Source organism: Sabethes cyaneus, chromosome 1, assembly GCF_943734655.1.
Source record: "Sabethes cyaneus chromosome 1, idSabCyanKW18_F2, whole genome shotgun sequence".
Classification (NCBI taxonomy): domain Eukaryota; kingdom Metazoa; phylum Arthropoda; class Insecta; order Diptera; family Culicidae; genus Sabethes; species Sabethes cyaneus.
Window position 1 is genome coordinate 156,906,370 of NC_071353.1, and position 72,089 is coordinate 156,978,458.

The 72,089-nt window shown below is 40.2% G+C and overlaps 3 protein-coding genes across 3 annotated transcripts in view; 1 reads left to right on the forward strand and 2 right to left on the reverse strand.

Annotated features, from left to right (window-relative positions):
* The window catches only part of LOC128739715 (geminin), a 1,378-nt gene extending 115 nt beyond the window's left edge, over positions 1-1,263 (reverse strand). The window contains exons 1-3 of the mRNA XM_053835215.1: positions 1,126-1,263; positions 917-1,053; positions 1-841 (exon numbers count right to left, since the gene is read on the reverse strand). The exon at positions 1-841 is cut by the window's left edge and continues 115 nt beyond it. Of these exons, the coding sequence (XP_053691190.1) occupies positions 409-841; positions 917-1,053; positions 1,126-1,182 (627 nt within the window). The 5' untranslated portion in view covers positions 1,183-1,263 and the 3' untranslated portion in view covers positions 1-408. The remainder of the gene's footprint in view (positions 842-916; positions 1,054-1,125) is intronic.
* An 8,081-nt stretch (positions 1,264-9,344) lies between these two features.
* On the forward strand, positions 9,345-10,934 carry LOC128739723 (SUMO-conjugating enzyme UBC9-B). Its single transcript, XM_053835224.1, has 5 exons — positions 9,345-9,501; positions 9,685-9,800; positions 10,024-10,107; positions 10,178-10,440; positions 10,502-10,934. The coding sequence occupies exons 2-5, from the start codon at positions 9,735-9,737 to the stop codon at positions 10,566-10,568; spliced, it is 480 nt and encodes a 159-aa protein (XP_053691199.1). The 5' UTR covers positions 9,345-9,501; positions 9,685-9,734; the 3' UTR covers positions 10,569-10,934.
* A 13,405-nt stretch (positions 10,935-24,339) lies between these two features.
* Positions 24,340-60,350, reverse strand: LOC128739705 (uncharacterized). The gene is made up of 7 exons (XM_053835206.1): positions 59,719-60,350; positions 41,091-41,184; positions 34,351-34,454; positions 25,596-25,703; positions 25,295-25,529; positions 25,111-25,231; positions 24,340-25,034 (listed from the first exon to the last, which is right to left on the reverse strand). The coding sequence occupies exons 1-7, from the start codon at positions 59,809-59,811 to the stop codon at positions 24,626-24,628; spliced, it is 1,164 nt and encodes a 387-aa protein (XP_053691181.1). The 5' UTR covers positions 59,812-60,350; the 3' UTR covers positions 24,340-24,625.
* Positions 60,351-72,089: the final 11,739 nt, after the last annotated feature.

Here is a 72,089-nt window from a genome sequence, read left to right on the forward strand (position 1 = left end):
AGGTTTCATGTCGAAATCACACATTTATTTAAACGCAGCTAAACATAATCAATATTCGACAAATCATTTAAATTAATCAAGAGCCTCACTCTCGTACAATGAAGAAAACATATTACTATACTATTAGATTGATGTTTTATGTAACGAAATAAGAAATCATTTCATTTAGGTCTGGCGTAACTACAAAACAAGCTTAAAAACCTAATCAAAGTAATGCAGTTATAGAACACGTTTCTACAAGAGAAAAAAGTAGATCTGTTTTAAAATTCTGATATCAAATGCGAATCCGCTTTTTAAATACATAAATGCGGAAAGTCTATATTTTCAGAACCGGTTAAGCGGTCCTACCATAAGATATTTAACTTGAAACCACTTACATTCGCATAATTAACTGTACATAAATGACTCCTACAAATTATCTTCCACTTCACTGCCTGCATCGGGAGCGACACCACTATCGTCCACCGTTACGACACCTGCCGCCTTATTGCCGGCAGCCGCTTCCTCTTTTTCGGCTTCACCTTCCTGGAGCATTTCGGTCAGAACCTCAACCAGGTTGCGAGCCTCTTCGAGCATTTCCCGTGAAAGGTTCAGTTCCTCCCGTAGGCCGGCGTTCTCCTCGTGAAGCTCCTCATTTTCCCGCAGCGATTCCTGCAGCGCTTGGCGACGCTTTTCCGCCAGAATTTCCCAATAGGCAGCACTCGGACCTTCGAGCGAGGTGAGATCCTCTTCCGTGACGGTCGGCTTTCCTTTGGCTGCCTTTTTCTCCGGCGACGTTTGGCTGGCCTGCGAGTGGACCAGCTTTTTCCGCTTCTGTTCGATCACATCCCGTGGGTCGAGACTGAAATGAACCACAAAAAAAATGCGGTGGCAACACTGTTAATAACAGTTTCAAAATGGAAATGTAATTACTTACAGCAACGTTTTCTTAATCAGTTCCTTCTTGGCCAAAAAGTTCTGCAGCTTGGAGGTGGGTTTGCCCTCATTTTCTTTATTCATGGCAGGAGTGTTCTGTACGTCCTTCAGCAGCTTGCGGGAGATTTTCTGACGCTCCTAAAACGAACACCAAACAAAGGCGCAGCCATAACCTCCATTTTCATCGCTAATTAACGTTCAATTACTCACCTCCTGTTCCGCTGGGGATTCCACCGGTATGATTATACTTCCAGTATCAGCAGACATTCCTGCCGGCACGAGTTTGACCGAAAGTTGGTGAATATTTTTCAATTTTTAAACAAGAAAAACAAGCGTCCCAATTACACTCGAATATTTGCGCCCAAATTATGACACTGGCACTGCACTTGCACTGACTGATTGTACTAAAATTTGAAAAGACTCACTCGTTTGATAGACTGGCAAACTGTCAACGAACTGTCGACGGACTGCCTGACAAGCCTGTTTAGCGATTTGCAACACTTCAAAAAGTTCGAAAACGAGTTTTGTTTTATTGCGGGAAAAAAATAAGTCAAAATGTTCGGGAGATTTTTAAAGAGTTTACACGATTTTTCCTCGTAGAAAGGACGCGTTTTTGTCGGGCAGAAATTAACTGAGATTCTGGTGCTGGCCCCAGACGATTTTGTATTACCTATTTATAGCTTTAAAATACAGACGAGAATACAGATCGTTGAGATTTCGGGTATTTTCTGGTAGACTGAAAACTGGAATGGAATATGATTGAATATTTATGCAGGAAGTTTACCCCTTGGTAAAGGGCCTATGTGCAAATGAGAGATTCTCTTCGTGTCTCTTCCGCTTATTACGGCGATACATTCTACGGCTTATTACGGATTAATTCTACATGAAACGGTTGCAGACGCTACCCGCATAATCAAAAACTATTGGCAAAACGGTAGGTATTATAAATGTACTATATGGCTAATAGTGATTGTTCGTCATATAGTTTCATATTATTTGCTACCATTCGAAGTCATGGTTGTTTAACCATTGAGGTACGATATTGTATATAGTTAGTACTAAATAAATAGTAAGAACGAAATACGGACTATGTTTCCTATTGTTATCATTTGTCGTATAGTATGCTAAATGCAAAAACAGCCATTTTGTTTTACAATTTTCAAGTGAGATGTTGTGCGTCGTCAACTCCTCCGATAAACAATATTAAAAATGCAGGTAAAACATACTAAATATGATTTTATTTAATTCATATCATATAGTTTTTCTTTTCTTATTATAGATAATTTCTAAAAGACCCAGAGTATACACATCGATAGACAAAAATGTGTACACAAGAAGGGTTACTCTGGCCACGTATTCTTCTTCATGGCCTACAGCCGTCGGGGTCAGCCGTATCAGAAACTCGTCTCCACTTCACTCGGTCCTGAGTTACTCGTAGCCGACACTCATTACGGGTCGCTTCAATCTTGTCGTCAAAACATCTTTCACGTTGGGACATTATTCGTGGTTGGCGAAGTGAACATATATTGTCGCAGTGTTGTTCGGCATCCTCACAAATTTTTTGTACAATTTATGCGAAAATAAATGAATCCTAGTTCATTACAAAACAATTTTTATACAGCCTGAATTCGTTAATTGGGCCACGACTGCACTCTAGCTGATTCGCTAATTGGGCCGACTGACAGTTGTTAGAAATTTCTAAACTCGAAAATTCCATACAATTTTGACATTCAAGTTGTCACATAGCCCAATTAGCGAACGCCCAATTAACGAACCGCCCAATTAACGAACTACCAATTAACGAAACTTTGCTGTATCATTAAATAGAATAAACCAACGATTTCCGGTACAATCATTTAACTATGCCAGAACCATTAGTGCAATGTTACATGCCCCATTAGAGACCATATAATAATCATTGTCCCTGTCATTCAATGTGAATCGTTTTTTTTTTTCGAAATACCATAATAATACTATATATGTAGCAGTTTTAGTACAATTTCTTCGACTGTATGTCCACCATACCAAGTATGGTATCGCGAAAAATTTGTTCGCGAAAATCAGCATTTTTGTATGGTAACCAAACCTAACGACTAGTTCGTACAATGGTTATTTCTCAGTTTACCATTTGGCACATAGTCAAAACCATTGCTGGGTATAGTCTGCATATGGTTATATGATTATACAGCAAATGGTTAGAAAACTATACGGAAAATCATTGGCGTATGGTATTTGACTATGCGGGTATTTCTAAGCTATTGATAAAGAAAAATTGCATTGGAATGCATTCATGTCGTCGTGATAAACGCAAGAGAGGAAACACGAAGAGAATCCCTCATTAGCACATAGGCCCTTTTCACATGTTGCTCTTGAATTGTCGACCAACATAGCGAAAGGGAGAATAAGCCAATTGTCAAACAGAAAAAGTGTATTCATTTTCCTATGCTGCTCCAGTAAAAAATAACTCGCTAACTCTTCCTGATGAATACAAATGGCGTATACGTATGCACCTTTTCGCGTGCGTAATGGCGGCTAGTGGGTACAACTTTTGGAAAACATTAGCATGCCTTTGGCCTCTGTATTCACTTCAAGTTGATATTTCCATCCTTGGTTGTTGTTGTAGAACTTTCAAGCACTGATGAACTGACAGGACACATAGAAGAAAATCCTTTAAAAACCATCGTCCTGCACATTTTGCTTGCACACTAGCACCCTCTGTTATGCATGTTGCGGAGTAGCTTGCATTTGCAGGGTTTTATGCTATAGGGTTTTGTACATTTGAATGGTTTTATACTGAAAACTCAAAGCAACACACGCGCGCCGGGATGTGGTCATGTTGCGAAACATGCTTTTTTGAAAAATGAGTGGTTTTTGATTGGACGATGGAATTATCGCGAGTGTCTCGTCTGTTTGTCTGTGCCCATAATATAACCTAAAGCCCTATAAAGTTATACATTATACGGTGACGTTATACGTTATACGTTATACGTTGACAGTTTCTAACGAGATTTCGTGTGAGTGTAAAAGAGATACTTTGACTGCGAGTAACCAGAACAGAGCTGCGCGCAGCTGTTAGGCGCACAACTAAACCGACGGAAGAAAAATTTTAGATAATAACCGCAATATATATATTTATCCATATTTACTTACTTTTACCCGGGTGCTCAATATATTTACCGGTATTGATGAATATTTTACAAAAGTTTCCACCTTTTTCAATACGATCTTGAGCTGTCAAGTCCCCATAAAAGTATATGTGGCAAGAGTTATGATGAGGTGGACACATTTAAAATAGTAAATTTATCTTGAAATTTATTTATCACTTATTGAATATTTATGCAAGAAGCGATTTACCCCGTGGAAAAGGGCCTAAACTGACGAACTGACACGACACATAGAAGAAAATCCTTTAAAAACCATCGTCCTACACATTTTGCTTGCACACTAGCACCCTTTGTTATGCATGTTGCGGAGTAGCTTGCATTTTCAGGATTTTATGCTGTGATTTTATGTTTTTACATATGTATGGTTTTATACTGAAAACTCGAAGCAACACTCGCGCTCCGCGATGTGGCCATGTTGCGAAACGTGCTTGTTTAAAAAATGAGCGGTTTTTGATTGGACGATGGAATTAACGCGAGTGTCTCGTCTGTTTGTCTGTGGGGCCTATGTGCAAATAAGAGATTCTGTTCGTGTCTCTTCTCTTCCGCTTATCATGGCGATACAAATTCACTTGAACGGATTAATTCTGTGTGAAACGGTTGCTGACGCTATTTGCTAGCTATTAATAAAGAAAATTTGCATTGGAATGCATTCATGTCGTCGTGGTAAACGCAAAAGAGGAGACACGAAGAAAATCTCTCATTGGCACATAGGCCCTTTTCACATGTTGAATTGTCGACCAACATAGCGAAAGGGCGAATAAGCCAATTGTCAAACAGAAAAAGTGATATTTTTTTGAAACGATGATTCTACAATTGATGAAGGGACGGTAAGGGAAAGTAATGAAGGATTTTTTTTTCGGGAATGAAGGGGAAGGGTGGAAAGGAAGGGGGGTAATAGGTAGCTATGCTTAACAAGTTGTCGTTGTGACTCCTATCTTTTGTCCAATGCTGGAAGGTGCATGGGTCGAACCAAGCTGTAATCCGAGATTATAACCGGATTTGAACCCACAACACCTGCCAGGGCGTGTCGCTCACTGGTACCCGTGTACCTTTGAACCACAGAGGCGCTGGACAAAAGAAGTCTGCGCAACCCCCCTTATTAACCATAGCGATATGGGTTGGTCTATTTTTAGACACAAATTGTGCCTCTTCCTCCACCTACTATAGAAACCACCGACCGAGAAGTTTTAATCTAACGTGTTTTTACTTTCAGGACGACGACGACAGAAAAAGTGAGTTCATTTTCCTATGGTGTTCCAGTAAAAAATAACTCGCTAACTCTTCCCGATGAATACAAATCGCGTATACGTATCAGCCCAACAAACATCGAAGCTGAATTAAAATGCTACTGATTTGGTCACAGCTGATTTAACTCTGAATACAGGTTGTAGACGCTGAATAAATTTAAACAAAGGCCTCTGTATTCTATAAGTATTTAAGCAGCCAACGATTGCGCTGTAAATCAGCTGCTTCACATAATAGTGTCACAAGCAGATTAGGCGCATCTTCAACCTCTCCACAACCCGTCAATATTCTCAATAATTGTGCTATACTAGCTGAATAAACGATTTGCCATCTTAATAAACAGCCCTCCCACGAAACATTTATGCGCTGATTAAATATTTTAGCAGCCATTATTATTCATCCATAGCTAAATATGCATCGAATAAAATTTATGTAAACAACTGTACAAACTTATTCAGCCGAAATTGGAGAACTTATTCAACCTATTTTATTCGAGGCGGAAAATAACACTTGTTCAGCCTTTATATCGCCTCTGTGCGTCTTGTTTCCAGCTTTGCGCAAATTGGTTATTTAAAAACGCGCATAAGCCTCTATTAAGCTACATTACAGCTTCAAAGCAGCTATTAGCAAGCCCGAAGCTTGACTTAAATGTTTAAGAGCTGAAAAAAGGTTTTTATTTCTAATACTAAACCATAGTTCAGTCACAGATTGAATAAATTCAGCTAAAAAACGTTTGATCAGCCTGGAATTGTTACTTGGGTAGCTGCTTTCAAAGCTGCAATGGAGCTTAATAGAAGCTTTTGCGTGTTTTTAAATAACCAATTTGCGCAATGCTGTCAATTTTATTTTTAGAACGAGAAATAGTTTTGCAATGCTTTTTCAGTCGCTTAATCAACGTCTCATCAACCTTTATGCAGCCAAAAAATAATCTATTTTTAAATTTCAAAAATGGAACGCGTCAAATTTATTTTGCTTTGACGTCGTAAGCTATATTTTAAATTTTGAATAACTTGAATTCGTATATGCAAGCTAATTAAAAATGCAAGTCGTCATCTTTCGGGAATTGAACCGTTTTCTGAAATTAAAAACTTTCCAATTAAATTCTGCTATTTATATTTATTCGTATTTCGCCCACGACATGCAGGCTTCATCAGTGTCTGTTTTTGAAAAATCTTGTACACTGGATCGCCTTAAACCAACCCGTAAATAGCAAGAGCAATTGCTGTTTACGAGTTGGTTTAAGGCGATCCAAGCTGCATAAAGTAAGCACTCAAATGGTGTTTGAACAAACGATGTTTAAGCTACTTTAAATTTCCAAACCCGCTTTCCTCCAAAGGTGATAAACAAGCTTAATAGCGGATTTTTCTGCCAAACAAGTCCTTCTAAACAGCCATAAACATAGAACCGTTTTACGGTTGCTTAAAGGTGTTAAAGTGGCTTTATAAACCAGTAGACGCTTTCATTAGGCTCACAGCTTTCAAACTTCTTTAAAGCAGTTTAAGGGTGTTATAGTGGCTTTACAAACTAATACCAAGCTTTCATTCGGTTCACAGCATACATACTGTCAGATCAAAGAGTTTCCCAATTCGACTGGCAGCAAAAATATGTCAGTTATCGACATTATCGACTGCTTCAAGTGTAAAGATATTTTCACTGTCTGTTCTGCAGATGCAGATGGGGCGGATCATACGATGAGTGCTTATGGATCAAAAGATGGCGGTTCAATTCCCGAAAGATGACGACATGCAATTTTAATTAGCTTGCATATACGAATTCAAGTTATTCAAAATTTAAAACATAGCATACAACGCCATAGCAAAATAAATATGACGCGTTCTATTCCTTTTTAAATTTAAAAATAGATCATTTTTTGGCTGTATAATGGTTGATAAGACGTTGATTAAGCGACTGAAAAAGCATTGCAAAACTATTTCTCGTTCTAAAAATAGAATTGACAGCATTGCGCAAATTGGTTGTTTAAAAACACGCAAAAGCCTCTATTAAGCTCCATTGCAGCTTTGAAAGCAGCTACCCAAGTAACAATTCCAGGCTGATCAAACGTTTTAGCAGAATTTATTCAACCTGTGGCTGAACTATGGTTTAGTATTAGAAATAAAATCCTTTTTTCAGCTCTTAAACATCTAATTCAAGCTTCGGGCTTGCTAATAGCTGCTTTGAAGCTGTAATATAGCTTAATAGAGGCTTATGCGCGTTTTTAAATAACCAATTTGCGCAAAGCTGGAAACAAGGCGCCCAGAGGCGATTTAACGGCTGAACAAGTGTTTTTTCCGCCTCGAATAAAAAAGGTTGAATAAGTTCTCCAATTTCGGCTGAATAAGTATTGTACAGTTGTTTACATAAATTGTATTCGATGCATATTCAGCTATGGCTGAATAATTATGGCTGCTAAAAAGTTTATTCAGCGCATAAATGTTTCTTGGGAGGAAACGATGTCAAACTACAAAAACATACCGCACCTAGAGTGACTATATACAGAGTGGCGACAAGTTATCCCAAGTGAATGCAATGCGGTTTTTCCAAGGTTTTTCTTTCTCTTTCCTGCATTCCTGAATGACACTGACAGATAATTATCATTCCAATTTTGACATTGTCGCCACTCTGTATACAGTCACTCTAACCGCACCGAACAATGGGGTTTGTTTTTGGTAGTTTGACGTCACGCTTGATCGTGATTGGTCGATTTACGATTTCACCCACACCATGATATAGAGCTTTCTGACAGCTCAAGCACCCATACTAGCGAGCACGAAATACGCGTGTATATACATGATATTTGCCTCATTTTGGAAGAGATGATGCTTGTTTGCCTCGTTTTCAAGCACCAACACACATAAATGGAAAGGTCTATAATTTCTTCACCACTTTACCAACATTGCCACACCTGTATATACCGCATTGGCATCTTCCTCGCGCCTAGAGTGACTATATATAAAGTGGCGACAATGTCAAAATTGGAATGATAATTCTGGCTTTAGTTTTCAGAAGGTCGCATAATCAACCCTTTTGCATGCATTATGCGACCTTTTGAAAACTTTAAGCCAGAATTATCTGTCAGTGTCATTCACCCCATCGGCAGGCAACCATGTTTTCGCTGCCAACATCTCGTGTGTGCGAAAATGATATAGCATGTCAGCACTGCGTTTCACTCAACTGCCAGCAGTCTGATTTGGGCCCGCTGTCAAATTTTGAGCCCACGACATGTTGTCGCTGACGTTTACTGCAGCTCGTTATAGAGATGTCGATGGGGTGGTGTCATTCCAATCGAGCAGACGGCCAATAATCCAACGCGTATGCAGGAAAGAGAAAGAAAACAAGCATTGCATACTTTTGGGATAACATGTCGCCACTCTGTATATAGCCACTCTACTCCCGCCCTTGCTTCCGCCCATACAAATGACATTGACAAGTAACAGTGGAATTGTTTTTGACGAAATTCAAACATTTTAGTACAAAATCTGCCAAGCAACAGAGATGCCATATTATGTTAAATCATGTGGTATTATTTCGGTATAATATCCATTAAACTTATTATCGAACTGTTAAAAATAACCATACCATAGTCTTCGTATGGTACATGTGCAGGTGCACAAGACATGGCTTCACAATTCTTGTTATATAGAGAAAGATAATAGGCCGTATGAATAAAAGAGTTAAGCCCCAAACACAATGCATACGGATTTTACTACGTTGCGGCAATTTGGCAGTTTTTCCATGGGTTTTCTGTCAAATTTCCGCAACGTAGTAAAATCCGTATGCATTGTGTCTGGGCCTTTAGAGCAAACTCTTCCATAAGATTTACACGGGAAAAGCAAAGCAAACTGTTTTATTCATACGGCGGCCTATTGAAACAGAAATTGACATTTTTCCTTGCCTCATGAAGATTTTTGAAAAAATTACCTGGCATCTCTGGTAAGGCAGCAAGCACACTAATCCACGCAAACTGCGCTCCGTCTGCTGCTCGTAGTGACACGCATACAATCACAGCCGCTGTATCAAAGACGGTGAAACTGTTCTGTAGTTTCGTGTTTCGCCGCGCTGAAAGTGTTTTAGCGTTCGCCAACCAGGGAAAAAGTGAAATAACCCCGAAAGAGCAGCGAGAAGCACAACTAAAACGGAACCCAACATACCTCCGCTTTAAAGACTGTTAATATTCAAGGTAATCTTTTTGTGTTTCCGTCCGACAGCGTTCACTTTTCCAATGGAAAATTTGTGCCTTCTGCCTCTCGATGGCCGAAAATGGTGAAGCGTAATGAGGTGCTGCTGCTGCCATTAAGCTGGCTAGCCCCCCTGTCTAAATGAGGTTTATTTTTTAAGCTTTTTTTCCTTTTCTCCTTCCTAGTTCGATCTGTACCTTTGATTCGGTTTGATTCAAGAAATAAGCACTAGACGATGTCCGGAATTGCGATCGCGCGTCTCGGCGAGGAAAGGAAAGCATGGCGTAAGGATCACCCCTTTGTAAGTAGCTTTTCTTTTTATTTTTCGCTGTTCGGGGCTGCCTCTGCCAGCCAACACCGAAAGCTATGTAACATTTTTGTAGCGTACATTGAACGTGTGTGTGTGAGAGGAGGGGGATGTATGTGCAACGTAAAATTAACCGATGCATTCATTCATTAGCTGCAATTAAGTGCACTTTTTATGTTTGCAAACATACCTGACTGACTTATGTTTTTCCGTTTAGGGATTTGTTGCACGTCCGGTAAAAAATGCTGACGGTACGCTGAACCTTATGACGTGGGAATGTGCGATTCCTGGAAAGAAAGGTGTAAGTAGTGCACTTTCAACCTGCCATTGAGTCTTAAAAGTAACATATTTCTAACTTCAATCGCTCACAGACTCCATGGGAGGGCGGTCTGTACAAATTGCGTATGATCTTCAAGGATGACTACCCGACCAGTCCGCCAAAGTGCAAGTTCGAACCGCCACTCTTCCATCCGAACGTGTACCCATCGGGCACCGTTTGCCTCTCTCTGCTGGACGAAGAGAAGGATTGGCGTCCGGCTATTACCATCAAGCAGATCCTGCTCGGTATTCAGGATTTGCTCAACGAACCTAACATCAAGGATCCGGCGCAGGCGGAAGCGTATACTATCTACTGGTAAGCTCCCGTAATTCGGTTCCATCGAACAACTTAATTAATCTAGCTTCTTTCGATGCAGTCAAAATCGTCTCGAGTATGAGAAACGTGTTCGAGCTCAAGCCAGAGCCATGGCAGCCACTGAGTAAGCAGCGTAATCAAAGGAAGATCATTTCAAGAACAACCGACAGTAATATACTTAAGCAAATCGAAACAAAACACGGATAGAAAAAATAAAACTGATTGGGTAATAGTGAGAGGGGGAAGAGTTACAGGAAAATAAACGGAAGCAGAACATTGGATGAAATTGGAACGACGAACCGATGTGTCCTAATTCTACTAGAGTATCATAAAACCATTACAAAACCACATAATGCTACTAATCTTTCCACTTTTCAAAGCAAAGCAAAAAGAAATCGCGAGCAGATAAATTTAACGCAAGCCTAGTTCTAAGCCATTTTTAAACTGATATAATTTAACGGGGAATACCGACAAATAAAGCTAGAACCGTGAGAGGTGAGTTTGATGTTTGAGCTGGCTTTTCTTCGAACTTCTTACACATAGGTCATTTATAAAAAAAAATACATTTTTTCTTGCAGGTAAAGGTGAATAATACTTTTATCTAAAATATAGCGATTCAGATTATTGTTTATACCTAATTGTGGTTCGTTTTTCTTTTGAGCATGTTTTGCAAATTTGTTACGGTTCCGTTTACTAAGGAGCTTTTATGGACATTTTTCAAAATCGTCTCAACCCAATTGTCGTAGAGCAAAAAGTGTTGTGCAGGGTGGCCACGCACTCAGGAAAGGCGAGAAAAAGTCGAGCATTTAACGAAAGTTACTCAAAATCTGGAAATTATGTATTTACGGGCCAATCGCCTCTATTCTACATGCCGATCGAAGCCGGATCCGATCAGAAATTACGCTTTGATCGGAATACTTCGTATGCTATAACACACGTCGATCGGGACGTTTATGATCGGAATGCAGAACCGAGAAGAATGTTCATGCTGGATTCGTTGTTAGAATGTTATTAGGAGGACAATCCTTGCCAAGTACGATCCAGTCTTGAGCCACTCTTTTCCTGAATTGTTTCATGGTTCAGATAATGGTTAACCTGAATGACGGCGTTGGCCCCATCGCCAGTTACTGATGCTGCGTTGCAGGAATTCTGCTACCCTCCTGCTGCCACTTAAGGACACTCTTTCAAAATATAACAAACTGACTCTAGCCGCCCATACTATCAAAATGTTAGAGGACTTCGCACTAAAGTCGACGACTTTTCCATCTCAGTTTGTGACGCACTTGGGGAGTTTCAAGCTGAATGTGTTAATAGCAGAAGAAGTTTCAGCGGGCAAGGAATACCTCTGAGAGAGAAGCACGGAGAATACCGCACCGGGTGGCCAAGGCTGCACTGAAGCGGGCAATACTGCAAAGTAAATCCTACTTCTCTAAGAAACTCTGTCGAGATACCGATGCTAACCCCTGGGGTGACGCAAAGATAAGAGGTCCAACGACGCTCACTGAAATCTGTCAAGAGAGGCTAAAGATCATCATTTGAAGAGCTTTTTCCAGAGCATAACATGACGATCTGGGCAACCTTATCCATACGGCGAGGTTGAGGGAGTTGACGCCGATGAAAGACGAGTCTCCAACGAGGAACTCGTAGCTGCCGCGAAAAGTATGAAAGCTAAGAAAGTGCCTGGTCCAGATGGAATCCCCAATGTAGCGCTGAAAGTTGCTTTACAGGCATTTCCAGACATGTTGAGAACGGTCCTACAAAAATGTCGAGGAAGGCCACTTTCCAGAGTCATGAAAGACACAGAAGTTAGTACAGGCCGGACTCGATTATCGGGGATTCGATTAACCGGGGATTCGATTATCCGGGTTTTTAGACTCGATTATCCGGGTGAAAAAAAAATTATTTTTTTTCGATGATTTATTTTAACCCTAAATGTTATAGTTTTCATACTACATGATGATTCTTACTTGGCAATTATTGTTTCACCTCCCTAAAGCTACAAAATTCTTTTCTAATATCCCATTTATCGGCGAGCAAAACAATAATAAATCCTTTGATAATGAAATCAATTTTTTTACTTTAAAATCATCATCATCATCGTAATCATTAATTAAAAAAATTGCAAAAAAGGTATGTTATGACTTTAGGGGAGATTGATCAATAATAAAAAAAGATCATTTATAACACCTAAATATTGAAAATCATAACACACAAAAATAATTTTGTACCAAAAAAAATCATCTGTAGAAAAAATCGTAAGAAAGGAATTTTCTGACTTTTGGGAAGATAGAACAATCTTCTTCTATACCTATAAAGAAGGATTTCTGTCTGTCTGTCTGTCTGTCTGTCTGTCTGTCTGTCTGTCTGTCTGTCTGTCTGTCCTGTGTTCCTTATAGAATCAAAAACTACTGAACCAATCGGCGTGAAAATTTGCATGTAGAGGTTTTTGGGGCCAGGAAAGGTTTTAGTGATGGTTAGAGACCCCTCCCCCCACTAAGAGGGGGGGCTCCCATACAAATGAAACACAAATTTCTGCATAACTCGAGAACTAATCAAGCAAATAGAACCAAATTTGGCATGTGGGTGTTTTCGGTGACAAGAATTTATTCTAGGGTAATTTGAGACCCCTCCTCTCTTTATAAGGGGAATTATAACTCCTCTCCCCTTTAAGAGGGGGGGTTTCCATACAAATTTCCTCATAACTCGAGAACTAATCAAGCAAATGGAACCAAATTTGGCATGTGAAAGTTTTCGAGGGCAAGAAAATTTTCTATGTTGAATTAGGACCCCTCCTCACTTTAAGAGGGGGGGCTCCTGTACAAATGAAATACCAATTTCCTCATAACTCGAGAACTAATCAAGCAAATGGAACCAAATTTGGCATGTGTGTGTTTTTGGAGACAAAATTTTTTTCTATGATGAATTGGGACCCCTCCCCACTTTAAGTGGGGGGGGGCTCCTATACAAACGAAATACAAATTTCCTTATAACTCGAGAGCTAATCCAGCAAATGGAACCAAATTTGGCATGTAGGTGTTTTTGGAGGCAAGAATTTTTTCTATGATGAATAAGAACCTCTCCCCACTTTAGGAGGGGGGGCTCCCATACAAATGAAATACAAATTTCCTCATAACTCGAGAACTAATCAAGCAAATAGAACCAAATTTGGCATGTGGGTGTTTTCGGTGACAAGAATTTATTCTATGGTAAATTGAGACCCCTCCCTCTTTATAAGGGGAATTGTAACTCCTCTCCCCTTTAAGAGGGGAGGCTTCCATACAAATTTCCTCATAACTCGAGAACTAATCAAGCAAATGGAACCAAATTTGGCATGTGAAGGTTTTCGAGGGCAGGAAAATTTTCTACGGTGAATTAGGACCCCTCCCCACTCTAAGAGGGGGGGCTCCTGTACAAATGAAATACAAATTTCCTCCTAACTCGAGAACTAATCAAGCAAATAGAACAACATTTGGCACGTGGGTGTTTTTTTTGGTGACAAGAATTTATTCTATGGTGAATTGAGACCCCTCCCCTCTTTATAAGAGGAATTATAACTCCTCTCCCCTTTAAGAGGGGGGCTTCCATACAAATTTCCTCATAACTCGAGAACTAATCAAGCAAATGCAACCAAATTTGGCATGTGAAGGTTTTCGAGAGCAAGAAAATTTTCTACGGTGAATTAGGACCCCTCCCCACTTTAAAAGGAGGGGCTCCTGTACAAATGAAATACAAATTTCCTCATAACTCGAGAACTAATCAAGCGAATTGCACCAAATTTGGCATATGTGTGTTTTTGGAGACAATTTTTTTTTCAATGATGAATTGGGACCCCTCCCCACTTTAGGAGGGGGGGTCCTATACAAACGAAATACAAATTTCCTCATAACTCGAGAACTAATCCAGCAAATGGAACCAAATTTGGCGTGTAGGTGTTTTTGGAGGCAAGAATTTTTTCTGTGATGAATTAGGACCTCTTCCCACATTAGGAGGGGGGGCTCCAATACAAATGAAATACAAATTTCCCCATAACTCGAGAACTAATCAAGCAAATAGAACCAAATTCGGCATGTGGAGGTTTTTGGAGGCAAAAATATTTTCGACGGTGAATTAGGATCCTTCCACACTTCAAGAGGGGGGGCTTCTACACAAATGAAATACAAATTTCCTCATAATTCGAGAACTAATCAAGTAAATGGAACCATATTTGGCATGTGGGTGTTTTTGGAGGCAACCATTTTTCCCATTATGAATTAGGACTTCTTACCTTTTTAGGAGGGGGGGGGGGGCTCCCATTCAAACGAAATACAAATTTGCTCATAACTTTAGAACTAATCAAGCAAATGGAACCAAATTTGGCATGTGAGAGTTTTAGATGGCAGAATTTTTTTTCTGTGGTGTATTACGACCCCTTTCCCTTTTAAGAGAGTGGGCTCCCATACAAATGAAATACAAATTTCCTTATAATTTGAGTACTAATCAAGCAAATGGAGCCAAATTTAGCATGTAGGAGATTTTTGAGTCTTGAATTTATTTTATGATAGTTAGAGACCTCTCACCCCTGTGGTAGGGGGATATGGACTCTCATACAAATAAAACAGAAATTTTTGCGAAACTCAAAAACTAATCGAATTCGAGAAATTCGAGACTCTTCCATAAAACATTAGTCAATACAAGACCACAAAAACTATCTATAGTAACACTAGATCATTCAGGACGAGCCGGTCGCGAGTGTTGCCGGTGACCCGCCGTCGGAAGCGCCGCCCACTGGGGGGCTTGCAAAACTCGAGATAGTGACAAAGATCATCCGAGATTCATGATTTATGTACAACACAGGTTAATTTATGGCAATACGAAGTTTGTCGGGTCAGCTAGTTCTAAATAAAACATTTATGATACTTAAAAGTCAAAAAACTTGACATACCAAAAAAATTTTGTCCCAAAAATAATGATTCGATTATCCGGACTGAAAATAAAAATGAACTCCCGGATAATCGAGTCCGAGCTGTACTCCTCCTAGCGAAACCAGGAAAGTCCCCGGGAGATCCTACAGCTTACAGACCCATCTGTCTGCTGAACGCACTCGGTAAACTCTTAGAGATGGTTATTCTCAACCGGCTTTCACGATGCATGGAGACTGAACATGGACTGTCAGCGGGGCAATTTGGGCCCAAGAAAGGAAAGTACGATAGACGCCATCCCATACGTTTAGTGGTCGAACGAGCTGAGAAGGCAACTAAGCAGAAGAGAAGAGAAAATCAACACTGCACCGTAGTCATGATTGAGCTTAAGAATGCTTTCAATAGCGCTATTGAAAGCCCCAATGGGTGGTCCCTGCCTATCTGTATAGGATCCTCAAGGGAGTTCCACATGGCTCATGCCTAGCCTAGGCTCTTCGCTCTGGAATGCTATGTATAACGGCGTATCAACACTGAAACTACCTGGACGTGTGGAAATCGTCGGCTTTGCGGACAACATCGTAACGACGGTGATAGGCGAGACTTTGGAGGAGGTTGCAATGCTGTTATCCCAGACAAGGGACGCGATCGAAACCTGGATGAAAGGAGTGGAGTTGCAAAAAAGTCCACTACAAAACAGAGGTGCTATTTGGCTAGCAACGCAACGGTAGAGCGGTGCAATGGTTGGAACTCAACTTTGGTAAGCATGCTATTGCCTCTAAGTGTGTGCTGCAATACTTGGGTGTGATGGCCGACGATTCGGGCTTCAAATGGTGAGTTGACAACCTGGAAGGAGCGTCAAACACAGCTCTGGTCCTCACAAGCTCCCGCCTCACGCCTCCACGAGTCATATGATACCAAATGCGGCGTATAGCCTGGGCAATGTTGTCAATCTGACAATAGTGAAGAGAGGAGGTGCGACGCGAATACTGGCGCGGTAACCATAGCGTGGCGGTAGAGGCCATGCTTCGTCAAACACGAGCGTCTGTTCACCAAGGGGGTGCGGCTCAAACTGTTCTCCATGTTAGGGGCGGCCGATTATTAAACTCGTCCTCGTGCCAGCGGCGACTCTAAATAGTGCTGTGTACAATGGTCCTCCGGCGAGACAGGGGGTTAGGGGCAGGCCCAACAAGCCGTCCTGCTAAACAAAAAGTTACCAACAACGAAGAAAAAAATACGGATCGGAACAATCGGCGTCGACCTACGCGACGAAACAAGGACTACGATTGGAAACTCGGGACATGGAATTGCAATTCGCTCGGCTTCCCAGGTTGCGATAGGATAATCTATGATGAATTACATCCCCGAAACTTTGCAGTCGTAGCACTGCAGGAACTTTGCTGGACAGGACAGAAGGTATGGAAAACCGGGCATCAAGCGGCTACTTTCTACCAGAGCTGTGGAACCACCAACGAGCTGGGAACCGGCTTTATAGTACTGGGAGAGATGCGCCAGCGTGTGATTGGTTGGCAATCATGGCATCAATGCGCACTGCCCTCACGAAGCGAGACTCGATGACGAGAAGGAGGCGCTCTACGCGCAGCTGAAGCAAGTGTATGATGGCTGTCCGCTACGGGACGGGAAAATCGTCATCGGTGACATGAACGCGCAGGTAGGACGGAAAGCTATATATAGACCGCTAATTGGGCCAAGCAGCCTGCATGCCACAACAAACGACAACGGGCAACGATGCGTAAATTTTGCGGATTCCCGCGGTATGGTAGTCCGAAGTACCTTTTTCCCCCGCAAAGTTATCCACAAGGCCACCTGACAGAGATCACCAGACCAACGAATAGAAAACCAAATTGCCCATATTCTAATCGACGGTAAATTCTTCTCTGATGTTATAAACGTTCGCACCTACCGCCGTGCGAATATAGATTCGGACCATTTCCCAGTTGCAGTCTGCATGCGCTCAAAACTCTCGACGGTGCATAACACGCGTCGAAGTCGTACGCCGCGACCCAACATCGAGCAGCTACGAGACACCGGAGTTGCCCAGGAATACGCGCGGCAGCTGGAAGCAGCGCTACCAACGGAAGAGCAACTTGGCTCAGCAACTCTTGAAGATGGTTGGAAAGGCATTAAAACCGCCATCGGTAGGCACTAGGTACAATGAATCCGAACCGAAAAAACGATTGGTTCGACGGCGAATGCGAGCAATTAGTGCAGGAGAAGAATGCGGCACGTGCGAGAATGCTGCAACACCGTACGAGGGCGAATGTAGAGCGATATAAACGAGCACGGAACAGGCAAAACTCGGACTTGCGGAGGAAAAAGCGCCAACAGGATGGAAGAACTGTACCGTGCTAACGATAAACGGAAGTTCTACGAGAAGTTAAACCGCGTTCGCGCAAAGGCTATGTGCCACAGGCCGATATGTGCCGGAACTCAGACGGTAATCTTCTCACGAACGAACGTGAGGTGATCGAGAGGTAGAAGTAGTATTATTGCGAGCACCTTAACAGCGATGTAGCTGAACATGAATGTAGGTGACGATATGGCAATGGTGGAGCACGCGCAGAAGACGACAGAATACCAGCCCCCGACCTCCAGGAGGTAGCAGAAGAGATCGGTCAGCTGAAGAAAAATAAAGCGGCTGGGGCTGATCAGCTACCCGGCGAGCTGCCGAAATACGGTGGTGACGCACTGGTTTGAGCGCTGCACTGGGTCATTGTCAAGATTTGGGAGGAGAAGCTACTAGCGGAGGAGTGGACGGAAGGCATCGTGTGTCCGATCTACAAAAAAGGTGACAAGTTGGATTGTTGTAATTACCGCGCAATCACACTGTCGAACGCCGCCTACAAGGTACTCTTTATTTATTTACTTTATTATAGCTTTACCAACAGGCAACAATGCCCTAATGGCTCTTAATAACTAATACAATAAACATCGAAACTTATTCTGCGAGTCACATGACTCAATACGACAATTGTCACTTGGGTGACTCGCCACGGCGAGTCGAGTCACCTAAGTGACAATCATGTCACCTAGGTAAGAAACCCTTGTCACCTAAGTGACAAGGCGAGTCACCTAGGTGACAATTGTCACCTGATTCGCGGTGACTGCAACATAGTCACGTCACTCGCCTCGCAGAATAAGGGTAATTGAGACAAATTTAGAACGTTACACTTGCTGAGACAGATGAAAGTCAAACGCTGTTGAAACTCGGTTGAATGTACGTTGCAGACCACTGATGGCGCTATTAGCACTGTAGTTGGCGCGACGAAAAGGCAGGTCAAGCAAAGGAATCTTTCGCAACACTCTTAATGGTGCGTTTAGATTGATCTGGCAGAGAGTGTCGGGGCAATCGATGTTGAAAGTCAGGATATCGGAGTCTACCATGGCGCGCGCTGTTTCTGAGCTGGCAGCGATCCTCGTATCGTGTATTCCTCATGGGCTATCTCCAAGGCAGCATTCGAAGCGCGTAGCGTACGAATCGGCGCCGGATGCTTTCGATGCGTTCAATGGCATTGCTGTAGTAAGGAATTCATACAGCAGAGCAATATTCTAGCGAAGACCGAACAAGCGACGCGTAAAGCGTTACTAAGCTTTCGATACTGCGGAAATCACGAGTCATTCGCATAATTAAGCCTAACTGCCTAGAGGCATTGGCAACAATGAGCGATATATGCTGCTTGAAGGTTAGTTTAACATCTAACAACACACCGAGATCTTTGACATGGTCGACTCGTTGAATTGGAATTCCGTTGAGATTGTAGTCGAAACGTAACGGCGGATTTTTTCTCGTAAACGTAATCATATAGAGCACTTAATTGGGTTAAGCAGCATACGATTCACCTCGCACCAGTTAGCAAACATATCAAGTTGTTGTTGAAGAATTAGCGCGTCGGTAGTGCTATGGATCCTATTGAATAGCTTCAAATCATCCGCAAAGGCAAATCCCAACTTTTATGTCGTCGATTATCACCATTTTCAAAGCAGTTCGTGGGGTAATATCAAGCGGGATTCATGGGTGCCCGTGCCACCAAGGATCAGATTCTCGCGCTTCGGCAAGTGTTGCAGAAATGTCGGGAATACAACGTGCCCACGCATAATTTATTCACCGACTTCAAATCGGCGAATGACACGATCGATCGAGATCGACTATGGCAGATTATGCACTACTACGGATTTCCGGATAAAGTAACACGATTGGTCAAGGCGACGATGGATCGAGTAACGTGTGTTGTTCGAGTATCAGGGGCAGTCTCGAGTCCCTTTGAATCTCGAAGAGGGTTACGGCGAGGTGATGGGCTTTCATGTTTGCTGTTCAACGCTGCTGTTCGCTTTGGAGGGTGTGATAAGAAGAGCGGGGATAGACACGAGTGGCACGATATTCACGAAGTCCGTCCAGCTTCTTGGTTTCGCTGACGACGTTAACATCATTACTCGTACCTTTGAGAGGATGGCGCAAACGTACATCGGACTGAAAGCTGAAGCCAAACGGATTGGACTTGTCATTAATGAATCGAAAACAAAATAGATTAAAGGATGGGGTTCTAGAGAGGTGAATGCTGACCTCCCTCTCCGGATTCATCACCGTCTAGATGAAATCGAGGTGGTAAGTAGAAGAGCTCGTGTAGCTGGGCTCATTGGTTACCGCAGACAACGACACCAGCAGAGAAATACAATACTTTGGACTCCGTAGGACGCTGCGATCGAACAAAATTCGCCACCGCACGAAGTTAACAATCTACAAGTCGCTGATTAGACCGGTAGTCCTTTACGGCCATGAGACATGAACTATGCTCATGGAGGACCATCGCGCCCGTAGTGTTTTCGAACGGAAGGTGTTGCGCACCATCTACGGCGGAGTGCAGATGGAAGACGGAACGTGGAAGAGGCGAACGAACCATGAATTGCATCATGGGAACTACCCATCGCTCACACCGCAAAAATCGGTCGCCTGCGATGCGCTGGGCACGTCGTGAGGATGTCGGACGACAGCCCGGTTAAAAAAGTTCTCAATACTGATCCGACTGGAACGAGACGGCGGGGCGCGCAGCGAGCAAGATGGATCGATCAAGTGGAAAGCGACCTGCGGACCCTACGCAGACTACATGACTGGCGAATTACGGCCATGGACCGAGTGGAATGGAGACGACTTCTTCGTACAGCAGAGGAAACTTTGGCCTGGAGCTGATTAAGTAAGTAAGATGGCCGACGACCGGCTCAATTTCAACAGCCATGTCGACTACGTAACGCGATCTCCAGAATCATGCCAAACAGTGCTGGTCCAAGAAGCAGCAAGAAGCATCTTCTGGCCAGCGTATCTTGCTCGGCACTGAGATTCGCGCGCCCAGCGTGGAATGCAGCGCAACGCTGGAAACCCAGTGAAATAGGACAAAGTAGAGCCGCACCTTTCGGTTGATAACCATACGAGTTGCTACTGCCTATCGAACCAACTCGTCGGAAGTATCTTGTGTTATCGCCGGAAGGATCCCTACACTGGCGGAAGACATGTACTAGACCAGCGGTTCCCAACCTTTTTCGGTTCGCGAACCCCCATTTGGGAAACGCTGTACTAGACGAATACGCAAATGGGTGAGAACGGAGTCTATAGTCAAGCGGCAACAAGAGTGGAACACTGCTATGGATAAAAGATGGACGCACAGGCTCATATCGAAAGGGTCAATGCGAAACATGGAGAAGTGAACTTCTTTTTGACGCAATTTCTATCAGGGCATGGTTGCTTCAGACAGTACCTGCATCGGTTCGGGCATGTGAGGTCTCTCCCGAGTCTCAATATTCTCAATAATTCACCCCTATTCTACATACCGATCGGAGCCGGATCCGATCAGAAATTGCGCTTCAATCGAAATACAACGTATGCCATAACACACGTCGATCGGGACGTTTCTGATCGGAACGGGCCCGACCGGGATGTAGAATCGAGGCGATTGTGTCAATTTAAAAGCTGCAATGGAGCTTAATAGAGGCTTTTGCGTGTTTTAAATAACCAATTTGCGCAATGTTGTCAATTATATTTTTAGAACGAGAAATAGTTTTGCAATGCTTTTTCAGTCGCTTAACCAACGTCTCATCAACCCTTTATGCAGCCAAAAAATAATCTATTTTTAAATTTAAAAAATGGAACATTGGCGTCATAAGCTATATTTTAAATTTCGAATAACTTGAATTCGTATATGCAAGCTAATTAAAAATGCATGTCGTCATCTTTCGGGAATTGAACCGCCTAATCTGCTTGTGACACTATTATGTGAAGCAGATGATTTACAGCGCATTCGTTGGCTCCTTAAACACTTATAGAATACAGAGGATTTTGCTCAAATTTATTCAGCGTCACCTGTATTCAGAGTTAAATCAGCTGTAACCAAATCAGTCAGGGGGGCTTCGTAGCCGCAAGGTTACCGAGTCTGCTTTGACAAGCGAGTGGTCGTGGGTTCGAATCTTAGTAGAATCAAGCCATTCGATGTCAAGTGACTTTAGCATGGGTTTATTCTCAGGCCCCTCATTTACCCTTTCTTCATGCAGAATTCTATATATTTACCTACTGAAGCCTCTTGACAGTGCAAAAGTCCCTCCTATAGTTAAGTGTACAGGTCAGAGGAACGAAGGGGTCCTCGCCAGGGACGGTTATAATATGGGATAGTACTGGCAGCGAGGAATAAGTGGGTAAAGTAGATCAAGCTTTGAAGGAAGGGTAAATTCAATACACACAAGCACGCATAAAATTTAATTAGCATATCGCTCACTCAATAGCGATTATAGCTAAAAGAAATCAAAAACATTCCATCAAGAAGACTGACAACTCTGCCAAAAGACGAGAGTCAGTAACCTCAATGCTATCTGTCGAGTTAAAGTTGAACTAATACACACTAGCGTGTGTAAATCAAAATATGGATGTACACAAACACGTATGCAATGCATTGCACTGCTCTGCAATTGCGGGGCTCTTGTTTTATCTAGGCATACGAAAGTTTCCTTCCTGGAGCCCAATCCCAAAAGCCCCTTAACTCCATCAATGGGTATGAACAGTCCGTAAACTGCGATCGGAGCTTGCCTCAAAAAATTATCATTAAGACTGCCACAGCGGCCTTTGAATCCAATGCCCTTGTGGCATACAAAAAAAAAGCCTAACTGCTTAACCCTTTATAAGGCAGTGGCAACTTGGGCCCTATTCTGTAAGTCACGTCGAGTGTCACTTTTCTTGACTAGTCGACTTTTGGTATTATGTAAGTCACATGCGACCCGATTTTGTCAAGTAACTCGACTGAGTCCATCGCCAAAAAGCTAGTGACTAAACGGTTAGCAAGTGACGCTTGAGCTAGCTTTGTTTTGGTCCTGCATTGAGCCGCTATGCTGCCCGTTCTTCTTGCACTCGACACTCGACAGTGACTGAGTCGAGCCGAGTTGCTCGACGTGACTTACAGAATAGGGCCCTATTGCCACCAACAAAAATATTGTTTTTGCTTTTCTAACAGTGTCGTTTTAGCATATTATGTACTCAATATGTTCTGATAGCCTTTGGCAACATTCTCAATGTTTTTAAATCGCTGAATTTGTAAAAATGGTAATTTACGAATCACTTTTATGAAAACAAATCTTGGTTTTTGAGTTTCAACAGTAAATTTGGTTTAAATTCGTAGAAAAACCATTAAATTGGAAACTTTTTGGATGGTAATATTCAGTTTACGGCGTTTTGTGATAGATAATGCGGATTTATCCAAAAACTTAGAACCAATATTCGAGAACATGTTTTTTGGGCTTAACGGGCTGCGGCAAACATATTGCCACCAACGTTTTGCGCTAGACGGGCTGTGGCAACTATATTGCCACCAATTTTTTCAAGTTTTCCAGCAAGTTTTTCCACAAAAAGAATATAAATGGGTTCTACCGTATGTTAACATTATGTTTCACTGAAGTTTGTGTTAATTCCACGCGTAGTTGCCACGGCCTTGTAAAGGGTTAACTCCATCAATGGGTATGAACAGTCCGTAAACTGTGATAAAGCAATCGGAGCCTGCCTCAAAAAATTATCATTAAGACTGCCACAGCGGCCTTTTAATCCAATGCCCTTGTGGCATATACAAAAAAAGCTCGCTTCTTAATTTGCAAAGGGGCCTCGCGCATTGTAACATCGGCTTTGTCACGTATTTCAGGGCGGCATACGATACAGTCGAGCGCGAACAGCACGAGAGCGGCTTTCGGGCTAGGAGAAAAACGATCTTCGGCAACAGTAGCCAACTCCTAGATGCAAATCAATGCATTTAAAACCAAATAAATCGTCGGCGATGAAATCGAAACGGTCGATGAGTTCATAACATTTGCGATCTCTGATAACCGTCGACAATAATACGAGCAAGGGAGTTTCAACAACGCATTTCAACTGGAAGTTGGGCCTACTTTTTCCTTCGCAAAACGTTTCGATCAAGGTGGGAAACAAAGTGAAATTATCGTTACAAAAGGAGCAGCACAATGACAAACCCTTCAATTCGGATTTAGTTTTATGATGCTATTTGAAAAGCACGTCGGAATTACTGCGTTGCAATGATTTCATATTCGCACTTTAGTAAAGTTGCGTCCACGCACAATGTTAAAGCTTACCAGTCACACACAGTCCACTTATGGAAATTATTTATTCGGTGACAATTTCCGCATTATTCACCTGTACAGTTGTAAACTAAAAATAGGAAACGAACCGGCTGAGAAGCAACCAAAGCAATATGACATATGATTGAAAACATGTGATATAAAATGAAAAAAAAGCAACGATTGCTTTAATCACGTGCAAGGCTCTGACGATTCTAACCTCACTGTAGCGTGAAAATCAACGCTCGAATTCCACTGCGGTAGCAGAGCAGGTAAGTGTCGGAAGAAAAAAAAACTATTCTTATGCAATACTTAATGACATTCAGTTCAACTTACTTCAGCTAATTGTGTGTTTCTTTTGTTCAGTTTCCTATAAAGCCCGTACCCCTAGTTGCTAGTAAAAGCATAAACTGTTTAATTATAAATAGTACAACGAATAATATACACTATACATGTCGCCTGCTTAGGTTTTCATTTAAATTACATATTTTTTAAAGCGAGAAATCGCTTATTCTATGCATATCTGTGAATCTACAGAAACGAATTTAGGTGAGAAAAAACTGTAAGTACTGAAATTCAACTTCACGTATCATTGAATGGTACGTCAGAAAGTACGCGTAATAAATGCGAAATCTCTTGTATTTGTTTTAAAACCAACCATCGGCAGAGCAAACCTACTCCCGTATCACCAACGGCATTACCACGAGTGGGGCGTTAAACTTCGGATTGTCCGAGTACAGCGACCAGGTTCGCTTGCGACAGTCGAACACGCCAACGCAAACCGTCTTGATGATGTCCTTGGCATCCTTCTCGCGGAACACCGTGTGCTCTTTGGCGCTCTGATCGCCCAGCATGCGGACGACATCGTTTAGGGTTTTCGGTGCCTTGAACGCGTTGAACGTTTTCATGCGTTCCACGCTGGAATCGATGATCAGACCGGTCATTTCCGGCACCGGTAGCCGGAGGTACATGTTAGCGTGCACGATGTACTCGCCCGGGCTGGCCGTCAGGATGTTCAGCTGCGATTGATCCCGCTCGGCCGGGCCCATTTCGGCATTGTGGAACAACCGGTCGCCCTCTTGGCTGTGAATGAATAGAAAGAAAAAACAGAAGGTTAGGCTTGCTTCCTGTCATGCTTCCAGGTTTGGTTTTCACTCACTTTAAGAACGTCATATTAATCGAGCACCCGTCGGCGGCGCCGACTCCAGTGTCTCGTAGAATTTGTTGCGCCTGCACAAAGTTTTCCGCCGATAGTAGGGCACGCGTTATGAAGTGGCGCGCTGTAAGAGGAGATAACAACAACTGAACACATGCCAAAGAAGATGTTCAGAAACAGTACTCACGAGTTTTTCCGCCGTACAACTTTCTAGCACTCAACGTGTTGATCGAGAAGACCAATCCGTGGTGGTTGTAGTTCATGGTATAACCCGGCAGGTGGCCGGCATAGCAAAGAGAGGTAAACCGTTCCTCCGTTACGTTGTACTTGCCCTGCGGTGCATCCGAGATGATGTGAGCCGATACAAAGTAGTAGTGGTTGAGTACCTCACTCAGCGCATCCTCCGTGTGGGCCAGGATTTCCTGTGAAATTGAGGTGGAAGGGAAAGTAGAGTTGCTTCCAACAATTAGGACGTCCGCTTCACTTACACAATCCGGCTCGTTGACGCAAACGGTGGAACATCCGATCGGTTGATTGATGCTGTTTCTTCCTTCGACGGCAACCGGCAGGATATCGTCCATGTGTAGTAGAAACAGCTGGGAAATAGAGACACCAGTAACGGTGACATTAATTAATTACATCTGTCTGCCATTGAAGATAGTGGATCAAGTCCGGTCACACAGCCAACGCCGCAGCAGCCAGCGTCTCGCGTACACTTATCGGGCGCTAATTGCCTGTTACTAACGAATGCCGATATCTACTATCGGCTTGCGGTTGTTGCACTACCCGCTGCAATCATGTACCAATTAGGCAACGTCAGACAAGTTCAAGTGCATTTCATGCACACAAGAAAAAGTATAAATCAAAAGGCAGCATCGCTGCGTTTTTTTTTCTCGAGGATTAAAGGAAACTGAAAAACTGTGTATTCTTTAGGTAGTTTTCTTTCATGCTAAACCGGATTTGCTGGCAATTTGTCTTTAAACAAATCGATTGGATGCTTTCCGTCACACCTGTTTGATAAATGGTTTCTGTAGGGTTTCTGACTGACGTGAGAGTAGTCTGAACTAGACTGAAAATAGTTTCAGCGAAGGAACAACACAACATTGTAAGTTCTCGAGTAAGACTAATGATATAATAAACGGCGTTAATTAGATGATTGATTCTCTTGGAGGGTGCAAATTGTGTAGGAGGAACTGTATCGACTACAAACGATCCGGTTCCGATCGTTATTTGATGTATTTGGAGCGCAAATGTTGTACGGGCTTGGCTGGGGCACACTGTGACAGGTGCCCCATCTTCTCTGTAAAATTTAATGTAAAACAAAATAATTTCAGTGACCTAGAAGTCCACTGTTTTTATTTTATTCGGTCAGTATTTTTACGAAAAGTAAATTATTATGGTTCAAACACGAATCACCGATTTCTGGAATTTCAAATGCGATTTTTATGCTCTAAACAACAGATATGTTCACGAAAAGTTCATTGTGTTCTCGCAGACACGTGGAAGATAGCGTAACAGCTGGTTTGATGCCGAATCCCAGAGAGTGACAGATGAAAAGAACCAGGTCATGCTCTCTGCGGCAACGCGTTAAAACAGAGAGAGGTACAGAGAGACTAGAGCTGGCAACCTGCTTACCGACAAAACGGCGGTAGCAGCCAGGTGGAAGGAGCACTTCCAGACATTGTTGAATGGAGAGGTAAATGCGGAGATCAGCAGGGACAGGATAGGAATTGTAAGCGATGGTCAAGCTGTGGAGCCACCAACACAGGAGGAGGTTAAGAAGGCAATCAGTGAGCTGAAAAACGCTAAGGCTGCTGGGAAGGACGGTATCCCAGCTGAACTTCTAAAAGCGGGGAGCAAGCGGCTGTACGAAGCAATCCACCGGATCATTGTCAGGATCTGGGAGGAAGAACAAATGCCGGAGGAGTAGCCTCATTTGCCCAATTTTCAAAAAGGGACATCGACTGGAGTGTAAAAACTATCGAGAAACTGCATTGCTCAATTCTGCCTACAAGGTGCTTTCCCGTATCCTGTTCTGCAGACTGAGACCGTAAGCGGAGTCCTTCGTCGGCGAGTACCAAGCTGGTTTCCATGAGGGTCGCTCCACGACGGATCAGATGTTCACCCTGCGTTAGTTGCTAGACAAGTTCCGGGAGTACAACTTGCAGTCACACCATCTGTTTGTGGACTTTAAAGCGGCGTACGATTCAGTTAAACGAAATGAGCTGTGGCAGATAATGCTAGAACATGGTTTTCCGACGAAACTAGTTACGCTGCTGCTCTCGTGACGTTGGATGGACTGAAGCAAGGGGATGCACCTGCTATTCAACATTGCCTTGGAAGGCGCATTACGAAGGGCAAACGTGGAAAGGAATGGAACTATCATCACGAAATCTCACATGCTTCTTGGTTTTGCGGATGAACCCGGTGGGTGTGTGCTGTCGAAGACGATGCACGTTCAGCTGGTGTTCGTGGGGATTGGAGAACGGCAGCCCAGGACCGACGGTACTGGAGGACCATAATTCGTTCGGCGCAGGATCGGTAACGGACCGTTACCACTAAAGTAAAGTAAGTAAGTTGTCGCAGACGCAAAGAACGCAATAAAAAATTTTCGTGAACATATCTTTTGTTTTGAGCATAAAAACTGCTTTTGAAATTCCAGAAATCAGCGATTCGTGTTTGAACCTTATAAGCTCAATTCCCTGTTCAAATTCAATTCTAATTTTATGTCCAATTTGAACACCGATTTGAAGTCCAATTTTAACTCTTTAGTTTGAATTCCAATTCTAAATACAATTTCAATTGAAATTTAAATCTCTCCCGTCAAAGCCGGTCTCTGTGCCATGCGGCAATCGCAACGACTTGATGCCGAATACCCCCAAACGTAGACGTGCGAATAGCGGCAATCCTGTTGAATCAATTAAGAGCGCAAACGGCACTCGGGGTACGAAGCCTTCGGCGGGCTCAGTGAAAACGGTATCGCTTAGCGATGACCTTTTCTGGATATACCTCTCATCTTTTCACTCGAATACTTCGGTAGATGATATCATGGCGTTCGTGCAAGTAACAATTTGGGTTTTATTACACTCTTATGATAGCATTTAAGACCAAAATTGGTCTTGAAGACCACCATAAGAGTACAATAAAACCCACATTGTTGCTTGGGCTGTTTGGGCATTGATTCTAATACAAAGCCTAAAGAGATAAAACCGGTATCCAAAGGCACAGACCTTTCTACGTTGAGATTCGTCTCCTTCAAAGTCGGCTTTGACCGCTTTGACTCAGTCGTGCTTTGAAACATGTTGTGCTGTATAGTGACTCCTAGCCAGAAAATGTTTTTTTTACCAAGCCTTGTGATTTTAGTCATGACCTTGAAATGCGGTCAGGCATATATTAATATTTTTTGAAACAGTGGTTCTACAATTGATGAAGGGACGGTAAGGGAAAGTAATGAAGGATTTTTGGGGAATGGAGGGGAAAAAGTGGAAAGGAAGGGGGAGGGGGGTAATAGGTAGCTACGCTTAACAAGTCGTCGTTGTGACTCCTACCTTTTGTCCAATGTGAGGGGCAAGACACTCCATAATATTATCATATATTAATATATTAGACCCTATTAAAGCCCTATAAATGTATAACTTTATAGGATTTTAGGTTATATTATTGGTGGGAACGGTAAATATATTAAGGTTGAAAAAATATTTCTATAGGGAAAAGTAATATATTTTCAATAGTGTCTTGCCCCTCGGTCCAATGCTGGAAGGTGCATGGGTCGAACCAAGCTATAATCTGAGATTTTAACCGGATTCGAACCCACAACACCCCTGCCACTTACAGCCTGCAGTGACAGATATCTACGCTTTCACGGAAACATGGCTGAAAAGCAACACACTATCTAAGCAACTGTTCGACGACACGTACTCTGTTTATTGGCACGATCGATCAACCTTGAATAGTAATAAGAGCTCTGACGGTGAAGTTCTTTTGACCGTACGCTCCTGTTTCAAGTCACGTCAATTGAAGCCTCCCGAAAAAACTTAGGTCGAGCATATCTGGGTAGCGATATCTACTAAATCTGGAACTATTTTTCTTTGTGTCGTATATCTTCCTCCAGACCGCATCAACGACAGTAGCTTAATCGATCAACATGCACTTTTCCTTGACTGAGTTACGTGGCACAGTCATACGAACAATTCCACTTTCCTGACATTTCTCATTCTTCATTTCGGCCAGCTTCACTGTCCTCAGGGATGGTTCGATCACTTTGCCTCAATTGTGATTCGTTCGACAGTACCGTCTCAGCCGAGCCAAATATGACAATGTTATATATGGGACATATATATTATATATGGGAATTAGTTATAATCTACAATTTTTCTGAACAAAGTTTTGCTGTAGATATGCTGTGGCATATTTGTTTCATTCAACTTCAATACCATAACCGTATGCTCGCCCCTTACGCTTAACTCCACTCAAAAAGTTTTGTACATCCTAACTGCAGCTTCATCTGTACGGAAATTCACTTTTTCTTCATGTCTTCCTCAGACTTGACCTCCTTGCGATGCTTCCGTAGTGCCTGCTTCATAATAGCCTAGTATTTAGCATAATAGCCTAGGGCCTTAGTTCCGGTGCGTTGGAGGCATTTATGCTCTTAGGTACAAAAGCGACTTCGTTGGCTTTGTACCATTCCAATACATCCTTTGAATATTGGCACGAAGATGGATCCGGCCAGAAGCTCGTAGGGCCCTCGTGTTGCTTCGACAGAGAAGGCAGATGCTTCTGTAAACACTTCTGAGGTAGATCTGCCCGTTTATAGTCCCGGTAGCCACGAACGGTGGACCCCTTTTGCCACATGATGTATTTCTTGGCCAAATCATGTATTTCTTATTCTTACTTCCTCCGGAACATCAAATTTGTGGTGGGCGGTGAAGGACAGTAGCCCCGGAAGGTGCCGAAAGTCCGCCTTGACGTAGGTCTCATCATTCATACACAATACACTTTAAACTACTTCTACTCAAATTTTCAAGAGAAAATACCCAATGGGTAATTTTCTACAGCGTTTCTTCCGTGGTGCAATTTGATGTGGGACACCCTTTATTCACGAAAATTTGCTGACTTGGCTTCGCTCATACCTCACTGGCAGAACTGTATCTCTGTCAAAATCGGTGAATACGCTTCGTCACCCTTCAAAGTTACCTCCGGTGTTCCCCAAGGTAGTCATTTGGGATCGTTCCTATTTCTGTTGTATATGAATGACGTGAACATGACCCTCAAATGTTTGAGATTATCATATGCTGACGACTTAAAATATACTATACAGTAAAAAGCCCTAATGACACCGACCCCCTGCAAAAGGATTTGGAAACCTCTGACGAATGGTGTCGAATTAACAACATGTCACTAAATGTCTCCAAGTGCTCAGTCATCTCCTTCGGTCGCAAACGTAACATGTATCTGCATGATTTCACACTTCGTGGGATGCTCCTAAAACGCGAAACAATTGTAAAGGATTTGGGAGCGTTCTTTTAAAAGATATTTGCGTTAGTTCAGTTGTCATTAGGATTACATTTTATCTGTTGACCATAATTAAATGAGTTATAAAAAATAATAAAATCTACTATAAATCCAATTTCATTTCCTACTTTTAGAGCTTTTTCAAGACTAGTTTCAAGCCCAATTTCAACATTGATTTTAAGTCCTGCTTTAAGTCTAGATTCAAGTTCAATCTCAAACCAATTCAATTTCATTTTTAAGTGCTATTTTTATCCTTCTTTCTTTTTTCTGTTCCGTTTTCGCCATTTCCTGAGTCCTGAATTTCCTTTGTTCACTGAACCATCTGTTCCATCACTGTTCCATCTTTTTTATTCGTTTTTCTCATTTTCAGGTCCATTTTGTATCATTTTCTTGTCATTTTCTGTCCGACTTTCGTCTTTATGTCTGTTCCGTTCTTTCTGCTTTTTCTCCTTTTCTGTCACGTTCTGTTTTTCTCTTTCGTATGATCCTGTTTGTCTGCCATTTACATTTTTTCTGCCCCATTTTTTTTTTTGTTTTTCGGTCTCGTTTTTCCTCTTTTTCTGCTCTTGTTTTGCCATTCTCATTCCCCGTTCATTTCATGCTTTCTCCATTCTATTTTCCTTCTTTTCTATCCCATTTTTCTGCTTTTTTGTTCCGTTTATACTGATTTTCTTTCTCGTTTTCTTTAAGACTTTTCCTTCTTTTCTTTCGTTCTTTATCTTTATCTGTTCAGCCTCCTCGTTTTTTACTTCGAAATAACGAAATAGAGGAAACAGAGCGAAAACATTGAACAACGAGACTAAAAACAAGAAAAATGGAATAGGAAACGGAAAAATAAAAACAATGAAACAGAAAACACGATCAGTAAAAATGGAAAACGAAAGAAAAACAGAAAAAATGGAAGGAAAGTGAGAGCAAAAGGAAAAGAAGAGCAAAAAATACGGTAGTTTTTGAAAATGGACAGACGAGAACAGAAAAAATGACAAACGAGACAAAAGGGATAAAATGAAGATAAGTAGAATGTGATAGAAAAGGAGGAAAAGTAGGACATAATAAGAGGAAGAACAGAACACACGCAAACCAAACCCGTTTTTAGGATACAAAAAGCATTAAAAAGCGTAAAAAGACGATAACCAGGACCGAAAAAAAGAAAGACGGACCTGAAAAAGAGGAAAAACTAAAGAAAATAGACGAAAAACGAAACAACGGAAAATTAGGACTCAGGAAACGACGGAAAAAAGGAACAAGAAGAGTGCAAAAAAAGGGGAAACCGAGACAACGGAATACAGAACAGTAAACAAGAGAAATAAAAAGAAAAGTGGAAAGAGACAAAATAAAATCGTTGGAGGAAAGGAGAAAACACACGGGGTATAAAAGGGGAAAGAAAGGGAAAAAGGGAGTCAAAAACGGAATTAAGTGTGACCAAAAAAAGGGTGACAACGGGCATCAAAAAGAGAGAAAACGTAACAGATGAAGACGGGAAACTAATTATAAAAAGACAAAAATTGGAAGCAATAAAAAGAGAAGGTGAAAACGATAAAGAAAATAACAAACAAACAAGTTCTGTTTGCATCTGAATATAAGAAAGATAGGAAACATCAAAAAATGACACAATGAAACAGAAAACACGGGACAGAAAAAATGGAAAACAAGAGAAAAAGAGGAAAAACGAATGAAAAAGTATTGCAAAAATCTAGAAAGGTACAGGAAAATGAGAAAAAATACGGAATAAAAAGACAGAAAACGGGACTGGAAAAGAAAAAAAAACGGAACATAAAAACGGTAAAACGTGTGAAAGTATTAGACGAAATATGTCAATTTAATTTCAAGTAAAGCTTCATGTCCGTTCATGCTCGTTTGGAAGTAAAACTTCAGGTTTGATTTAGTTCAAATTTAATGTCCAATGTCAAATTCAATTGAATGTCCGTTTTGCAGCCTGTCTAATTCCAATTTTAGGTTCAATTTTAAGTCAAATTTTCATTTTGATTTCAAATCCAATTCCGAGTCTATTTCAATTTCAAGTCCAATTACAAATAACACTTCAATTTCTGTTTCCGAGTCTGAGTCCGAGTTCATGTCTGAGTTTATGAGTTTATGTAATTTCAAGTAAAGCTAGTAAAGTTCTAATTACTTTAAATTTAAATCCAAATCCAAATCTTATTTTTCAAATTCAATTTTTAGTTAGTAAAGCTTCAACTTCAAGCACAAATTAGTCCAATCTCACCTAGAATTTCTAGTCCGATTTCGATTTTAATTTTAAATCCAGATTTTCTATTCTACAATTACTCCAAAACATTCTTTTAAAAGGTCGGGTACTCCACGTTTTGTTTATGCCGGGCACGCTAGTGAAAACCAGACTAAAGCTGTCCCGCATCAAATCGCACCATGGAAGAAACGCTGTAGAAAGAACTTCAACCAGGCTGTAGAAAGAATTACCCACTAGGTATTTCCTCTTGAAAATTTGGGTAGAAGTAGTCTAGAGTGTATTGTTTACACTGTATTTTTATTGACCGCGTTTTTAGAAAATTGGAAAAAATGGCACGAATTTATTTTGCGCAAGGCCCTGGAAAATCCTCAATTTGGCCCGGAAATATATCATGTGGCAAACGGAGAGCGCCGTTCGTGACTACCGGCACTGTAAACGGGCAAATCTACCTCAAGGATTGTATACAAAAGCGTCTGCTTCCTCTATTGAAGCAACACGAGGGCCCTGCGATGTTCTTTCTGACCGGATCTAGCTTCATGCCACTATGCAAAGGATGTCCTGAAGTGGTACGAAGCAAACGGCGTTACTTTCGTACCCAAGGACATAAACGCACCGGAACTAAGCAGGCAATACGGAAACATCCCAAGGAGGTCAAATCTGAGAAAGACATGAAGAAAAGGTGGGTTTCCGTACAGAAAAAGCTGCAGCCAGATGTTGTACAAAACTTTTTGAGTTGAGTTAAGTGTAAGGGGCGAGCATACGGTTATGGCATTGAAGTTGAATGAAACAAATATGCTAAACAATTACTAATGAGTTATATTATATTGTCTGAAAGTTTAAAAAGGATCGGTCAGTTAGGTAATTTTCTACAGTGTTCCTTCCGTGATGAAATTTGATGTGGGACACCCTTTAGATGAAACCGGACAGAAATCATTCATTGTAATGTTGTAGTGCACTAAAATTACACAGGTAACACCATAATAAAGTATCGATCGAACAATTTGTTAGGAAATTAATCGCTCCAGCTGGAAAACTTTATTATCCTCCTTTCAATCGATTCAATCGCCAGTACTAGACTATAAGCTAGTAGACCCACTACAAAGAGCTTGTGGATTGTGCTAATTGATTTGTTTAACTGCACAAATGATCATAATCGGAGATAAATACTCTGCATCCGATCTGCGATCGGTCGATCGACCGATCGAAGCATGCTGCGCGAAGGCGCATACCGCTGTCAAGTAATAATGTATCATTATCGCACTCTCCACTTACTCCACTCCACTACACCCGACGCGGGGCTTGTCCGAGCCTGAAGTCTTCCGTTTATAGCCTATAATGTGACACGCTTTGTGATCGAGTGTATTATCGGCTATATTCATTATCATCACCGATTCAAGTACGTGTAGGTATTTGATTAGAATTTAATGAGCGGCTGACTGGAGCGCTGCATCAGCACACGTTAGCGTTTATTAGATTGTTTTGTTTTGTCCGATTTTTCCTCTCCAACTTCCAACAACAGAACTCACCTTATGGAACTCGACTTGTGCGCCATCCGCGGTTCCTTCCAGCTCGCGAATATATTGCGGGAAGGATCTCTTCACCGATTCCAATGTTTCATTGTAAACTTTTCCTGAAAACGAAAAAAAAGGACACTGATAAGAAAAATGTGGGTTTCTATATATCCGTAGAGATTTTTTGGAATGAGTAATCCTAACCTAAAAATGTTATGATGAAAATTTCAGTGTCATCAGTTCAGATGTTTTTTTCTATATTCCGCACTTTCCTTTTTTACGTGTCGCTCTTTTCAACCTTTTTTTTCTTTCTGTGCTATAATTGTGGTTCAACCAATCTCACTCTCTAGAGCCAGGAAGTATGAAAACTGCTTATAAGTTGCCCTTGGACAAGAGACTTTACATTGCGCGCCTTGAGCCAGTAGCATTCTTATGACTAATCCCGGCTAGAGACATCATTATCGGTAAAGCAGAGTTCAGCACAAAGCAAGGGTATTTTACTACACTTTGCACCACCAATATAGTTCATAGAACCAGGGTAGCAGGACAAGTAATAATTTGCCCATGGAGAAAAGGCTTCATTACGTACTTCGGCCCAGTACCTGCCAATCCTATAACTGGTAAGAGGCTAAATGCAGTTGGTACATGCAGAATTCAGTAAGGAGCAAATATTTGAAGAGGCCTGAGGAAAACCCATGTTTATTTGTTTATTAATTTAAAATTCATCTGAACGTATGTCTTAATGAAAGCGTGGCAAGTCAATTTTCAAAATTCTATAATATCGCAATAATATTTTTTGCAAAAATTTATGAGACGGCCCCTTGTTACTGCCTTGTGGGACACCAACCAGATTTGTTGGTAAACTCAGTAGAGCAGCATTTGGTGAGTTTTACACCCAAAACTCTATCGCACAAGTACGAATTCAGCCATACAGTAAACTTTTGTGATGTACCAAATCGCAATGCCATGATCTGTCCGATCGTGAAGAATTAGAACTACTGTTTCGAGCTAAACTGGCTCACGCTAGTTTCACGAAAAGGTGAACCAATCTCGTAGTAAGGGCTACACATCGAAACATGACATGTGTAGGGATGAGGGAGGGAATCCAGTCACAAACGAGCGCGAGATAGTCGATAGGTGGAAGCAGTTCTACGATGATCACCTCAATGGTGAAGTTGTATAAGCAGGCGAAACGAAAGTTAACCTAGGAGGGCCCATGGAAAATAGTAATGTTCCAATCCCTGTTCTCAAACGAGAAATCGGTCTGCTGAAGACCAGCAAAGTCGCTGGTAAGGAGCGCCTACCAGTAGATATGTATAAACATAGCCGAAAAATGCTGGCAAGCGCTGTACACTGGGTAATTTCAAGATTTAGGAGGAGTAGAAGCTACCAGAGGAATCGATGGAAAGAGTGATTTTTTCCATCTACAAAAAGGGCGATCGGCTCGAATGCTGCAGCACAACGCTGGTAAACGCCGCCTACATGGTACTCTACCAGATCCTGTCACGTCGACTGCCACCGGTAGAACATGGTTTCGTAAGGAATTATCAGGCGGGCTTCATCGGGGCTCGCGCCAATATGGACCAAATTTCCAACCATCCGTCCATGTCGGACCATCCGACAGATCTTGCAAAAATGTCGGAAGTACAACGTGCCCACGCATCTTTATTGATTCCAAAGCAGCATACGATACAATCGATCAAGACCAGCTATGGCAGATTATGCAGGAACAGGGGTTTCCGGATAAACTGATGGGATTGATCAAAGTTACATTGGATCGAGTCTCGAGTGATGTGTTTCGTGCGCATCTCGGGGACAATCCCAAGTCCCTTTGAGACGCGGCGATGGTTGAGACAAGTTGACGGCTTGTCCTGCATCCTGTTCAATATCGCTCGCCGACGAGCGAGCATCGAAACGAGAGGCACGATTTTCACCAAAGGTAGCCAACTTCTAGGCTTTGCAGATGACTTTGATATCATAGCCAGAAACTTTGCGACGGCGGAGGGAGTCTACGTTAGACTGAAAGCGGAGTCTAGGAGGATTTGACTAAAAATGAGTGCGTCGAAAACCAAATACACGAAAGGAAGAGGCTTAAAGGAAACAAACGCTGCCTCACACGGACGGTAACCGTTGACGGCGATGAACTAGAAGTGGTAGACGAATGAGTTCTTTATGGAATTGAAGTATGACGCTGCTTACGGAGGACATACGTGCTTTTGCCGTGTTCGAGCGGAAGGTGCTGCAGACGATATTTGGAGGAGCATAAACTGAAAGCGGAGAGTGGCGGGGGTGTATGAATCACCAGCTATATGAACTGCTTGGGGAGATTCCCATCGTACATCTGGTGAAAGTCGGCAGGCTACGGTGGGCTGGACGAAAACAGTTCTCTTCAACAACTCCATCGTCACCAGGAACAACGTGCAAGATGGCTCGACCAGGTCAAAAATGATTTGTGACTTGTGACACGATTGGCAATGGCAAGTTGGCGACGAGTGGCCCAACCCAGTAAACCACAAATCGCATATCAATATATGAAAATAATCTTAAATGTCTCTAAACAAAATCGAAATCGTACACAAAGCTTATTAAATCGCACCCCAGTTTATATTCAATCGTACAAAATGATGACGACTGAATTACATACGATTTTCATCACAGAATTGTATAGCATTATGGAACTGATCATGTTGAGTCGGGTCTCATCGTATAGAAATATTTATGAATGTGAATTGTTTACGAATAATCTGCAGTGCGTATATCGCCTCCAAAATAGTACGCATATGTAAGTTTCGTGCATCTAGTGCGATTTTTCAAGATATATATCCGTAGATATATCTCATTTTTCACTTCGATATACGTACTAAAATGTTTACTGGGAAGATCGAGTTGAATGGAGAAGACTGCTTGTAATAGCACAATCCGCCCCGACTCTAGGCTGCTGACGACGACGGCAACAGAGAAAAATAAGAAAAACTGGCATTAAAAAAACGAAAACGAAAGAAAGTTCAGAATGAGAGGAAAAACGGGACGAAGAGAGAAAAAAGTGAAAAAGAAGAAAACGGGAGAAATAAAAGGGAAATGAGGCAAAAAAGAAGAAACTGGATCGAAAAAGAGTGAGAACGGAAGAGAAAAGAACGTAAATAAAAGAAAAGAAGGAAATCTAAAATAGAAAACGAGAAAAAAGAGAAAGAAAATGAGAACAAACTGAACAGAAAAGAAAAAGTACGAAGGTCTGGGCCTAGAGGCACGAACGAGGGGCTCACGTAGGACTACGAATGCAAGTACAATTCGGCAAAGCTTGACATCTTGCAAATGTTTGTCAGGCAACTTTTCAATTTACTAAAAATAACCCCCCCCCCCTCCCTTTCCGCTCTTCCCCTCCTTCACCAAAAAATTTTCATTTCTTTCCCCTACCGTCCCTTCATCAATTGTAGAACCATCGTTTCAAAAAAATATTAATTTACTCTTTAATTTTTGATTTGTATTTTAATAAATGCTCTGGAACATTCCTATAAATTTATAAAAAGCCAAGTTTAAATTGTATACAACTGTACTGCTGTGGTATGGAAACATCACTATCGCTACGGGAAATCTGCACTACTTTTTTTGACCAATCCGTTTTTAGTCAGACAATGCCTAATTGGTTTTCAATTATTTAAAAGCTTGTTAGGGAAACATGTAGTCTATTGTATTGTAATGGATTCTTAGAAAAATTTCCAATCGATTGATACCGATATCTCTAGAATCTATTGAGGGATGACTGAGTTATAAGCGTGCAAATTATAACCGCTTTTCATTAAATGTCCGCTTTTCATTTTTCTAAAGTGCACCCCAATATAGAAATCAAAGACGTAGTCCTACGTCAAAAAAACGGAAACAGTAAGAAAACAGAAGAAGAGAAGAAGAAAAGGAGAAAATTCGGGAGCAAGAAAATTGAGTAATGAAAACAAAACAAGGGGAAAATAGAGAGCAAAAAGAAAACGACAGACAAACAAAAACGAGAAGACAAATAAAAGAAGAACACAACAGAAAAGCAGGATTTAATAAGCGAAAGAAAAGAACAGACGAAAATAAAAAAATAGAAACGGAGTTAACGGGACAAAAAACAAAAGTCAATGAGTCATGAAAAAACGGGGCTCAAAATAAGGAAAATGGAAGAGAAAACAAGAAAACCCAAAAGAGAAAAGAAGAATAGTGAGAGAGAGAGAGAGAGAGAGAGAGAGAGAACAAAAACCGATAGAGGAAACGAGGAAAACGAGAAAAAGAGCTTGGAATTTAAATAAAAAGAAAACTTATCCATTTTTTTTCTACTATGTGTATTTATTCTTGACATATACGTATTTTGGCTACGACTTGCAGGCTTCCTCAGTGTCTGTTTTCGAACTCGACACTGTTCGAAAGTAGACACTCGAGTTCGAAAACAGACACTGAGAAATCCTGCATGTCGTAGGCGAAATGCGTATCTGTCAAGAATAAATATACATACAAGGATTAAAATTGATAAGTTTTCTTTTTATTTAAATTTCAGGTTTCTTATTCTACTAAGACGCTCCAAAAGTTGAACAACGTAACTGGAAAACAAAAAAAAATCAGAAAAAAGTGAAAGGTGTGATAGAGTAAGACGAAAAATGTTAATCCTAATTTTAAGTAAAACGTCGTGTCCATTTCCATCTTTGAGTCTAATTTATTGTCCAATGTCAAGGATTTGAACCTTTCAAGTCCTATAGGATATCCAATTTCAATCCCATTTTCGAGTCTAATTTAATACTAATTTCAAGTAAAATTTAAACTTAGATTTCAAATCCAATTTCTAGTACTAATTGAATTCCAATTTTAAGTTTAATTTCAATTGTAATTCGAGGTCTAATCTAAACTCCAATTTCAATCCAATTTACGTCCGATTTCAATTTTAATTTTAAGTTCAATTTAGTGCTTAGTTTCCATTCCACTTTTATGCCCAATTTCAAGCAAAATTTCAAACAAAAACTTTAAATTTTCTTTGTCCGATTTCATGTCTAATTCCAAGTAAAACTTTCCTTCCAAATTACTCCAAATTTAAGTCCAATTCCAAATCCAATTTAAAATCAAATTTCCAGCTTAATTTGAAATAAAGTTTCAAGCCCGAATTAGTCCATCCATTAGTCCAAGTCTGTCAAGCCCGATTTCAAGTGCAATTTCACCTCCTATTTCAGTTCCAAGCCTAATTACTAGTCGTGCGATTGCTCGATTTTGCAGACCAAAACATTGCGCAACGAGCTCGTAATCCCAAGAATTAGAAGCTGCTGGTTTGGAAACTTACAAGATATGCACTTATTTCTATGTGAAAAAATGCAGGAAATCAATTGGTGGTGGTTTCATCCTGCGCAGACTTCGGAAAGTGGTCCATTTTGCCCTATTTTCCCCAAAAATCATGATAAAACAGTATAAAAACTTATGTTCAAATGTTGTCAAAACATCAGAAGAAACAAATCCCATCCATTCCATACTGTGCGTAATGCAAGAATAGTCCATTTTGCCCGATTCACCCCCATATACATAGATAACCTAATTAAAGCGATTAAAACTAACTCAAAGGTAAAAACAGTCTTCAAAAAAATGTGTATTTTATCATACTGAATAACTTTGGAGAACAGGTGAAAGCAATAAATTAATTGAATGCGGAGTTATTGTGCAGAATTGATTTTCAAGTGTACTTTTTAAATAAATCATTATATCTCGCAACTAGCAAAAGATAGATAGTTACTATATTCAGCAAAGTTGCTTATTTTAGTGTGTTCTATGATTGTTTTGATGAAAAAAATTTTTTTGAACGTATTCAAAAAAAAAACAAAAGTTTATATCACCCTGATAGATGAATATAAGATCACCTGGATAGTTTGAAAAGATGCGCTGTATTTTATTGCCAAACTTCTCCAAAGACACCATCTTTGAAAATTTTTCCTACGCAATAGAAAATGAACGTGATCTACAAAAATCTAGGAGAGAATCAGGCAAAACGAACCGATTGTGAATTCATCACGGTACTAAATCGATGACAATCAAGTCTCCTGATGTCTTTCGAGTAAATTTATACTACTCGAGTTAATTCCCCTGTCTTTGAATTAGTTTTAATCGCTCTAATTAGGTTTTACTATTTATTTAGGGGTGAATTGGGCAAAATGGACTATACCTGCATTTCGCACTGCATGAAATGGATGGGATTTGTTTCTTCTGATGTGTTGACAACATTTGAAAGCTACTTGAGTTCGTTTCATGGGCGCCAAATAAGTTTTTATACTGTTTAATTAGCTTTTATCATGATTTTTGGGGAAAATAGGGCAAAATGGACCACTTCCCGAAGTCTGCGCAGGATGAAACCGCCATTAATCGATTTCCTGCATTTTTTTACATAAGAATGGGTATTTTGTAAGATTCCAACCTAGCGGCTTCTAATTCTTGGGATTACGAGCTCGTTTTTGCCCATCGTGCATTGTTCTGAACGATTGGGTGCCCGGCCTATTGTTTATGCCTGGGCACGCCAGTGAACCCCGAAACTAACCTACCGGATAAGGTAGACATAAAAAAAAGGCTTTCCATCCCTTTAAATTGGCTCAGTAGCGAAAGCAATTTGTCACTTCAATGAGTGGTAGTATGAATAAAAAAGTTAAGTGAAGCTTAGGTAAGTAATGGTTATGGGTACTCTAATTTTTTATCATTAGATGGGGGGAGGGACACTGTCAATAAAGTGAGGTAATATTAATAAACATCGAACTTACTGCCTTCGTCGGTGTTGTACAGTGGCAAATAGGTGTCATTCAATGGTCCGGACAACTGCAGAAAGTTTTTAATGAGCGCTGCGAAGGTTCTTCCCTGTGAAAGAAATGAATAAAGAAAGAAAAGGTTACTACCCTGTCGTTGCGGTGCATGACAATATGCAAAATTTCAATAACTGGCAATGAAATTTGCATACGGCGCACTCGTATAAATCTAAGATATTCTCCAATGAGTGGTTTCGAAAACAGCCAATCCATTCTTAGTGCAGATATTTACAATCAAAGATTACTTCTGATTTTCCGATATTCTAGAACATTTCAAGTGAACGTTGTGTCACTTGTACGCGAATCCATCCAGATGGTGGGAGCCTCTCCCCCAACAACAACAACAGCTGGAGTGGAGACAGCACGTGTACCAGCAGATCGAAATGATCGTGATCGGTTTCCGCATCGTTCAGATCAGCGTTCACGCCTTGCATCACTACCTACCGCCGTGGAGTGGACCATGAAGCTAAGCGCGATCACACGAATCCATTAGTCAAGATGAAAATGAACCTTGCGCTGCGGAGAGAAGCGGATCCTGCAGGGCAGGTGTGGCAGCGTTGTTTTATTTTATTTTTTGCTTGTTGCTGGCCATTCCACAATCGATCGTAGGTACTGTTTTCGCCACTGTTATACCAGCTGTGGTTACGAGCTTGATCGTAAGATTAATAACGGACCAGTGCTTATCGGAACATTGTTTCGTAACAATACCAGAAGAGAAAGGCATCCCGGCATCCGCGCCCGTCCCAGTAGTGTCACTGTCAAGGACACATTGCATCATTTCGGGAGACGTTTGTTTCTCACCCCACCCACTCAGCTGAATTCCATTGATAGTGCAAACTAATAGGTACCCAATGACATCGAGTATTTGCATTGAGAAGTTTTGACCGTTTCTTGGTGAACGGTGGCCTAACCAACCCTCCTCGAACTCATTTATCTAAAGCGCACACTTACGGGCAGTTGTAATCGAATTACACGAAACATGGGTGTTAGTTCAGGACAATTATCAAGTTTAAGTTATGGAAAAATAAATCTTCTAGTACCACATTAACAGGCGACGACACACCGCTTTGAAAAAAGTCGTAAAACTTCGCGACACTGCGCTCATAAACGGTAGCCAAGCAATTGAAAGGCCATTAATTTTGTACACACAGCGGGCAGAATGAAAAAAAAAAAAACACGCGACAGACGCAATCCACTTAGCGAGTATAATTCACAGTTCACAAATCGGCGGGGCCAGCGACGTGTTCATCGGTTGGTTTAAGCTAAGCCTAAGCCTGACTTCCTTCCCAGGCTGGCCGGGCCAGGCCGGTGACATTCAGCCTGCAGTTTTTAAGTCCAAACGGCATTCCGTAGACGCACACGTATTAACCCTTGGTGGGTTATCCTCTTCCGGTGCGATATATTGGAGTTTTTTTTAATGACATCCAAAGCCCACTTTAAACCAAAACATGACATAGAAAAACTTAACAAATGCCAAAATTTGACAGTTTTTCCTTGGGTTTTCTGTCAAATTTCCGTAACGATAATACCGTGCACTTATCTTTACCACAGGTAGACATTTTCAGAAAAAAATGAAATTTTTAAAACTAGTTAGTTTTAAATATAACCTGGTGGCAGACTTGCATGTATTGCTGTATGCGTCGATGTGAATCACAGATTGAGTGGAATATTATTATCATCATCATCTTACAAATTATAGTACTTACGAAATGCTTGGATAATTGTCGTTGAATGTAGAACAAGATGCACAAAATGAAATATATTGTATGCACAAAATGACATATATTGACATATATTGTAAAACACTCCATGAGCTTTGGCTCAACGTCAACGTACAGTATATGTACAACGAAGGGTTAACCGCACATAGCGGATTGGAACTGGATCAGCAGAACCAGGGACAAGGTTGAGTGTGAGATCCGATATCCGTCTATGTCCACCCAGCGTTGAGCAAGTTTGCCAAATCCGCGTTGTACGGTAGTGCAAGGTAGGCAAAGCATGAGGCATTCACCTGCTCATGTAAAACCTAATTCGCATAATAAATTCGCTTTTAAGTAGTGGGATATATTAGCTGAAGTAAAATCTAAAGTAGGTAAAACTATAAATATGCATTGAAATATTTTTGGATAGTGTAAACTTTTTAAGTAAAAATGGCAAATGCTGAAATAATTTTATATTAAAGTCGCGGTTTTTTCTGACGCGAATTTTGAATTTATAGGGATACCTCGATATAACCCAAGGAACACTTCGTGCTTGTTAAACGTTTAACCAACAGCTTTTATTCAGCACATGCTGTAAAGCTGCTTGTCAAGTATGTCTAAACACCTCTGTTCAATGCTTGTACAGTTGGTTTTGGAGAATTTAAGCAGCACAGTGCTGGATAAGTGCGTGGAAGATGCGATTGTATGACTGTTATGCAACGTATAGTAAAACGTTTATTCAGTACGTATAGATATGTTTATTAAACTTTTGCTGATGACACTGAAGCTACGTTTATTGCACAGCATATCAATATTAAAACAAGCAAAAAGAAAAAAATATTGGAAAGTATTTATTTTGTTTTGTGGTTTCATTACACGGTGTGACAAAAAAAATTTTTTTTTAATATACTTTGCAAGTGACCTAGTGTATGTTGTTAGTCACACCTAGTACATCATAAAAACACTTATGACATCATCCTAACACCCCCAAAATTTCAAGTTATTGCAAAAAAACGTTTTTTGGCTAGATGTACACATACTATCATGAATAACTCAATAATTTTCTAAGCAAATTCTAAGTTTATATATACATTTTTGGAAACCTTAGAGGATAAGCTTTCAGAATATATATACATTCACTATGGTTCTACAAAAGTTAGATGAGATTTTTTTCAATTAAATATGAAATTTAAATTAAAAATTAAAAATTTTCTCACTTTATGGGTCCTTAAAGTGACCTTAAAAGTGGCCCACATTCCTAAGCTCAACATCACTTGTTTTATATTCAATCCTAAGACTTTGGTCAAAATTTCAGCCAAATCGGTCAACATTTGCAAATTTGAGACCATTTTTAAGAGTTGTAGAATTGGTTGCTTCCCATATATCACCCGCCTAAACTTACAACTGAGCATCTTGTAATTGAAAAAATCTCGTTCAACTTTTGTAGAACCATAGTGGAATGTATATATATTCTGGAAGCTTATCCTCTAAGCTTTCCAAAAATCTATAGAAAACTTAAAATTGCTTGGAAAATTATTGAGATATTCATGATAGTATGTGTACACCTAGCCAAAAAACGTTTTTTTTGCAATAACTTGAAATTTTGGGGGTGTTCGGAAGATTTCAAATGTGTTTTTATGATGTACTAAGTATGACTAACAACGTACACTAGGTCATTTGAGAAGTATTTTTTCCGTGTAACACCGTGTTATTTTCATGTCCATTTTTATATTCGTATTATTATAATTTAATGAGGAAATCATTGGTTGACTGAAAATTCATCAAGCCTGCCATTACACTTTTTCCATTCACCCGGATTCGAATTCTGTCGGTCGGAAGCCGTCGACGAACACATCTGAGATAACCTGACACATGACAGACCCCGAGTTTTTAGCCGATGTAGATTTACAAGTTTAATTTTGCCAAGCGTGGAACAAACCTCGGCTAAAATATATTTAAGCGCTGAAGAGTAGTTTCTTGGACCATGTTAGGCAACTGTTGTACAAGATTACTTTAGAAAGATTTATCCAGCACATGTATGTTAAACATTTAATAAACCATTTGTACGAAAGTAATATATTTCGCTTTACCACATCTATTCATTGTTCATTGTTAATTGTTGTGGTAGTAAAAGAAGTATTTTCGAAACTGCACCAACCTTAACATAATTTATAATTTCAAAAGTTGTCTTATATCGAAATTGTCTTTATATCGAAACATGGTTTTTTCAAACAAATTTGCACTAGCGGTCGCCAATTTTGCTTTGTGTTGCATGTTTACATTTTTTGAACTATTAGTTTTTAACAATTTTTAGGGTTATTTTGAAATAATGAAATCGGAACGACTTTTTCGAAGGCATTACTGCAGAATATAAACAAACCGAGTAAGAGTTTCTTTTTCTAAGGTAGTCCAGGAGAAAATAGCTATTACCTCTCACTCAGTTTGTTTGCATACCCAAATAAAAATGTACAGCGAAAAAACATTGAATTTCACTGTTACATAACCAACGAAAAACCTCACACACTCAAAAGATTCTGCACATAACTAATAGTAAAATTCCATATGATTATCATGTGCCGCATATAAACACAATTCTCCCAGAAATACACATAAAAATTATACGCGTATGAATAGTAGGGGATTGTCCCCTGTTCACAGTGGGGCAGATTGACCCGGCGCACAGTGCGTTGAACGTATGGGACTGCGGGACAAAAATCAAAACTGCTAGTTTTAGTCATTTTATCAAGCTAGTGTAATGAAAAAAGTAGTTTGTGATAATAGAAGCTAGTATTTGCTTAAATGTCTCAAAATTTTTACATAATGGCAAAAATGTCCTAAATGCCAAATTTGTATGCAAGCATTGCAAAAGTTTTTCATCATTATATGGGTTGCCGTCGGCTATATAACTACCAAAGTTGTTTGTGAAAGCGACATTTATACTAGAAATACTTTGGTAAATTCAGCAATGCCATCTAGTGTTAGATTAAGCAGCACTCGAAGATCAACCTTGGCTGCAGTTTCGGTAATTGAAAAGTTTTTCTTCAGTGCATGAAAGCTTGGAAAGCTATGTTTATGGAAGACGTTTGCATTTCTAAGCAAAATATAATTTCGCACTAACATATCTATATCTGTGAACAGAGCTAGTGTTTAAGTAATACTTAAGCCTTTTTACCATTCTCAGCCGTAACGGAAAAGTAAATAATTTTCCGTGGCATAAATTGAGACTAAGTCTGCAGCTCGACGTTCTGTTTTTGTTGGGAAATTTTTGAAAACCTTTTAATTAGATCCACGAAACGAATTTCCAGCAGGAAAACCGTTATCATTGATTATTCGTCATTATTATCAATCCGAAAAACGGGAAAAAATGTCAATACTTAAGACCGATGAAGTTTATTAATTTTTTTAAAGAAATATTTACTTGCTATATGAGATAAAATCGCTTTGAGTTTAATTTTGTATAGTAATAGCACAAAGCTTCATAAACAGTGGTTTCTTCTAACAGAAATAACATAATATAGTAGAATCAACGGAAATCTGACGGTTTATCAGTGCTTGACGTTGATTTACAAATATTGAAATATCTTGCAGAGTTGCAGGTAGTTGCAGCTAAAACCTGTTCGATCTTGTAGAGGACACTTTGAAGAATTATTCTGTGTATATTTTAGCTTGGAAGTCGGTGGAACATTTTTTAAATCAGTAATCAAAGTTGGAGTTCTGTTTTTTTGAAGGATAATATCTATGTCGTTTCTATGGGGCGATTTCTTAGGAGTGAGGTCAAAATGAATTCCTTCTATACCCAAAATTTATTCTACTAACCTTGATTGTTGTTCTCCATTTTAAAGATTTTGATTACACAAGCTATGAGACTTTTACGAGCGTGAAGAATAACCTTCAAAAATGAAAGCAAAATTTGTAAGTAAAATCCACTCTGCAACTTGACAGTTTGAACGCTTGTAATAGTAGTTGTGACGCTTTCCCAAGCAAACTAATACTTGTTTATATAGCAGAAGGCATCTATAAACAATTTTAAATGCTTGGTATACCCGATTTAAAAACAGTGAAAAATGATTTTTGTCTATGGCTCAACGCACTGTGCGGCGCTCGGACAAAACCTCCTAACTTCTTTCATATGCTTCGTAGAGCTTTATTGTCTTCAGCGACATTGTTTGTTATAAAATTTCGCATCTTTCTGTAAATTTTAAGTAGTTGCATTTTTATTCCTATAGATGGCGTTGAGATCTAACTTTTTAAAAAATGACTTTGGAAATATTGTGTCTTCAGAAAAGTTGTTTGTCCTGTAAAGTTACGTAAAGTTACTGAACATACGAAAATTGTAGGACTTACGGGAATCAAGTTATAAATATTTTAAATACTCAAACACATTTTTTAAGTATGTAGTCGAAATTGGTAGTCTGACGACCTCCTATACAAATTATCACAATCTGTATATCAAGAGTAATTTAGTATTATTATTCTGGTATAGGGTAAATCAACCATTTGTGGACATGTCTATGCATTATTTTGAACTCGTTACGCTAAACACCCAGCCAATGGCACTTACAATATTAGTAACTTTCGATTAAGCCTAAATATATCAATTTCTGCTGCAAATCTCTATATTTTACAGATTTTTTAAAACAGATTGGGATGACCATTTTCCTTTTATGGACCCTTGCGGTTTACAATAGAATAACGACCGGGTCCATTATAGGAATTTTAGTGTATTTTGCATGGAGAGAGTGGTGACATTTTTTGCATTGTATATAATGGACCCACAACGTCAATTTTAAAGCATTAATAATGAAATGCAGCTAAAATTTTATTAACTCAAATGTGTGTTATGTTTAGTACGTTCTGTTTCATGTTATATATCCTCAGAAATAAGAAGTATAAGCTAATAAATACCGAAATTTTATCCGAGTGTCCATTACAGGTAGAGGGTTAACTATATAGGTTAACCTACCCTACTATCTGCTTTAGTGCATTCATGTAATTTTTTTAATTCATTAGTTTGGCCATACGCAGCGAAAGGATACGAGTGGCAAGATAGGCTGTCATCGGCCTCAGCCAAATCCTGGCAGAAAGCACAAAAAATAACGAGCAACTGACAGAGTATAGCAATCTGGTTATCCTGCAAACACATATCAACATGTTCGACTCTAAATAAACAAAATGGAGGCTAGTTCAATCGAGCTGAAAGTCCAACCGAACATATTCTACTTGGCAACTTGGCTTAAACAGAGCTAATTGGGAAAAAGCTTTACAATGTCCTGAATTCCTCTTATCGACTCCGATGTATCTCATAACGATAATAATGCTATGTCTTACATACACAAGCATGACTATTTAACGTACAGTAGGAATGAACTTCGCACTGGCGCGCGCATTTACTAATTTGTAACCTAAAATGCCGGAAAACATACATTCGGAAAACTTGAATATCTCCGAACATCGCAACTAGTAGCAGCTATTTTTTTGCTTATTACTAGTTAACACCCTGAATGTTGATTTTATGGTAGTGTCAAAGCGGAAATCTTTTTCTACACACTATTGAAAATTGACAAAAATAACAAATATTTTGTTCTAAAACACTTCGTCAGAACAAAGCCTACTAGTAAAAAATCTGTCTTAATATCACCTAAACTATTAGTTTATAATCTCTTTAATGTGAATTGTCCTTTAAAAGTATAGAATTTTAAGCAGCATGGTAGCCAGATACTAAAAGATTAAATGATATTTATTTTTTCATTTTCCAAAATTTTTTTACACTGTGTTTCACCTTCTTTAATGCCTATTGAAAAACTACTTATTAAAACAATTTATGTATATTTCTTATAGATTATGTATCTACTATACGTAGAATATTAAGTTTGATAGAATATCTCAAATAAAAATTTTGAGGTTTTGTCCGAGCTTTTTCGGGTTCTGCCCCATAGTGCTGTTGTGAAACAGCCATCGTTTTTCACGTGTTTATTTAACTAGCACTACCAAATTACTACCAACGGCTCGCATCATTGTACTCTACCTTTTGAGCAAACAACAATCAAAATACAGCTTTTAGAATGTTTTGTAGGAAATGTGTTCGAAAAACATGTCCGAAAAAGTTTTTTAGGATATTTTGGGATTGATTTTTTTGTCTATTGAATAAAATAGAAAAAGGGAGGCCAGCTGGAAGGAAACAAAACCACCACAGATGTTCTGTCGATAATATCGATGTGCAGAATATCCATGGCAATGCAGACGAATTGACTAGATTTGTTGAAGATCGCGTCCCGCGTGTTGATATCCACTCGGTTTATAACACCAGCAGCCATAAGAGAGCATCACATTAACGAAGCCCGCTGTGTGATTCGAATGAAGTCAACAATCCATACGAAATCCGGACTCAGCACTGTGTACCATCCATCGGAGATTGATTTAGCTTGATGAGCTTCCTGGGGAAGCTGTTCTCGTCTATGATTTTCCATAGCTCTTTCGGGTCAATGGAATCACATGCTGCTTTGAAATCAACGAGCAAATGGTGCGTGGTAGCTCTGTATTCACGGCCTTTTTGGAGGACCTGCCGCAATGTAAATATTTGATCCGTTACAGACCAACCTTCGATGAAACCGGGTTGATTAGTTCCCACAAATCTGTTCGCAATTGGTGATGGCCGGCGGAATATAGTTTGGTTTTCTCCCTGGCTCAGGATTCAGGTGTTCATCGAAGTGCTGTTTCCACCACGTTCTGTACTGTGCTACTGCGCATTTTGGCCGCCCGGGCAACGTTCTCCTCATCCATCACCCTTCTATATTCATCGTCAAACCAATCGCTCCGCTGATTCCGTGCCACATGCCCGACAGAGCTCTCCGATACACTGCTAATGGTTTTTTGATGGCGTTTCAACAGTCGAGAGGGGCTTTGTCCAGTTCGTCCTCTTCCGGCAGCACAGCTTCGAGTGAATGAGCGTGGTTTGCGGCGACGTCTGGCTGTTTCAGCCGAAGCTGGCGTCGCTACCGAAATGGTCGGAGTCAACGTTTACGCTTCGATAGGATCTAACGCCGATAATGTCCGAGAAGTGATCGACTATCGGATCAAATCGTGGTCGATCTGTGATTCTGTCTGATTTGGTGACCTCCAGGTGTACTTGTGTATGGGTTTGGGCTGGAAGAAAGTACTACGTGTGATATCCTGCTTGGTCACCATCTCACGACTGACTGACTCTCATCCCATTTACGCGGGAAATTATCAACCGACACCGACACTGTACCGATTGCACGCTACCGGCAACTACCAAAAATTCCAGGCAAACCCTCTAATATGGAATAAATACTAGGATGACACATCCTCCCCATACGCAAAAAGAACAATTCAATATATATTATTTTAGGACAATTATAGATACTTTACATTCCTGCTGCAATCGTCAAGTTATTTTTGTTTATTATATTGAAATTCGTTAACTCTCATACATAGCCTGTAAAGAAAATCGTTATCCGTGTTGTAATGTGACGACCTAAAATAGAAAATGCTACTTGTCTTAAAATCTTTGTTAGGATTCGAATCTTTGTTAGTCCTAGTATCCACAATATCTTGTCATTGATGTTGTTCGTCTATGAACTTTACTTTCCTGAAGTCAATGGTCATGATATTCTACCTATCCAATGTTTTAACGATTTCAAAACATTGGCCCTAGAATCATCTCAACTCAATCTTCATAGATGCTGGCTATGGCTCTTTCACCGGCTCAGCTTTAATAGGAATTTGCCAAACTGTTATACCATTTATGTTTGTTGTGTTTTGTGCACGAAACATATCGAACAAGTGCCATTTGTTCAATGATAGATATTCCAGGACAAAATGTTACAAATGCGACCAAAACGCCGCTATCCAACATTTAATAATATTGTTAAACTGCTCGCAAACCCAAATACTATCAGTCGATAATAAAAAATAAAAGTTCCTTCTATAGTAATAGTAAATCAATTTTTAGAAGATGAATTATATTACTACTTCAGCTGAGTTTCCAGTTGATTCCATCAATCCGCATCCGAAATCCCTCTTAAATTGTAGTTGAATTGTAATTGTAAGTGCAATTTATTGCCATCTTTTTTGTGTTAACTCTGGAGTATGGAGAAAAACCTTGTATTTCGCTTACTTCGGGATCAATTTTAATAAAAGTCGGCGTGATATATTGTTTTTCTTTGGCCTTTTCGGCACCATTATGATGTGGTATATTCCATTTTTCTTACCTAATATTTCATTCGAAATTCATCCCAAAACTTCGATTTGTAATAGATCGCCAATGTGATGTCCTGCTTGTTCTCCATCTCACGACTGACGCCTCCATTTAACGCAGAAAGCTGTCAAGTCACTCTGATCTTTCCCTCTGTCCCGTTACACGCTACCGGCAACTATCTAAGTAATGTGTATATAACACACGTTTTACACTACAGGCAAATCCACTAATATGATATAAATACTAGGTTAATACTGCCACAGGTTTCAAATAGCTAATTCTCCTAAGCTAGATATGGGTTTCCTTTTTTTTCTCAAGGGAAGTGATATTTTCCTTAGCCACCTTCCACCCTTCCCCTTGCCACAAAGCAAAGCAAAGCCTTGGTGCTACATTCCGCATTCGAAGCTTGACCTTCTGTTTTATTCAACATTCGCATCCAACTGCCAACAGCGAACAAGAGTACAGGACACTTGCAGGGCTAGTGCTACGATTCTATTAACTCTTACAGCCTGTCCCAATTCGAAGATGTGACGACTGGTATATTAGAGTACCTCCTCTCTGCCCTAATTGGTGGACGTGTTCATCGAATAATCCCTAATGTAAGACAAATAAAGCCCTTTTACACTATTTGGACCACTTTCCACCTCTTTGATCAACCTTCCTGTGCCAATTTTCCCTTTGTCAAGGAACAGGTCAACCAAGTTTGCAGAAGAACCGTCCAGGCATTTCAGAGTTATGGCGACACATACGTACTCAGACTCATGTTCACTTTTATACATTCATAAGATGATAACAGTCTGCGAGCGGATGATTTCAATAATAAACGGTTTGTGTGTTGCTTATTTTTTCCCGCATAATTGTTATAAACACCACTTTGTTAAGCATACGGTTCAGTTTCGCAATAAGCGACACTCAGCCTTGATGATACGGCATAAACACAACTGTTTGTTCAGCTGATTTTCAGCTAAATATGAGTATCATCCATGACACAGTGGTATTGACATAAAATATTATTACTTCAGTAAAACTTTTATTCTGCAAATATCAGCAAAAAAAAAACAGTAACTCTCAACTTTCCTGAATTTGGTTGCATTTGCATGTCTGTTCGATGGCATTTCCAAAGTTTATTGACGTCGTTACGTCGTCGATCACCGTGTGTGAGCATGTGCCAGTGCCTGTACCATATTCTGAACAGAACAGCGACATGGTAATTTGATCCGATCACTTTGTGGAATATTGAATTAATCTCCCCTCTTCCACCTGCTTGATCGACATTAACAAACCGTACCATTAAACATTTACTCGTGAACGATTTATTGCTTCTTAATTAATCGAACGACACCTTAAGAAAATAAATCACCAGCAATCACTGGATAAGACTGCACTGCGGCAGGTAGGGACAGGCAGGCACGCTGTCGGATCCGATCCATCGTTCCTGACACAGATTTCTATTGTCACGACATGCCTGACATAATTGTCGTGTAAACAGCTGGTTGGATGCCGAGACGTTCGACATTTGCATGTTACATGTTTTTGCTTCTTCGATAGGTACCTATAGGTTTTCCTGGCGTGCAATTTGCATTTTACTGGCGAAACTTGAGCCCTTCGTGGGATCGGATAAGCTTTACCACCGCAGCACCGGTCGAAGGTTCCGTTCCGTTCCTGGCGGCCCAGTCAAATAGTGTTCAAACTTTAAAGTAATGAAGGAAGCAATGCATGTACATGTGCTCTTTATACGTTCCAGTTCTGGTTGCAATTGACCGGCACGATTTGAGGTCGCACGGTAAAACAAATCCAGTTTAAGGAGTTGTTTTGGAATTAAATTACGATGGTCACGCAAAATTTCCTGTTTTTCTCAACGCGCCCCAACTTGCATTCCTAATGCTGAGAGAAATTTAAATATCTCTACTTCTACTTCCTGGTACAGATAGACTCGAACCGACCGATCGAAAGCCACCCACTTGAGGCCGAGGTGTCGAGCGATTTGTCATTATCAAACGCAGAAAACTGGATGCTACCTGAACAGCCGCAGCGGCGGTGGCTCATGTTCACGGCCTGCGACACTGACAGCTCACGAGCAAGGCTACTTGTCGGCTAACGCGTGTATACATGATTGCATCGTGGATCGACCGTCTGCTGTCCGCCGCCGCACCGCACCGTGCCGGTGGCCGGGCGATGGTGGTTATCGATGCTGCTGCAGCTAGCGCAAATGTTTACGCATCAGGCTGTCGCCCTATCGAGTACCTACACCGATCAACGACCAGCACCACCGCGCACCGGTATGAGCGATCATGCGCACCGGCCATGCTAGTACAGACCAATCTGTAAGTACCCGTACATTGCGGTAATCACTCATCCGTCCAAAACAAGCCGCAAGGATGCCACCATATGAATGTGGCACGAACCCGTGATAATACTTGAGCTATCGGCTATTGAGGTTTTTGCAAATCACCGCGACCAGGAGAACCGCCGCGATCGGTCGATCGTTCTACATTTGCCTATTCCGTATGCACTAATTAAGATATCGTGGATGTGTCGACTTGTTTCGCACATCATGAAGTCGTTAATAGGGTGTATAATTATAACTCATTAACCAGCAGCGGTCGGAAGTTTTGTTGTCGCTCGTCGGTTGTTCAGTTTCAGGGCTGTGCTCTTTTTCTCGGTCGCTGGGCTGCGCGGCGGTGCCGCGACAGGATCGCCGAACGCAGGACGTAGAATGATACAGGAAAAAAAATCATTCCGGGCGCTTCTCGCTAGAGCTACTTGATTTACGTTGTGGTCACTATGTTGTATTCAAATGTGTTCCACTATGCCAAGTTCGCACTGCCCGAAGGGAGGGTGTCAGACCGATTGGCGTCCGGTTTTTATTCACGACAATGCATATAATCAGTCAGTAACGGCTTTCAACGCACGCATGTTGTTTGATTTATTGGACATCGATTTAGTACGTGGGAAACGGTAAATCTCTTTATTAGCACTTATATTAATACAAAAACCTGTTATTAAACTTAATAATTGCGTATGGGAGAAAATTAATGAACACGTAGTACAATTTAGTAGTTGGTCGAAAAATGCGAATTGTAAACTAATTTATCTATAATGAGAATTCAAATATTTGCTTCACCACAGACAAAGTTTCTAGTCTTCTAGTCTAGATAAAAGATGATTTCCCGGTAGGGTAGGCCAAGTCTAATAACTTAATTCTGAGAGGCATGATTGACGAAATCGGCAAGGAACGAAATCGTGTCCTTGCTAAATGGGAAAAACATAAAGCAGGTATTGGCTTTGTCAGTCGATTCGAAAAGCCAAACAATCATTTGAGTCCATTTCACGCAATGAATTGATGATTACACACTGACCTAGATATGTGCGGGAGAACCTGCACGGTGTAAAATTGATCAAATTTATCGTGTCACGCCTTGAGAATCGAATCCAAAGAATCAGATATGCAGGACGTTATTGCTGCCATGTTGTCAATACGACCTGATATTTTTATATAAAGTAAATAAAAATCTTCAATGACACTTCCAAAATGAACGTAAATCACAGTCGGTATTGATTTTTTATGCAACATATTCCAGTTGGCGACCGTTTTAAGAGTTTTACGCTGTATTGGGACTAACTAGAAGTGTTTCGGATTAAGTTATCGCTGGAAATGGCCAGTATCGAACATGAACCAATACTTATAATACTTAAATTACGCCAGAATTTAAAAACTAGATCAATCAAAGTCAGATCAACTACCTAGCGTTAAGTTGGTTATATCTGGACAAGTTCCGGGGACTTGCGGGAACACCCAGTAAAGTGGCCAGTTTCGTCCATGAACAAAAACTTATGATGCGACACCTTAAATCACACTAGAATTCAATAACTAGTTCAATGGAAGCCAAATCTGCTATCTAGGGTCAAGTTTGGTCATATTTGGACATGTTTGGGAGACTCCGGAAACCCCTAAGAAATGACAAGTTTCGAACATGAACAAACAGTCACAATACGATACCTTAAATCACGCTAAAACTTTTAAAATAGATCCAAGTAAGCCAAATTGAGTACCTAGAACCGCATTTATTTCAGATCTCGATTCTGCAGTCTTTTCCGGTTTGTAAACGAAACACTGCCAGAGAAAAAAGAAAAAGACAAAATTTTATTTTTTCAGCCATCTTTTCTTCTTCTTTTTCTTTTTTCTCAAGCTGTGTTTTATTTACGACACTCAAAAGTTATAAAAGCCTTTGCCAAACTACTGCCAACAAAACAAAAAAAAAGTTTGTTCCAATACGTTGTGTAGTTTCCGAGAAAAAGGTACATAAAATTTGAAAATCGTGGTTTTCCAGGAGCGGCATTTTATTCCGATGAAGTTGTTCCACGTTGCACTGGAATGCTTATGTGTATGATCGTTTTTAAGCCACTTCCCGTGGTCGGATCATTACAAATTTAGTATCAAATTAAGCGGAAAAGACTGCAGAATCTGAAAAAAGCTGAAATAAAAAAATAATGATTTTTTCAAAATTTTCAGTCGTTTATGTCCCCTTAAGCAGTTCAAGTGACTATAATAATATAAACATAAAAAACAATCGTAAAAAAACAATAGAACAAAAGAAATTTTTAAAAAGCGTAAAAAATGCAAAAAGGACGACAAAAGGTTTGCAAATATACGACCAAAGAAAAACGAAATAACAGCAAAAAAAACAAAAAAATAGTAAAAAAGTAAAAAAAAACAATTACATTTTACAATTACAAGTTGGCAAAACGACCATAAAAAGAGGAAAAAAATACAGATAATAAAAAGAAAATAAATACGAAGAAAAGACAGCATTTACCATGACGAAAAAACAACGAAAAACCAGAAAATAAACGGCAAAAAGATAACAAGAGGGTGGCGAGAAACCCACGGAATGACGACAAGCAGGTGGAAAGCCGACAAAAATACTCCGATAAATACCAAAGAAACTGAAAATGCTCTAAGGACAATACAAAAAAACGAAACACTAGAAGACGCAAAAAAGGTGATGGAAGAAGGATAAAAAACAGAAAAACGGTGGCAAGAAATACGAAAGAAAGACCAAATATCGACAAAAAGACGCCATCTTGAATAATCGAAAGACGATAAAAAAATGACAAACAATTCCTTAAAAGAGACAAAAGATATAGTTAAGATGCCAGAAAGGCAAATTTCAAGAAGAACGAAAAATGACTAACAGATCTTAAAAAGACAACACAAAACGACAAGTAGAAGAAGAAGAAGAAGAGCTTTAAACCCCCTTTAAGGCAAGTTTTAGTTCGACACTGTCAAGGCCATCTTTTCCAATAGACTTTCTCAAATGCTACCAATCTGTAGCATAACATGTTAATAAAAAGGTTATCAAGTAAGTGTGAATCGAACCAAGCTATACGCACACAACACATAACACATAACAAAAAAGACGAATATTAAGGACAAGAGACGAAAAAGCCAAACGACGAAAAATGAAAGACGAAAGACGGAAAAACGAACAAGACGAAAGGCGAATGATGAAAGACCAAGAACGAAAGTCGAGAGTAAGGGTCCTAGGATAATATAGGGCAAATCTCAAACAAATTATTAACTGATTTGATTCATGAAAGTGTAAATTTCCTTAAAATACAATAACAATACTAACAAAACGAATTCTTCATACCTATATATTCATCGGTGTAAAAAGAAACTTTAGTATAGTAAAAAACAGTAAAGATCGAAATTCATTTACACTTTTTAGCAAAGCTAACAAACCTTATAATAAAGCCCAAAACTTTCATTTCATTTAAACTAAAATTTAAATAAATTTTGCTCATTCTTCATCAACGTGAAAATTCTAAGTTTTATTATGTTCGCCTAGTGGTTGTTTTCATAGCCAATTTCATAGAACCGCTAGTATAAGCTCCACCAGAACTTCCTGATGACCGCTAAAAAACTGCCTTCCGAACAAGGGACCCACTCTTCAGAAGATTTTCATAACCTCCTTAAGAATCATGTTGTATAAGCTTAAGTAGTCTTATTACGCTCTGCTGAAAGCAGCAATAAAATTGATTATGCTTTTCGCTGCTTGACAGCCACCGCCATAATTTCATGAAGCTACAAAGCTTGCTCTGGTGAAAATCTAAACCAGCCGGCTTTGTTAATTTGAAAATACATTCGTGACCAGAAAGATTAAGGCTTTACTGTCAGATCATCTTGTTCGTTTTAATTTATAGCGGCCTTAATAAAATATCCCATAGAAAAACTAACAAATTTTCAGCAACCTCCGTAGTTGTGCTGCATATGCGCATGAAATTTTATCGTGCATATTAATATGATACGTGGGTAAACAATAAACGCGCCATCGAAATTTTGAATTTTGAAATTTTTGAAAATCAGTCCTTTTAGTTGCAAAATCCTTTTAGTTGCTTCCTATGCAATGAAAACCGACTGATAATAACTCTTTCTGCAACACTTTGCCTTGATCAATTTTTGTATGCGAGCTAAAAATATGGTAATAAAGCCTTATATGAAAAAATAATTTCGGTGTTGACCTCTAATATTCATAATAACAGCAGCAATAAATCTGATTGGATTTATTGCGATTTGACAAGCAACCGTAATAAGATCAATTTTGATTGGTGCACCGTATTGTATTGTTACGCCCTACCCCCCCCCCTCCCCACCCAACGGTAAATTTATAAAATATGTGACATTCCAGAGGTAATGATTAATACCGCAATAAAAACTGTCATAAATGACAGTAAAAACAACGAAAAGACATTCAATAGACGCAGAACAAAAAGATGAAGGGACGGTAAATAGCCAACGAAATAGCAACTATAATTGTCAAAACTCAAAAAGTCTAATGATGACAAAAAGACACCATCAATAGCAACCAAAAGACCACAGAAAATAACAATAAATTGTCGAAAAGAGATAAAAATGAAAAGGTCAGAAAGACAAATTTTAAAAAAGAACGAAAAACGACTAACAGATGTAAGCGATGTAAGCCAATTTAACAAGTTTGAAGAGTTTAGACAAGAAAAATAAAGAGTCTGCTTGCCTCAGAGTTTTTTACAGTTTTACTCAGTGTTAGTTAAAAGACAACGAGGATCGGAGCTGCCTAGCAGTATAGCAAGACCGATTGCAATAAACAGAAGAGGAGTTCATCCCGCTCGTGAACAAGGTACACGCGTTTAGGCAACAACCTGTTGTCCGTTATATGGAGGTTATTTACGGCCAATTCTCGATCGTTCCGCTCGGTCCAGTTAGGCAATTTCAGTGTCAGTAAATCATTGCGCATCCATATTTGGAATGCCGCTCCCAATCGGGAGAAAAATTCCATACGGAATGTATCACTAACCTGATAGAGATTAGAGGTAGTTATTCAAAGTTTGATAGCTCACTGATACCATATGGCATAAAACAAAAGAAGACACATCTAAATAGATCAAAATAATGGTCGCAGTGGTAAGTCCCCAACACAAAAAAAAAGTTCAGTTTTGGAATCAATCTTTTCAACTGGTGACAGTGGTGGGATCCACTCCCCGAAAAACCTGTTCAAAAAATAAATTTTCTTGTTCCGAATGGATGAAACATTTATTATTTTTTGTAATTTGCATAAATGCTAAATACAATAATGTCGCTTTTTACGCGAAAAATTCGTTGCTTGTGTATCTAAACAGCGAAAATTCTGAATTTCACGTAAAAAAGCAACGTCATAAATCATAAAAATCATAAAAATTAAAGCATTAAAATAGAACTGGATGAATCCCAAAATTCGTATCGTGTAATTTGTCGTATAAATTTTAGTCGAACAGTTTTAGTGTACATGATCCAAACTTTCCCCATTTGTGTCCCATTCTGATTTTTGTGCGAAACACAATCGGAGACAAAATATTGATTAAAAGAATGATTCACATTTGGACGCAATAGGATCTAAAGCACAAAAACTGCCCCAGAATGGTAGTTCCACACGAGCGGACATGTTTTGTTTTCGATCTCAATGGACGTGAATCTACATCACCGAAGGGATAGGTTTTGAATTTTACTTGTCCCATATTGAAATAATGTTATTCCGCAAATGTAATTTGTCACACGTCTCTCATCGCCCTTACATTCCATTAGAGCACATGTATGGCTGCACTTGTATCAGATAGCTAACCTGTAGCAAATTTTCTTGCGAAATTCTTCCGTGAAGATTTGAATTGTAATCGTTCCATATGGCCTTGCTTGTTATTACTCTTTGCAGAGAGGCAAATATTGGGCACGGTTGTACTTTGTTCCAGTAAATATTTTACGATTAGCGGTAAAAATGTAAATCGACAATTTTTTTTGCACTGAAGCTTGTAAATTTCACAGCAAACATACAAAAGGACTCACAAATTTATTCAATTTTTTCTATCAACAGAACATCAACTTGTCTCTGTTAGGCTTTGAGGGTTTCTTCGTCACTTATTTCACAGTTGAAGAAATAAATCGCAAAAACCACTTCTTCACCTGTGGAAATTTTTGAATGGCTCCGTTTTCAACGTAAAAATTTATGGCCAAGTAACTGTTTTTCAGTCAATCTTTTCACTTCACAGCACGACTAAATATATACCTTCTAACTGCACAGAATAATTATCCTTTTGATTGTCGAAAATCCTTTCAGTTTAATTTATTACATAGCTTGTTATGCTCTTTTCTACTTACCACATCGTATCCAACGTCATAATGCGTTCCTCTGGTGTACAGGATCGGAATGGCCTGGCGGCGCGGGATATTCTTGATCGGCGACGGAGTCATGCTGCTGTTGCTGGATTCACTGGAGAATGAAGCAAATCGGAATTCGTATCAAATCACGCTCACAGAGCTCACAGACAAAACGATGTCTCTTGGTCAGGTTTCAAATGTTCGCACCACACTACTGAACTGGACTGGACTGGACCGCGCGATTGCGTAACAAGCGATTGATTACTATTAGTAGGTATCCTCCAGATCACTGGGCTAATCGAATTAGACACACGGAAAAACCTATCGAAACAATTTTTGCCACTTCACTACTTTGCACCTCAGCTGGGTTTGGATCCACCTCGGTCGAGAATTGCAGCGCAACTAAGCCTAAAAAGTGCTCGGTCTAACCGCTTTATACTATTAGACGTTAGAAAGACAGGAAAAAGTGCTCGCGACACGATCGATGATAGGCTTTTAACTGCGGTGGTGACGACGTAACGCTCGTAACAAGTGCGCGCTCTTTTTCCCCCTGAACCACGTTTTCAGTATCCGCTCAAATCTATGAAGTAATTCAACGCTTAGCAGTGTCGAGGAGCGCGCCTACGAAACGATATCCTAACGGCTAGCGGTCTGATACTGGACTTAGAACTTTCCGAACGGCGGTTGATGTTTTTAAATGTTTTTCTCACCGTGCAGTACTGTTTATGGTTTTGCTGTGCCCCAACACTCATCACACCATTGGCATGACTACTTAACAACGCTACACGATTAGCATTAGACTAGTCGACGACCAAACCGAACCGCCGCGTGATATCGATTCGCACCGTGAAATGGTGGAGGGTGCCTTGGAACATACCGCGCCTGGGGAGGTGAATTTAATTCAACAGCTAAACATTTTACCCCATTTTGCTGAGCCAGAAGTAGATCGGAAAATCGCCTTCGATTCCGGTAAATCAAAGAGACCGAGTTAACGATTCTCGTTGTCGTTAGTGAACAGCTGTCAGTCTCAGCTGGGACAACAAATCGCGATTACTCACTAGCAGAGCACCGCGCCGTTCTCATTTTTGACAACTGCACGGAACTGTTTACGTAATGCCCTGTAGGTAACCGTACGTAACCTATATCGTCTCGTTCTTGATATAGATAAGCAAAAACACTAGCCGGCGCGTCACGGTGCACTATATGGAACTGGGAGATCACCGATGCGTGGCAAGCACCAGCAAGGTCATCGGCGCTGGATGTTCGGATGCGGAAGGTATACACTAATTTGCAGGTTCGATGCTCTTTACGGACTCGAAAAACTGACCTACCTATTTGCGCGCCGCCTTAGTGGGCAAAAATAATCACACGGGATCTGTTATGCCGCATGGTATCACCATGGAAACGACATGGTGTTTGGTTCTATTTTTACATCATACTTTCGGCCAATTTTGCCACCTAGGTAAATAAAAAACGGTTTAGGAAACGGAACAAAAATTGTGACGTCAAGTACTTTGGAGTTTTCCTACGACAGTTTCGTAATATTTTGTAAAAGTTTTGTATATTAATAATCAAAACATTGATTTCACAGACTTCCTCAGAGATTATTTCAACCAAGGTTAGTCAAGAGAGGTATGATATATTTTATTCGATCCCAGACGCCTTTGGACATCAGTAATCGTTAGTCATGAATCATATTCAAATTCGGATAGGAAAATTAGGTGTTTAATAGTTTCATTCTACAGCTGTAGTTAGTTCACAGATATTAGAAGCGAAACCCCCGGTTGCAGCCTGCAACCGCGAAATGAGGTGACTTAGAACAGTTTTCAATCAGCCGGCAGTGTGGTTTTGATCGTAAATGTTAACTTTAGGAGAGAGCTTTTACTACGTTACGCTTCGTAGGTAATTACTTCCATTACACAAGTTGTCCCAAAGGTATCAAAACAAGCGTTTTTTTAATTGCACCGAAATGGTTGATTATACTGGTTAAGTATGTTCACAGAAATTTCTTAGCGTTAAACGCTCTTTCATATGGCATAAACGATTCTTTGATTAACCTCCCTAAAAGTCAGATAAATAATTTATTTTTTGAACAGTAAGAGATACAGCAAAACAATGTTCTACAAATTTTTTAAGAACATTGTTATAAAGAACTTTGCCAAAGAAAGTAACTTTCTAGCTATTATAGTTTTAGAGATAAGGAACAATTTTTGTGGAGACTTTACGAAAATCAATTTTTTTTACCACAGCTCTTTCTACAGTATTTATACACAGTTGACATGTTCGGTGAAGATTTTCAAACAGTCAAATGACATACTTTTCTAGAATATAGTAACTTGCTATCATCAATATTTGAGGAGAAAATAATGTTTTCTTTTAAAAATCATACAATTTTCAATAGCAATAATGCCTAAACATGCAAATATATGAAAGCCATTTATAACCCATGTTACTTGACCCTGGCTATCCCTCTGCCAAAACACAAAAGGTAGGAGTCACAACGACAACTTGTTAAGCGTAGCTACCAATAACCCCCCTCCCCTCACCTTTTCACTCTTTCCCATCCATTATCAAAAACTTTTCATTACTTTCCCCTACCGTCCCTTCATCAATTGTAGAACTACCGTTTCAAAAAATATTAAAACAGTAATATTCCGATTTTGTCAGCTCACGATTTTATCAGCTTTTTGTCCCGATTTTGTCAGCCTATAAATTTTGTTTTACTTTTGTGTTTTTAAACATGATTTATAAAACTTTTCAGCCTGCTTGAAACTCTGATACTCTGTGGGAGAGTTTTTGAATAAAATGATGCATTCTTGTGAGTAATTCGGAGTCAAAATTAGAGTATTTTATAATAAAAGTTCTATAGTTCCTAAACAAGCAAAGATAGAGGTATACTATATTCAGCAATGTTGTGTACTTTTACAATTTGTACAACTTTGTAAAATAGGAAAAAGTCATACAACAACTACAAAAACAGCTAAAATAGAAAAACTGATTTCAACGATTTTTCATTTCTGAGAAATAGGATTTTTCTATCTTTGCTGAAGAGATAGAAGGATACTGGCTTCAGGCAAATTTCTTGTAATAATATGCTGTAAAACTTTGCAAAACACGTCATTGTGTTATATTGAAACTGAAGAAAAATAAATTTTTTATTGCACTTTTAGGGGGATTAATCAAAATCTGAATTCCGCTGGACGATATAACTTTTAATTTGTAGAAACTCTTTCAAATGTTCCATAAACATAAAACCAAGTTTTCCCGCTCAAAGCTAATGCGCACCAAAAAAGGACTTCTGGACCAGTGTGCTGTGCCCGGTTCATTGAGCTTTCGGTTTACCAATTGAGGGTTAAAATTTAATTTTTAGTAGAAGTCTTAGATATTGCAAGGTCTTAAGTCTTGAATTTTGAAAAAAAAATTCAAAAAAACTACAAGGTATACAGCCCTAAGGATTGTACGAAAGAGCGACGTACGACTATATGAGACCATTAGATCAAAGACTAATGTAAACTGCATTTCTGGCACATGTATGTTTATAAAAATCATTGTTTAAGGAGACACCGAATGTGGCTAACATTATTGTGTTAGAGCGACAAACACTGTACTGTACATCTCATGTGTTCGTTAAAAACCTAAACGTTTATTTGAATGTTGCATTAGTATTGGTAATATATGTCAAATGGCAGAACTTGCAAACATGAACACAGCTGATCCGCAGCCAACCGCACCGACTACGAACATCCCGAAATATGGTTTATTTTCTTTATCAAGACATTGCGATTCATCTAACATTTGCAGCAGCAAATAGGGTGGCTAATTAATCCGTTTGCATTGAAGGCGAGTTTTTGATTGCTGGTCAGCTGTTAGTTTGTTTATTTTCTCTAAGCTTATCGATGTGGCAAGAGCAGAAAGCTCTTTTAAAGCTTTTTGATGTGGCGAAACTTTGAGACCGTGGTGCTGTTTTTTCGGAAAGCGCTAGTGCAACGAAATATGTGCGCAATCGGATATCTGTTAACTAATTCCAGTTTATACGTTTTATGAACACGTAATGATCTATATGATCCGTTGAATTTATTTTCCATTAGCAATTATGTTTTGCTGAGCGTTTGTTGATATATAGCGGGTCGATAAATGGAATGACAAGTTTTAGGAAATTATAACAGCACTGGAAGCACTGATTGCGTGCTCTGCCAATACATATGCATTTTTAAGGCACAAAACAATACATGCATCGAACGGTAGCCATTTATCCAGCCATCTTTGAGCCATTTTCGGTTTCCCCTAAAGTGAATGTTTAAAAGAGAAGAGCGAAATATTCAGATTCAACTTTTCATTGAATGCAATAGTGGTTTTGAAAATACGTGGACGGGGGCTCATAAGTAAAATGCCTGCAGCCTTTGAGACATAGATATTTCTTTTAAAAATCACTTGTGTGCATCATAAAGGTTGAAATAGCAATGAATGACCAGCCCACAGATTAAATTAAATATGATTATTAAATATCATTATACGTAGCTTGACATGTTTCAATAATCCTACTTTAACTCGCTTGTGGCCTTTAAAAGGGCCATTGGTTACAAATAAAATTTAAGCCAAAGCACGTTCTTCGCAAATATGACGTGCCATTCGAAAGTACTTCTCTTTTGATACGAATGGCAACAGGCACGTAAGTTAGCGGCGTCGATTCATTGTCTTTTGTTTTGAGAAGGTTTTACTAGTTTACTTTCACAGCTTACCGTTTGTTACATTGCAGAAAATATGGCACATACGCAAAAAAAACCCATATGCCAAATTTGGTTCCATTTGCTTGATTAGTTCTAGCTAGAGTTATGAGGAAATTTGTATTTCGTTTGTCCCCCCTCTTAGAAGGGGAAGGAGTCTCAGTACACAATAGAAAAAAATCCTGCCTTCCGAAACCCTCGCATGCCAAATTTGGTACCTTTTGCTTGATTAGTTCTCGAGTTATGAGGAAATTTGTGTTTCATTTGTATAGGAGCCTCCCCTCTTACGCCCTCCCTAAAATTGCTCTTTTATCTCCTCATAAAATTGCTGGTCATTTTATCTATCTAACAACATATAAATTGTTCAGTTTCATTCAGTTGTTCAGTAGTTATTAGCATTTGAAATCTTTCATTCAAACGTTACACTTATATTTTCGTTTTCACAAAGTGCTACCCAGTCCCAGTATAGTAAACGGAGTCCTACGTCAAAATAAACTTTTTTCTGAAAATGATTGCTTGAGTTTTTCTAGCATTTAATCGAATACCAATTGAGTTACTTCAATCCATTATTTTCTTTATTTCCATATTAATTTTATACACGAGATTCTCATTTTCATTACTTTTTTCGGAAAGGCATAATTGGAAATCGTCAGCATGTAGGTGAATTTTACAGTGTAGCAGTTGCTCACGAAAATCGTTAATAAAAATCGAGGACAAAAGCGGTCCTAAAACTGGCCCTTGCGGGACTCCGCTTGTTACGCAAGACAAGTCCGATGTTATGTCGTTGAACTCAACATATTGTAATCGGCTAGACAGATATGAATGAAGGAGCTTAATAGCACATTTTTGCGATTGATTGAGTCAAAAGTATTGCTAAAATCAAGGAGTACCATAACTGTAGCAAGCTTTCGATCCAACGCGTATCGAATGCCATTTTCAATTTAGATGAGCGCTGTGGTTGTGCTGCAGTGTTTTCGGTATCCTTACTGGAGTGCCATCTCTGCAGACTATTGGGGAGCTGGGTCTCTCAAGCCCCTACCCAGCACCTCCTCGAACATCTAAGCCAACGATGACGATCGAAAGCCGTACCTGGAAATGCTTCATGTACATAATGGAACAGCTAAGTTAGGAGGTGCGAACGTGCGCGTCTGTTCCCCAGATGAGGGACGGCTCAAACAGCGTCTGTCTCGGGAAGAGCGGCTGAATATATGGAAGGCTGTATCCCTCAAGCTACATCTAAGATGGCACGGCAAAGAGCAAGAAAACGATTAATGGATAACGATTGGAAAATTGGTTGGGCTATTCAGAAAGTTCGATGAACAAACTCCGGAGAAAGAGAGTTCCACACAGTAGACTATTGCAGGCACTTCTTACAAGTACCACATCTACTACAGTAGCGGTAGAAAGGCAAAATATGGCAGTTATCCGGTGGAGGCCCGTATAGATGACCATACATGTGTGTTGAGAATTAAGGGTAAATTCTTCAACTAAGCCCGCCCAGTTAGCTCCGAGGTACGATGCTGGCCTAACAAGCCAGTCGTCGTGTTTTCGAATCTCGACTGGGCGGTGCCGCTACAGAGTTAACGTACTTTAATAACCGGCTGCGAAGTCTGTCGATAAAGAACGGTCAAGTTCTGAAGGACTTTCAAACCCATGGCTTTGCTTTGCTTCCTCAACTACAGCCTAATCAACCTACACGCATCGATAAATGATAAATCCGATGATGCTAAGGGCCAGTTTTATGATAAACTATGACTTGAAAATTATCGGAGCTGCAAATGAGCAGATCGGGAGGGAGGCGTTCTTCCGTCCTGTCATTGAAAGACATAGCCTTCATCGACGACCATCGATAAAGGCCTGAGTCTCATAAATTTGTCACGGCCAGTGAAATGGCCATCTATAACAGGTTTCTAAAAAGGCAATCTGTAAGCTGAAAAACGGTAAGGCTGCTGGAAAGGACGGTATCCCGGTTGAACTTCCAAAAGCGTGGAGCGAGCAGCTGTACGAAACAATCCACCAGATCATTGTTAGGATCTGGACGGAAGAACAAATGACAGAAAAGTGGCTGAATGGCCTTCAATTCTGCCTATATGATGCTTTCCCGTATCCTGTTCTATAGACTGAAACCGTTAGCAGAGCAGTTCATCAGCGAGTAGCAAGCTGGTTTTCGTGAAAATCACTGCACGACGGATCAGATGTTTACCCTGCGTCAGTTATTAGTTAAGTTCCGAGTGAACAACTTGCAGACTCATCATCTGGTTGTGGACTCTAAGGCGGCGTACGATTCAGTCAAACGAAATAAGCCGTGGCAGATAACGCAAGAGCATTGTTTCCCGTCGGAATTAATTACGCAGACACGTGCGACGCTGGATGGGTCAGAATCATTTGTCAGCATAGCGGGTGAGACCTCAGCCGCTTTCGTGACGTTAGCTGGATTGAAGTAAGCGGATGCACTCTCTAAGCTGCTAAATATTCAACATTGCCTTGGAAGGTGTGATACGAATAGCAAACATGGAAAGGAACGGGACTATCATCAAGAAATCTCACATGCTTCTTGGTTTTACGGATGGTGTCAATAACATCGGTATCAATCGTAGAGCAGTGGAAGAGGCATTAAACCTTTTAAACGGGAAGCAACGAAATTGGGACTTTCCATTAACACCACCAATACTAAGTACATGGATGCTGGCAGAGAACGTGGGAGAATGCACCATACAGATTCCAACAAGATTCTGCACCGTCTCACCAAGCGAAAACTACACAGGCTTGGTGTGAGGACAAGTTTTCGGATTTTATTTCTACGAAAGAGTGGCCTGCCTCTTCACCTGATTTGAATCCTCTCGACTGCTATGCATGGGGTTACATGATAGACAAACTAGCAGAGGTTGGAAAATTCGCAAAATGAATATGAATATCACAGCATCGCTGAACATACGAATATCATGCGCAACGCGAAGTGCGAAGGGCGTCCTCGGGTATTCTAAATCCGCTAAATGGACCACACTCAATTTTCGATATTCAATTTTTGAACGAATTCCGATGTTCACGATGAGGTTATGTTCGTATGAGATGCATTATCAGCGAGGCAGGCGAATAGTGTATGTTCATGAGGGATGTTCAACGATTCAAATAAGCATTTTTTCGCGGATTCTCCAGTAACTGCAAACTAGGGTGCACCAAAGGATTGACTGTGGATACTTTCAAGCAACGTTTGGAGAAGATTTGGAATGAAATGCCTTAGGATATCATGCGCTTTTCAACAACGCGATTGCGACTGGTAATTAAAAGAAAGGGAGAAAGATTCGAATTGTGGGACTAATTCAAGACAAATGTTACGGATATACTTTACACGAAATACACTCAAAATTAAATTTTATGCAATCGTCTTATTATTGTGTAAATGGTCACAATAATAAGACGCTTGTACAATTTTTAATTTAAGCCAAACCAGAGGTCGTTTTGGATCGTCCATAGACTTTTCTTTAGTGGTTTATAATGGAATGCCTTTATCTATTTAGATTTAGAGTATTGGCACCGCGTATAATTCTGCAAATCCACGAAACGTGGTTTTTCCCAGTTTTTTGTAAACATGGAACCCAAAAGGGTTTTTCCAATAAAATAATGACAGCTCCGTGTAGGAGTGACATGTTGATTTCACTTTAGAGTAGATGGCTGATTAGTTCCATGTCGTCAATATGATTTTAACCAATATGGAAATATTACTGTACAAGTAGCGTCGGCTAGACCCGTTGACATATGTCAATGCGGATTGGATGTGACTTGATCGCCACCGACGGACATCCACAAGCTTGCGGACCGGTTTGTTCCCTCTGCTTACGGACGGACGGAATTCCTGAAAACGGCTCGGGGTTTTCCTTAGATAACTATAGATTCGGTGTTAAAAATTGGTGTCCAAAAATAGCATTTTGCTGAGACGTTTATATGGATTATTTATGTGCTGATATTGAAACCTGAGTCAAAAGTGAAGGATGTTTAGATAATTTTCTTAATAGACATCATTGAGTTGATTTATGAAGTTTGCGTGTAGCATTGGACCAGGTAGATTATGTTGATTCACAAAAAAGACATTTATTTATCATGGAATTATTACTTTTGCAAAAAAAATCACACTGGAACGTCTGCGCATGATAATTAAGCAATTAATCATGTAGTTTCGTGTGCTCTTCGACATGGAAAATGATTTTTGACATTTTTCTTAAAATAATCAATCCAGAACAATGAATCAATGAATTAACTTTCCCAAAAAAGGGAAGTGAGTTGTCCGAGTTATCAAAATCGAGCAGAGGTCAAATTCAATTTTTGCAATGGAACAATTTGGGTTTTAGACAAAAGCATTCAACCACTGGTCAATTACTCAGAGTTACTAATTTACTGCATTCGGAAGCAGTCTGGCACAGTTGGCCAATGCCCCATAATTTGATTACGCATTATTCTCGGACTTCACCCGAATAATTACCGCGGCGAACAGTAGTGTATCTAAGCTAATTAAAACATAACCCTCGACTAATGCACGAAACCACCTCTAAAACCGATTCCCAAACATCACCGGCTTAGCCGGTGATAATAAAACAAAATCACCAATAAAATAATGCCCGCACCGGCCGCGTCGGTACGGTGGTCACACCGTCAATTAAAGCGGATGATAGAACGCTTTGCACTTGCCTTGCATTGCTCAGCATGCACGGCAGAGCAGGGCGAGACAGGACAGTGTGGGACAACCCGATCGGCAGCGGCGGCGGCGGTGGTCGATCCGATTCGTTTCGTTTTACAAGCATAAAATTATGGACTGTTGCTGACCCATCAATTAAAAAATAAAAGAGGGAAGTGCATAGGCATTAAGTCGTAAACGAATCGCGGGACTTAGTTCCATCCACCTGCTCCACCTGCCACAACGCAGCCCACCAGCGAATCGCGCAAATCGAATCAATCATCCCGCACTGTAGAGCAAGCACCCACCACCACGTCTTGGATTTTGCAAAATCGTTTAAATGACCGTATCGGCACGTATCCAGCCCAACGGCGGTGGTGGTTTACTTCCGTTCCCATTTTTAGACGTAACCCGGAAGGAAGCCGACTCACAATAATTATTAGAAACCGTCGTACAGCATTCACACTGAGCGTGGTTTTGCACTAATATAGTAGATTCACGCACATTCACGGTGCGGTATATTTTTGGAAACCGCAAACCGTTTGACCGCAAAACAAAAACAAAACGTCGCACAAAACGAGAAAGTGTTTTACGCTTACCCCATCATGGTTCGAATGTTATACTACAGGATTCTTGTGTTTTAGTATTCAATACTTGACGGTAGCACACTTTAACGCTTACTGATGACAAGAATCGAGGAGAAGTGCTGACCCAGTGAACGAGCGCACATAAAATTTTTACTTGATAAGAATAGTTTGAAAAATTTACAACAGAAAAGATAAGACGAGTAAGGCAGAAGTGCTCCGCACTTCATTGTTTGTTACCATTGGAAAGATCTCACTGACACTAGGTAATGTTCCGGCGAGATAATTATTGTTTAAGCCTGATAATGAACTGAGTTAGGTAAGTTTTCGTGGTATGGAATATATAACTCTTGACACGTGCCATTATTAATAAAATATCCAACATCCAATATTATAAACAGTGCCAAGAGAAGACACTTAGTCGGTAGCATTACCTGCAATTAGTTCACATCAATTACAGTAGACCAGCGATATATTTTCAGATAAATGTCGATCAGAGGTAGAACGTCAAATTTCCGCTGTCGCACTAATTGTATTAGTGAAACTGGAAAACTTTGAAACACTATTGTTGTTTGTGTCTATTTTATTTCACAATGTTTGAAATACATCATCAGCAAATAATTGCCAGATAACAATTAAGATAAGCTTAAGCAATTTGGCTGTCTGATACCATTTTGTCGAATTGAATCAGACGTGAGACTAAAACCATAATTACTATGCATGATGCGATACCGATGTACCTCAGTATACAATTGAATTGTGCTAAGTTTTTATGGTTATCCCACTGAAAAAATATCTAATGTTCGAAATGTTTCTAAAAATTAAGAATCGTTCAAGTTTTGGGTAACCTTTAAACCGCAGTTCTTTTTTGTCCTGATTCTCCAATGCTTTAAAAAAACGGACTAATTTCGTAACGTGTTGAAAAAAAAAATACACAAGATAATTCAGTGGAACGAATTTTCCTTAAATCCTACGTTTCTTAAAACAAAAACGCTTCGGCACCCTACCGGACAGCCTTTTAACAGTTAGCCGAAATGTTAGGCATGGCCAATGAAATAATGGATATCGGCATGTTCTCCAGCATTTTAACCACGAAATTTTTGAAATAAAACTAAATCCTCCGTTTGAGGTTCACCCAAAAAAAATTTATTAATCGGTCTTCGGTACAACGTTTATCTTCAGCTAATCCATCTCCTACAGTGATCTCTGGACATAATGGGCCGAAACCAAGTCTAGCCAAAAGATTACAGAGTTTGCGGAGAAGAACGCAGCAACTTGAGGCCTGAAGCCCCGTTCACCGCGAGTCCCAAAGGAAAGAATAATGGCTTGGACATAGCTTTCTCGCTGATCGTCAGCCACAGAAGGACTTTGTTCGAGAATTTGAAGTGGGAGATATATTTGACGTCATCGCTTACCTCGTTGGTGGGAGACGTAAAGTATCCGGTTCCATACCAGTCGTTGCCGTCCAGCATCAAGTAAGGCTGTGAACCATTTCGCGAAATTTTCAACTGTTTAGTTGAAATTTGATAGCTTGATTGTTATTTCACTTTCGATGGTTATTCTGAGAGCCAATGAGATATGCACAGGTGAGGAAGAGAGTTTCGATGTCTTCTTCTTCAGCAGCATGGAGCCGGGGTGGCTCGTGCTGTTTCAAGCACTCGTCTCCATTCAACTCGGTCTTGGGCCACTCGTCGCCAATTTCCTAGTCGTCTCAGAAGTCGCAAATCGCTTTCGACCTGGTCGAGCCATCGTGCACGTTGGGCCCCCCCTGTTCCTAGTGCCGGTGGTGTTGTTGAAGAGGACTATCTTCGTCGCACGGTCGTCCGGCATCCTCTCGGCGTGTCCGGCCCACCGTAGCCTGCTAACTTTCGCTAGATGTACGATGGGAGTCTCCCCAAGCAGTGCCTGTAGCTCATGATTCATACGCCTCCGTCACTCTCCGCTTTCTGTTTGTACTCGGCCAAATATCGTCCGCAGCACTTTCCGCTCGAACACGGCAAGGGCGCGTATGTCCTCCGTGAGCAGCGTCACGGCCTCAGTCCATAAAGAACTACCGGTCTAATAAGAGTGTTGTACATTGTTAGCTTCGTGCGGCGGCGTACGCTCCCTGATCGTAGCGTTTTACGAAGGGTAAAGTTGGCCCGATTTCCCACTTGGATGCGCCGCTAGATCTCCTCACTAGTGTTGTTGTCTGCGGTCACCAGCGATCCCAAATACACGAACTACTCTACCACTTCTAGTTCGTCGCCGTCAACGGTTACCGTCCATGGGCGACGCGCGTTTGTTTCCTTTGAGCCTCTTCCTTTCATGTATTTGCTTTTCGACGCATCTATTTTTAGCCCAATTCTCCTAGACTCCGCTTTCAGTCTGGCGTAGATTGCATTCGCCGTCGCA

What these genes read in the sequence shown, in the direction of transcription:
- LOC128739705 (XM_053835206.1), bottom strand. Translation starts at nt 59,811, where the DNA reads ATGACTCCGTCGCCGATCAAGAATATCCCGCGCCGCCAGGCCATTCCG. An exon ending in GCGTCAACGAGCCGGATTGT is followed by an intron (nt 25,530 to 25,595) that starts GTAAGTGAAGCG and finishes TCAATTTCACAG; the next exon opens with GAAATCCTGGCCCACACGGA. An exon ending in GTTGTACGGCGGAAAAACTC is followed by an intron (nt 25,232 to 25,294) that starts GTGAGTACTGTT and finishes CTCCTCTTACAG; the next exon opens with CGCGCCACTTCATAACGCGT.
- LOC128739723 (XM_053835224.1), top strand. Translation starts at nt 9,735, where the DNA reads ATGTCCGGAATTGCGATCGCGCGTCTCGGCGAGGAAAGGAAAGCATGG. An exon ending in CGATTCCTGGAAAGAAAGGT is followed by an intron (nt 10,108 to 10,177) that starts GTAAGTAGTGCA and finishes AATCGCTCACAG; the next exon opens with ACTCCATGGGAGGGCGGTCT. An exon ending in GAAGCGTATACTATCTACTG is followed by an intron (nt 10,441 to 10,501) that starts GTAAGCTCCCGT and finishes CTTTCGATGCAG; the next exon opens with TCAAAATCGTCTCGAGTATG.